The sequence below is a fragment of the Pristiophorus japonicus genome, chromosome 25, assembly GCF_044704955.1.
Source record: "Pristiophorus japonicus isolate sPriJap1 chromosome 25, sPriJap1.hap1, whole genome shotgun sequence".
Lineage (NCBI taxonomy): Eukaryota > Metazoa > Chordata > Chondrichthyes > Pristiophoridae > Pristiophorus > Pristiophorus japonicus.
Window position 1 is genome coordinate 29,977,986 of NC_092001.1, and position 61,178 is coordinate 30,039,163.

At 45.1% G+C, this 61,178-nt stretch overlaps 20 non-coding genes across 20 annotated transcripts; all 20 read left to right on the forward strand.

The window, feature by feature from the left end:
- The first annotated feature begins 23,605 nt into the window (after positions 1-23,605).
- On the forward strand, positions 23,606-23,676 carry trnag-gcc (transfer RNA glycine (anticodon GCC)). Its single transcript has one exon. It is a non-coding gene; the product is annotated as a tRNA-Gly (tRNA).
- Positions 23,677-25,080: 1,404 nt separating this feature from the next.
- Positions 25,081-25,151, forward strand: trnas-gcu (transfer RNA serine (anticodon GCU)). The gene has a single exon. It is a non-coding gene; the product is annotated as a tRNA-Ser (tRNA).
- A 1,412-nt stretch (positions 25,152-26,563) lies between these two features.
- trnar-ccg (transfer RNA arginine (anticodon CCG)) lies at positions 26,564-26,634 on the forward strand. Its single transcript has one exon. It is a non-coding gene; the product is annotated as a tRNA-Arg (tRNA).
- A 2,879-nt stretch (positions 26,635-29,513) lies between these two features.
- On the forward strand, positions 29,514-29,584 carry trnag-ccc (transfer RNA glycine (anticodon CCC)). The gene has a single exon. It is a non-coding gene; the product is annotated as a tRNA-Gly (tRNA).
- A 1,403-nt stretch (positions 29,585-30,987) lies between these two features.
- Positions 30,988-31,058, forward strand: trnag-ccc (transfer RNA glycine (anticodon CCC)). Its single transcript has one exon. It is a non-coding gene; the product is annotated as a tRNA-Gly (tRNA).
- A 1,404-nt stretch (positions 31,059-32,462) lies between these two features.
- Positions 32,463-32,533, forward strand: trnag-ccc (transfer RNA glycine (anticodon CCC)). The gene has a single exon. It is a non-coding gene; the product is annotated as a tRNA-Gly (tRNA).
- A 1,405-nt stretch (positions 32,534-33,938) lies between these two features.
- trnag-ccc (transfer RNA glycine (anticodon CCC)) lies at positions 33,939-34,009 on the forward strand. Its single transcript has one exon. It is a non-coding gene; the product is annotated as a tRNA-Gly (tRNA).
- A 1,404-nt stretch (positions 34,010-35,413) lies between these two features.
- trnag-ccc (transfer RNA glycine (anticodon CCC)) lies at positions 35,414-35,484 on the forward strand. Its single transcript has one exon. It is a non-coding gene; the product is annotated as a tRNA-Gly (tRNA).
- Positions 35,485-36,888: 1,404 nt separating this feature from the next.
- On the forward strand, positions 36,889-36,959 carry trnag-ccc (transfer RNA glycine (anticodon CCC)). Its single transcript has one exon. It is a non-coding gene; the product is annotated as a tRNA-Gly (tRNA).
- A 1,404-nt stretch (positions 36,960-38,363) lies between these two features.
- Positions 38,364-38,434, forward strand: trnag-ccc (transfer RNA glycine (anticodon CCC)). Its single transcript has one exon. It is a non-coding gene; the product is annotated as a tRNA-Gly (tRNA).
- A 2,877-nt stretch (positions 38,435-41,311) lies between these two features.
- trnag-ccc (transfer RNA glycine (anticodon CCC)) lies at positions 41,312-41,382 on the forward strand. The gene has a single exon. It is a non-coding gene; the product is annotated as a tRNA-Gly (tRNA).
- Positions 41,383-44,260: 2,878 nt separating this feature from the next.
- Positions 44,261-44,331, forward strand: trnag-ccc (transfer RNA glycine (anticodon CCC)). The gene has a single exon. It is a non-coding gene; the product is annotated as a tRNA-Gly (tRNA).
- Positions 44,332-45,734: 1,403 nt separating this feature from the next.
- trnag-ccc (transfer RNA glycine (anticodon CCC)) lies at positions 45,735-45,805 on the forward strand. The gene has a single exon. It is a non-coding gene; the product is annotated as a tRNA-Gly (tRNA).
- Positions 45,806-47,208: 1,403 nt separating this feature from the next.
- Positions 47,209-47,279, forward strand: trnag-ccc (transfer RNA glycine (anticodon CCC)). Its single transcript has one exon. It is a non-coding gene; the product is annotated as a tRNA-Gly (tRNA).
- Positions 47,280-50,156: 2,877 nt separating this feature from the next.
- On the forward strand, positions 50,157-50,227 carry trnag-ccc (transfer RNA glycine (anticodon CCC)). Its single transcript has one exon. It is a non-coding gene; the product is annotated as a tRNA-Gly (tRNA).
- Positions 50,228-51,630: 1,403 nt separating this feature from the next.
- trnag-ccc (transfer RNA glycine (anticodon CCC)) lies at positions 51,631-51,701 on the forward strand. The gene has a single exon. It is a non-coding gene; the product is annotated as a tRNA-Gly (tRNA).
- Positions 51,702-53,104: 1,403 nt separating this feature from the next.
- On the forward strand, positions 53,105-53,175 carry trnag-ccc (transfer RNA glycine (anticodon CCC)). The gene has a single exon. It is a non-coding gene; the product is annotated as a tRNA-Gly (tRNA).
- A 2,876-nt stretch (positions 53,176-56,051) lies between these two features.
- Positions 56,052-56,122, forward strand: trnag-ccc (transfer RNA glycine (anticodon CCC)). Its single transcript has one exon. It is a non-coding gene; the product is annotated as a tRNA-Gly (tRNA).
- Positions 56,123-57,524: 1,402 nt separating this feature from the next.
- trnag-ccc (transfer RNA glycine (anticodon CCC)) lies at positions 57,525-57,595 on the forward strand. Its single transcript has one exon. It is a non-coding gene; the product is annotated as a tRNA-Gly (tRNA).
- A 1,402-nt stretch (positions 57,596-58,997) lies between these two features.
- On the forward strand, positions 58,998-59,068 carry trnag-ccc (transfer RNA glycine (anticodon CCC)). Its single transcript has one exon. It is a non-coding gene; the product is annotated as a tRNA-Gly (tRNA).
- The last annotated feature ends 2,110 nt before the right edge of the window (positions 59,069-61,178 follow it).

Genomic DNA, 61,178 nt, shown 5'->3' on the forward strand with positions numbered 1-61,178 from the left:
ATTTTAGTCTTAATAGCTTTTTTAGGTAATTTCCAATATGCTTGGGTGAATTCTTTAATCCGTACTTTCTCATTGGTTGTCCTGACTCCCGTCAGCCCAGGTACAATTGCGAACTGCATGCGTTATCAGAAGATTGCAGCTTCGAGTCCTGTCACGCTCGTCTAACTCTGTAATTTTGTATTCTCTGTTCTGAATTGTCCCAAATCGATTGTTTGACAGTGCTCGCCTGAAGTAACAGAAGGCCATTTGATTAGAGATACTCGCCCAGGTCACCAGCAGAATATTATCATATATGGCAGTACTGGTAGCACAAATACCCTGCATGAGGAAACTCTAAGCTCAGAGCTCGAGGAGATCGCTCTCCTAGAGCTCGGAGTCGATCGGAGAGGCACCCTACCCTAAAAGCCCTCAGCAATGACGTAGATGCGAGTAAAAATAAATTATATCTATAGTGGCTGGAGCACCCAAATAACTCTTGAACTGCCTGACACAAATAATGAACACCTTTCAAACAGCCATGGCCGAGGTTTGTTCGGCACTCCAGACGTCCCAGCATCTGTGGGCTGCGCTCTGCGACCTCTGCACTAGATAAAGCGGGGGCATTCAATTAAGATGCTCAACAAACTGAGTCAGTCAGTTTTCCTAGAGAACTGCGAACAGTGACATTGCCCACATGGAGCGGCTCCATATCATGGTCCTACAATCACGGTCGAGCGTCAACAGACGGGCGGGACGCTCGAAAGAACTCCAGGACATCGTCCTCACGTCAGACTACCCTGATCATTGCTCGGGCTGACGTCATTGATGCCACGAAGAACGCAGACTTAGTGGAGGACATAGCGAGTCAAATAGCCGAGGGGAAAGTGGCAGAAGTCCAGGCCGAGGTGACCCTCAAGTTAATTCAAGCCAGTAAATCCATCGCCGTACAGCAAGCTAGAGTAGAGGAGATGGAGCGAGCCGGGCAAGAAACACGGAGGCCTTGTGTCCAAACCTCACCGGAACAGACCTCAAATGACCATGCCTCGCACTTTCGGCATCTCACAGCCAGGTCGGCTCACTCTGCCACTGCATTCCGACTTCAGCCCGCAGCCCTGATCATTGAGCCAGCCGGAGTGGGGTGAAGAGCTGTCCCACCAGCCAGTGGCGTAGCACCAAACTACTCGAGCCTCCGTCATCTCGAGCCGGTTACCAACATGCAAGAGCCAACCCTCGACGGAACAATGGTATTGCCAACACTTGTCAGTGCCAGCCTACACATGAGCCCGATGTTTACGCTCCCCATCCTATGTTGAAGCCATGGCAGACCAGCCACGCAGAAACTTGCTTTTCTCATCAAGTATACAAAGGGCACGTTCAAACAATTGGTACAGGTTCCAACACTGGTATGGTGCGGACTCTGAAACGGCCTACAAGGAAGTGTGCAAGGAAATGGAGAGTTTTGGCAACAAGTTGAGGATTACGACATCCATTTTTCGGAAACTTGTCCAGCTTTTGAAGTTCAAGGCGGATGAAGCCACAAGCTTCCCGAACTTGCTGAATTATGCACAAATCGCAGCGCAAATGGATGACTTATCCGAATTGTGGCTGCTCAACTATCCCCACTATCTTCGCCCAACATTCAGAACTCCATACCTACTTATGCAACGCATGGAGGGAGCATTTATCGGAGCATAAGATTGATACTGGCAGCTACTCCTTTCACCTAAGCTGGCTAAATATCTTACAGTAAGCCAGACACCAGTGACAGCGACCTTTTGTGCAGTTAGCCTCGTACACAGACTTAAAAGGAGATGACCATTATTCTCCGACAAAGGAACGACTGACCACTTGTACGTGCCTCTGGGTCCTACCCCACCGAAGGCAGGAGGGTAAGTAAGGTGGAGGTCACGGTTGGCAGTGATGGCACGTATCATACCTAATATGAGACTGAACTCCCACATACAGATGACACCAGCCTAGAAGCCAAATCACGCACGAAGAGGAACCGAACTCTGGGTAAGCATTTTTAATCCTTATTTTTAGACGGAGTGTATTGGTTGGAGTGAGTTTAATTCTTGTCATGAAGTACTCCAACCAGAGGATGGCATTTTCCCAATTGAACGGAAAAGAGCAGAGAAAGAAAAACCAGAGGAAACCAGCAGCTACAGAGTAAACAAGCATCCATTTTAGCTCATTGTGTAATTTTAGTTAAGAACGAACCTCCTGCTATATTAAACCTACCCAGAAGTAAGTGATGTAAGAAGCTTCTCATTCAATTGTTCTGGAATTGTTGTATGTGATGTACGGTAAAATAAATAAATTTTCGATTACTGCTTTTATTTGGTTGTTAATATTACAAGAATGTTAGATCTGTATTTTATTCTTTATCACCAGTTTTCGCACATTATAAAAGGATTTGGATTCTGAAGCTCTGACCTTCGGCCACATGTCTTGGTGTAGAGTTGAACCCAGCTGGAGAATCAGAGCTATGCTCGCGTTAGGCTACATTCTGACAGAAACCGGTACAAGAACCCCCTAAGTTCCATGTTAATGACACCCTCTCCTAATTCCCCATGCATTTTGAATCTCCTGTTTCTTTTGCTCCAAATTATTTTGTTTATGGAACGATTATCCCCTTGTTTCTGGATCTCATAATTACCCTGTTTCTGGAGCTAATTCCCCTGTTTCTTGAACCAATTCACCTGTTGCTGTGGCTGAAAAGTCCTCTGCTCCTGGACCACCTCATTCCTCGTCTTTCTGGAGCGAATTAACATATTTCTGGAAATAATTTCCCTTTCTGGAGTTCATAATTCTTGTGTTTGTGGAGTACCTACTTCCCCAGTTTGTGGTAATTCCGATGTTTCTGGAGCTAATTCCCCTGTTTCTGGAATTAATTCCTGTAACTAAGGAAATCCCATTCCCTGTTTCTGCGGCTAATTTCTCTGCTCCTGAAGCTTCAGGAGCAAACATTTCCCTGCATTTTCACGTGATTGTTTGTCATCTTGTCGCCAGTTGTTAGTTACATTAGTTTATTATGAGCCTGCATACTGTAGACATGAGTAAATGGGACCTTAGCTCCTTTATTCAAAATCCAGAGTGTTGATACAACATGGCAGGCCTGCTTATATGTAGTGCTCCCAAGGGATGCAGGGATCCCTTAAGACTCCAACAGGCATGCCCTCTGGTGGTCGTATGATACAAGTTACTTAGGTTGTATACAAAACAAGGTGTTCTTGTTGCAGCGCAATTAGTAGAGCACACTTTAAATAGTCTATTCGGATCGCCAAATATCGCGAAATTATCAGCCACATAAAAAGAACAATTAGCTGATCCATAAACATCTGAATTTTGGAGCTCCAAAAATGGCATTTGGGAGCTCCATAGAAAAGGGAATTCGCTTCAGAAACAGGGGCCATTGTAACTCCAGGACGAGGGGAATTAGCTTCAGATACAGTGGTATAGTCTCCATAAACAGGCGTCTTAGCTTGAGAAATTACAGAATTGCTCCAGAAAAATAGGAATTAGGACGTCCACAAACCACGATAGTAGGAGCCCCAGAAAATGGATAATTAGCTCCAAGATCAGGGGACGTCGGATCAGCAGAAACAGCAACTGTATCAGCTCCAGGAATGCGTGAATTAGCTCCGGAACAAATTAATTCACTCCAGGAACAGGGGATCGTGAAGCTCCAGGAACAGGGGAATTAGGTCAAGGACAAGGGAATTAGCTGCAGAAATTGCGCAATTATGAAATACAGAAAAAGGGCAACTAGCTCCAGGAACGTGATTTTACAGAGAAAATAGCAGTAGGCTATTCGACTCTAAGAGACTGCAGCACCATTCAGTAAGATCATAGCTGATCATTCACCTCAGTACTCATGTCCTGCTTTCTCTCTATACCCCTTGATCCCTTTATCCGCAAGGGCCGTATCTAACTCCCTCTTGACTATATCTAATGAACTGGCCTCAACAACTTTCTGTGGCAGGGAATTTCACAGGGTAATAACTCTCTGACTAAATGGCATACCCCCTATCCTTAGACTGTGACCACTGGTTCTGGACTTCACTAGTATCGGGAACATTCTTTCTGCCTCTAACATGTCCTCTCCCGTCAGAATTTTATATATTTCGATGAGATCCCCTCTCATTCTTCTAAAACTCCAGTGAATACAGGCGCCGTCGATCCAGTCTCTCCTCATATGTCAATCCTGCCGTCCCGGGAATCAGTCTGGTGAAACTTCGCTGCACTCTCTCAATAACAAGAACGTCCTTCCTTAGATTAGGAGACCAAAACTGAATGCAATATTCCAGGTGAAGCCTCACCAAGGCCCTGTACAACTGAACTAAGACCTCCCTGCTCCTATACTCAAATCCCCTAGACATGAAGGCCATTTGCTTGCTTCAATGCGTGCTGTACCTGCATGCCAACTTTCAATGACTGATGTACCATGACACCCAGGGCTCGTTGCACCTCCCCTTTTCCTCATCTGTCACCATTCAAATGATATTCTGCATTCCTGTTTTTTCCACCAAAGTGGATAACCTCACATTTATCCACATTTTACTGTATCTGCCATGCATTTGCCTATTAACCTAACCTATCCATGTCACCCTGCAGCCTCTTGGCATCCTCCTCACAGCTCACACCGCCACCCAGCTTAGTATCATCTGCAAACTTGAAGATATTACACTCAATTCCTTCATCTAAATCATTGATGTATATTGTAAATAGCTGGAGTCCCAGCACTGGACCCTGTGACACCACACTTGTCACTGTCTACCATTCTGAAAAGGACCCATTTATCCCGACTCTCTGCTTCCTGTCTATCATACAGTTCTATATCCACTTCAATACCTTACTCCCAAGAAATGTGCTTTAATTTTGCACACTAATCTCTTGTGTGGGACCATGGCAAAAGCCTTTCTGAAAACAAAAATATACCACATCCACTGGTTCTCCCGTGTGCACTCTACTGGTTACGTCCTCAAAAAATTCTCGAAGTTTTGTCAAGCATGATTTCCATTTCATAAATCCATGCTGACTTGGACCGATCCTGTCACTACTTCCCAAATGCGCTGCTATTTCATCTTTAGTAACTGATTCCAGACTTTTCCTCACTGCCGATGTCCGGCTAACCAGTCTATAATTCCACGTTTTCTCTCTCCCTCCTTTTTAAAAAGTTGTGTTACATTAGCTACCCTCCAGTCCATAGGAACTGATCCAGATTCGATAGACTATTGAACAATGATCACTAATGTTTCCACTATTTCTAGGGCCACTTCTGTAAGTATTCTGGGATGCAGACTATCAGGCCCTGGGGATTTATCGGCCTTCAATCCTATCAATTTCTCAAACAGTATCCTGACTAATAACGATTTCCTTCAGTTCCTCCTTCTCACTAGACGCTCGGTCCCCTAGTATTTCCAGAAGGTTATTTTTGTCTTCCTTCGTGAAGACAGAACTTAAAATATTTGTTCAATTAGTCTGCCATTTCTTTGCTCACCATTATAAATTCACCTGATTCTGACTGCAAGGGACCTTCCTTTGTCTTCACTAATCTTTTACTCTTCTCCTATCATCTATCAAAGTTTTTGCAGTCAGTTTTTATGTTCCCCACAAGCTTCCTCTCATATATGCTATTCCCCCCACCCCCTACTAATGTCCTCTGCTGAATTCTAAATTTCTCCCAGTCCTCAGATTTGCTGCTTTTTCTGGGCAATTTATGTGCCTCTTCCTTGGATTTAACACTGTCCCTAATTTGCCTTGTTAGCCACCGCTGAGCAACATCCCCCGTTTTATTTTTACTGCAGACAGGGATGTACAATTGTTGAAGTTCCTCCATGCGATCTTTAAATATCTGCCAATGACTATCCACCGTCAACCCTTTACGTACCATTCGCCAGTTTATTCTAGCCAATTCACATCTCATTCCATCGAATTTACCTTTCGTTAAGTTCAAGACCCTAGTCTCTCAATTAACTATCTCTCTCCATCTTAATGAAGAATTTTACTATATTATGGTCACTCTTCCCCCAAGGGGCCTCGCACAACAAGATTGCTAATTAGTCCTTTCTCATTACACATCACCCAGTCTAGGATGGCGAGCCCTCTAGTTGGTTCCCCGACATATTGGTCTAGAAATACATCCGTAATACACTCCAGGAAATCCTCCTCAACCGTACTGTTACCAGTTTGGCCACCCCAATCCATACTTAGATTAAAGGCGCCCATGATAAATGCTGCACCTTTATTGCACGCATCCCTAATTGCTTGTGTGATGTTGTCCCCAACCTCATTACTACTCTTTCGTGGTCGTACACAACGTCTACTAGCGTTTTCTGCCCCTTGGTATTCCGCAGCTCTACTCATACAGATTCCACATCATCCAATTTAATATCCTTCCTTACTGTTGCGTTAATTTGCTCTTTAACCAGCAACGCAACCCCACCTCGTTTTCCTTTCTGTCTATCCTTCCTGAATGCTGAAAATACCTTGATGTTGAGTTCCTAGCCTTGGTCACCCTGGAGCCATGTCTCCGTAATCCCAATTATATCATATTCGTTAATAGCTGCCTGCAGAGTGAGTTAATCCACCTTATTATGAATACTCCTCGCATTGAGGCACAGAGCCATCAGGCTTGTATTTTTAACACACTTTGTCCCGTTAGAATTTTGCTGTAATGTGGTCGTTTTTAATTTTTACCTTGTGTTTCTCTGCTCTCCCCTTTTACTTTTCCTCTTTCTATCTTTGGCTTCTGCGCCAACTTGACTTCCCTCTGTCTCCCTGCATAGGTTCCCACCCCCTGCCATATTAGTTGAACACCTCCCCAACAGCACTAACAAACACTCCCCCTAGGATATTGGTTCTGGTCCTGCCCAGGTGCAGACCGTCCCGTTTGTACTGGGCCTACCTCCCCCAGAACCGGTTCCAATATCCCAGAACTTTGAATCGCTCGCTCCTGCACCACTCCTCCCCAAGCCACGCATTCATCTTATCTATCCTACTATCTCTACTCTGACTAACACGTGGCATTGGCAGCCAGCCTGAGATTACTACCTTTGAGGGCCTACCTTTCAATTTAATTCCCGGCTCCCTACAATCAGCTTGTAGGATCGTATCGCATTTTTTACCTATATCTTTGGTACCTAAATGCAGCATGACAACTGGCTGTTTACGCTCCACCTGCAGAATTTCCTGCAGCCTCTCTGGAACATCTTTGACCATTGCACCAAGGAGGCAACATACCATCCTGGAGTCTCTGTTGCGACCGCAGAAACGCCTATCTATTCCCCTTACAATAGAATCCCGGACCACTATAGCACTCCCATTCTTTTTCCTGCTCTCCTGTGCATCAGAGCCACCCACGGTGCCAAGACCTTTGCTGCTGCTACCTTCCCCTGATGAGCCATGTCCCCCAACAATATCAAAAACGGTATATTTGATTTAGACGGAGATGACAGCAGGGTACTCCTGCACTGCCTTCCCATTCCTGTTCTGCTTGATGATCCCCCATCCCCTATCTGCCTGTGTAACCTTTACCTGCGTTGTAACCAATTCATTAAACGCTCTATTCTCGAAATCCTCAGCATCGTGGATGCTTCAGAGTGAATCCATCCACAGCTCCATTGCCCTAATGCGGTCTCCAGAAATAGTCAATATAACTGCAGAGACAAGGGGATTTCCTCCTGAAACAGGATATTAACTAGAAACAGTGGATATAGCGCTAGAGACAGGGGAATTGGGATCTCCGGATACAAGGTAATGTAAAAGCAAAATACTGCAGATGCTGGATACTTGAATAACAACAGAAAATGCTGGAAATTTCAGCAGGTCAGGCAGCATCTGTGCTGAGGAAGCCGAGTTAAAGTTTCGGGTTGATGACACTTTGTCAGAACTGGAAAGTGTTGGAAAAGAACAGACTCTTGAATTAAACACTAATACAAAAGCAAAAGAGCGTGGATGCTGGAATCTGAAATGAAAACAGAAAATGCTGTAAATCTTAGCAGGTCAGCCAGCATCTGTGGAGAGGAATTAACTAATACAAAAGCAAAATACTGGTGATGCTGGAATCTGGAACAAAAAGAGAAAATTATGATCCTCCCCTCCCCCTATCACTGCTTGTTAAGAATCTGATCTTTTCCCACACTCTCCACTTCTGACGAAGTGTTATCGACCAGAAACGTTCATATTGCTCCCTCTCCACAGATGCTGCCTGACCTGCCGAGATGTCCAGCATTGTATGTTTCAACAACAATTGATGTTTCCCCAAACTCTATCTACGTATTAGCTGTCCTGTGCAATCCCTTAGGTTCCTCTTGCACATAATTTGGCAATAGATGATAATTAATAGAGATTCCAAGATATAACCAGGAAATACATTTACAACAAACAGATGTTCTCTGCAATGAAATTATAAATAAAACTAATGCATTATAATAGACAAACACTAACGCAGGTAAGCCTATTTACATACAAACCAAAGAACAACTCACAGCTACTCGTGTCAATAACACATATACACCACAATATGATTACAACCATCAGAGATCAAAGAAAATTTTACTCGCTGCGGATCCTCGGCAAATGCTGCTGTGCCTGTTTTTAGCGTGCTTGTGCTCAGTGTATGGGAAGATTTTGCCGGGCTGCGGGATATCGGGGCTGCATTTCCCTCCTTCAGAGAGTGAGAGATCCGCCAGCACGGGAGGAGCATTTAATTTGTCACGCAATGCCCTTCTCTAAAATGTGAAGAGACGAGAAACTGGACAGAGTGTCAATAAAAATTAACAGAAAAAGAGTGAATGAATCTAACAAAATTCATGTTGAAAATTATTGTCACGCAATTTCTGAACAGCCCATCCCTCAAGCACTGTCCCGAAATGAAACCAGCCTTTCCCCTTAAAATGAAGGAAAGACAAAATAACCAGAAATTACCGAAACCCGGGATTGAACCAGGAACCTTTAGACCTACAGTCTAACCCTCTCTCAAATAAGCTATTTTGGCATCTGAACAAATGAAAGACAACATATTTTTGAAAAAAAAACTATTCCCGGAAGGAATTGCCCCAACCACACAGCAATCACTTCGGGCCAATGAGTCCCGACCAGATCTCGGAGCTCAGGTTGTGTTGATGCATAATCAAAATCTGAATGCCCAGGTTATGTTTTCACTGCCCAACGCCCCGGAATCAAACCCGCTTTCGCGGCGATGAGTGCACCGAATTCTGACCACTAGACCATCAAAGTTAAGAGTTGCGATACAAGGAGAAATGTAATGATATTGATGTTGAATCTTGGTTAGTTCAAACAATCCATGATTCCTCGCCTGGGAAATTCAGAGCTTGGAAATCGCTTGTGAATGCTATACATAGACACACAGTGAGCCATTGTACAATGTAGGAGGGGCCCAGGCCAAATGAACGCTCAGAATAAGTTATCAGTGCCCATGGTCCAGGCATTCTCTGATTCCAGTCTTGCACAAGTTGCGAAGTTTAAAATGCTGAATATTTCCACACTGGCAATGCATTGACTGATGATAAGCTCGAGTGATGTGCCGCATAAAGGTACAAGGAAGATTAAAGATAGCGATGATTGGCAACATTTACGGTGTCAATCAGCAATTGTAGTTCCACTTGTTAAGCGAGATCTCGTCATTTACTGCTGACTTTAAAACAGAAGGCACAGAACTGTATGTGTTAACACTGCAATGAAGGACGCGCTGATGGTGCTTGAGGCAGCAACAGTGTGGAGAGCTGTAAATTTGATCAGGGACAGCCTTGCAGTTCGAACCGCCAAAAATACAACGTTCTTTACACCGGAATCGAACCCAGGTCTCCGCCAGTTAAAACACGGAATGCTACTCACAACATCACGATGGAAGCAGCTGCATATTATTTTGCCAGCAAGCAGACCAACCCAGTCCTTCCTCCTTGCTCCTTCGAAATTCTCATCACATTCGCGCCAGGCAAAACGGTTCGTAGCAAATGGCATTTTTTTGGGAGAACACCAAAGACATTTCCACGCAACCACAGCATTAAGTGCGGGTAGGCGTCCATTGAAATCTATTTCATTCTGTGCTTTTCACGGGATTTGTCACTCTCGGTGCCGGGTGAACATTTCATTTGATGTTTTTGTCCTGAACTGCAGCCTTTTGCCCATCTCCGGGCGACAGAACCGTTCTGTCTGTCTGTTCCTACTTGTGACCATTTGTGTTCATCGTTTATCAGCAAACCAAGAAAGACAAATAAACTGAAAGATGTTCCTCTGCACCCACTCGGCAAAGAAGCAATGGCTGTTATTCCAAATAATTACCAACCCATGGGATTCAGTGTGGATTTGTTTCATTATAAAGATTTGATTTTAAATATGACGAAAAACCGAATAAAAATTATGAAAAGAATGTTGATGGCCCGTACGGGGTTCGAACCCGCGCTCTTGGCATTATTATGGCTAACCAGCCATAAATAGCACTAAAGCTGCGCGAAAGCCCTGCCTGAGTTGGATTGTGTTTCCGGCTCACACTGGGTGACAGAGTGATTGCAGAAACATTGAACACATCACATCGCTTAAACATTGTTCACAGTTCATGTACAAAACTGGGCAGAGTGTAAATAGAACGTAACAGGAAAATAGCGCTGAATCTAAAATAAATTCAAGCAGAAAATTATTATCACTCAACCGCTTAAAAGCCCATCCCTCAAGCACTGTCCCGATATAAAACCAGATTCTCCCCTTAAAATGACCATAACACAAACGAGACAAACCTGAGAATTGAACCAATGACGATTCGAACTTAAGTTTAGCTCTCACCCAGCTGAGCTACTTCAGCACGGCCGCAAACTCCGCACACATTTCTCACATCTTTATGAAAGAAAAGCTAACCCCGGGAGGACTTGCCCCGCCCACTCAGTCCTCATTTCGGAGCAATGGGTCCCAAACACATCTTGGAGCTCAGGTTGTGTTAATGTAATGTATAATGATATTGAAAATCTTAATGCTCATGTTAGCTAAGTTGCTAAGTTCAAAATGTGTATTTTTCCGCACTGGCAATGCATTGACTGATGATAAGCTAGAGTGATGTGGTGCAAAAAGACGAAAGATAGCCATGATTGGCAACATTTACGGTGTCAATCAGCAATGTAGGTCCACTTGTTGAGCGAGATCGAGATATTTAGTGCAGAATTTAAAACAGAAGTTTGTGTTGTATCACGACAATCAGCGATCCGCTGCTGATGGTTGGGGCAGCAACAGTGTGGTGAGCTGCAAATTTATTCCGGAACAGCCTTGCAGTTCAAACGGTCGAAAATCCGCGAAACGAACCGGGATCGCAGCGGTACAAACCCAACACCTAACCAGTAGAGCAGCAGGGAAGCTTTTTAGAAACTTTTAAAATCAAATCTTTATAATGAAATAAATCCACACGGAGTCCCAAGGGTTGGGAATTACTTAGAACTACAGCCATTGCTTCTTTGCCGACTGGATGCAGAGAACAACTTTCTGTTTATTTGTGTTTCTTGGTTTGCTGATAAACGATGAACTGGAGATCTGTTCCCGTCAATGGTTATAAGCAGAACAGACAGAGAGAACGGTTCTGTCGACTGGAGATGGGCAAAAGGCTGCAGTTCAGGACAAAAGCACCAAATGAAATCTTCACCCGGCAAATTGAGTGAAAATTGCCGAAAAAAGGACAGAATGAAATAGATTTCAGTTGATGCCTAGCCGCACTTAACGCTCCAGTTGCGCGGACCTGTCTGAGGTGTCTCCACAAAAACTGCCATTTGCTACGAACAGTTTTCCCTGGCGCGAATGTGATGAGAATTTCGAAAGAGCAAGGAGCAAAGACTGGGTTGGTCTGCTTGCTGGCACAGACAATTTCAGCTGTTTTGTGGTGGTCTAATGGTTAGGATTCGGCCCTCTACCGCTGCAGCCCGGGCTCGATTCCCGGTGAGGGAGCATTGATATTTCCAGTGGTTCAAACTCCAAGTATGATCCTGAACAAAGTTACAGCTCATCTCACTGTTGCTGCCACAGCCATCAACAGCGCATCGTTCATTGTCGTGATACAACATGCACTTCTGTTTTAAAGTCTCCACGAAATGACTCGATCTCGCTCAACAAGTAGAACTACAATTGCTGATTGACACCGTAAATGTTGCCAATCGCGGCTATCTTTAGTCTTCCATCTACCTTTTTGCGCCACATTACTCTAGCTTATCATCAGTCAATGCATTGCAACTGTGGAAATATTCAGCAGTTTAAACTTCGCAACGTGTGCAAGACTGGAACCAGAGAATGCCTGGACCATGGGCACTGGTAACTTACCTGAGCATTCATTGGGCCCATCCTATATTGAACATTGGCTCGCTGTGTATCAATGTTTCGCATTCACAGATGATTTCCAAGCTCTGAATTTCCCGGCAGAGAATTCATGGAGTGTTTGATCTAACCGAGATTCAACATCACTATCGTTAAATCTTTCCTTGATTCGCGACTCTTATCTCTCTTCAGCATATCACTGCTAAGGACTGAACCTGCTTTAATTTCACCTTGCCTCGGGGTCAGTGCGGCTGAATAGGATTTCGGCCCGTCTCCCTTTCACAGTGCCGAGAAAAGAACTGGGAATTTTACTGACATTTTATGTTCTGAAACAGTTATAAACTCTCCAGTATATTTCACAAGCTGAATTAGGAGGGGGAAGATAGAATGTATTTATGAACACTTCAGCAGAACAATAAATCAACATATGGAACTAAAATTGCTGATTGAAACTGTACGTTTTGCCAACATTTAACTGCAGTGTGAGAATAATCACAATGATCATTATTCTTCCATGTACGTTCTGGCGCAGCATCACCCGAACAAACCGAGCTGATGACAGCACGGCTATCAATCAATGAAATGCCAGTGCGGAAAAATGCACATTTTGAACTTAGCAATGTGTACAAGACGGGAATCAGAGAGTGCCTGGATCGTGGGCAGTGATAAGTTAACATGAGCATTAAGATTTTCAGTATCATTATAATTACATTAACACAACCTGAGCTCCGAGATGTGTTTGGGGCCCATTGCCCCGAAATGAGGACTGAATGTGCGGGGCAATTGCTTCCGGGGTTAAGTTTTCATTCAAAAAGGTGTGAGAAAGTTTTGCTTTGCTTTCTGTCTGGCAGAAATAGCCCAGTTGTTAGAGCGTTAGACTGAAGATCAAAAGGTCACTGGTTCCCTCCCGGGTTTTGGCAATATCTGGTGATTTTGCATTCCCTTCATATTCAGGGGAGAAGCTGGTTTGAAATCGAAACAGTGCTTGAGGGATGGGCTCTTCAGCAGTTGCGTGATAATAATTTTCGACATTAATTTATTTTAGATTCAGCGCTCTTTTTCTGTTACGTTCTATTTACACTCTGTCCAGTTTTGTATATGTTTAAACGGTGCGATGTGTTCAATATTTATGCAGTAACTATATCACCCAGTGTGAGCCAGAAACACAATCCACGCAGACGGGGCTTTCACGCACCCTTGGGGCGCTTTGTAGCCGGTTAGCTCGGTTGCTCAGAGCGTGGTATTAATAAAGCCAAGAGCAGGGGCCATCCCAATATTTTTCATAATTTTTATTCGGTTTTTAGTAACTTTTACATTCAAATCCTTATAATGAAAGAAATACACACGGAATCCCAAGGGTTGGGAATTATTTGGAATAACAACCACTGTGTCTTTGCCGAGAGGTTGCAGAGCACAACTTTCTGTTTATTTAAGTTTCTTGGTTTGCTGATAATCGATGCACTGGAGACCTGTTCCCGTAAATGGTTATAAGCAGGAACAGACTGACAGAACGGTTCTGTCGCCCGGAGATGGGCAAAAGGCTGCAGTTCAGGACAAAAACACCAAATGAACTCTTCACCCTGCACCGAGTGCGAAAATTGCTGAGGAAAGGACAGAATGAAATAGATTTCAGTGGATGCCTAGCCGCACTTAACGCTCTGGTTGCGCGGACATCTCTGAGGTGTTCTGCACAAAAACTGCCATTTGCTACGAACAGTTTTCCCTGGCGCGAATGTGATGAGAATTTCGAAAGAGCAAGGAGGAAAAACTGGTTCGGTCTGGTTGCTGGCGCAAACAATTTCAGCAGTTTCTCTGGTGGTCTAGTGGTTAAGATTCGGCGCTCTCAGTCCTGTGGCCCGGGTTTGATTCCCGGTCAGGGAATGTTGTGTTTCCGGTGTTTCAAACTCCAAGTATGATCCTGAACAAACTTGCAGCTCACCTCATTGTTGCTGCCCCAGCCATCAGCAGCGCATCGTTCATTGTCCTGAGACAACATACACTTCTGTTTTAAAGTCTGCACTAAATGACTAGATCTCGCTCAACAGGTCGAACTACAATTGCTGATTGACACCGCAAATGTTGGCAATCGTGGCTATCTTTAGTCTTCCATCTACATTTTTGGGCCACATTACTCTAGCTTATCATCAGGCAATGCATTGCAACTGTGGAAATATTCAGCATTTTAAACTTCGCAACGTGTGCAAGACTGGAACCAGAGAATGCCTGGACCATAGGCACTGGAACCTTACCTGAGCATTCATTGGGCCCATTCTATATTGAACATTGGCTCACTGTGTGTCAATGTTTCGCGTTCACAGGCGATTTCCAAGCTCTGAATTTCCCAGCAGAGAATTCATGGAGTGTTTGATCTAACCGCGATTCAACATCACTATCGTTAAATCTCTCCTTGATTCGTGACTCTTATCTCTCTTCAGCATATCACTGCTAAGGACTTAACCTGCTTTAATTTCACCTTGCCTCGGGGTCAGTGTGGCTGAATAGGACTTCGGCCCGTCTCACTTTCACAACCCATCAGTGCCGAGGAAAGAACTGGGAATTCTACTGACATTTTATGTTCTGAAACATTTATAAACTCTCCAGTATTATTCATTGTGTCTTCAAAACTGTGAGATCTAGCCTGTTGTGCAATCTTCGTGTCTTTATGAACACATCAGCAGAACATTAAATCAACTTATGGAACTAGAATTGCTGTTTGACACTGTACGTTTTGCCAACATTTAACTGCAGTGTGAGAACAATCACAATGATCATTATTCTTCCATGTACGTTCTGGCGCGGCATCACCCGAACAAACCGAGCTGATCACAGACCGGCTATTAATCAATTCATTGCCAGTGCGGAAAAATGCACATTTTGAACTTAGCAACGTGTACAAGACTGGAATCAGAGAGTGCCTGGATCGTGGATAGTGATAAGGTAACATGAGTATTCAGATTTTCAGTATCATTACACATTACATTAACGCAACCTGAGCTCCGAGATGTGTTTGGGACACATTGCTCCGAAATGAGGTCTGAATGTGCGGGGCAATTCCTTCCGGGGGTAAGTTTTCTTTCAAAAAGGTGTGAGAAAGTTTTGCTTTGCTTTCTGTCGGGCCGAAATAGCTCAGTTGGGAGAGCGTTCGACTGAAAATCTAAAAGTCCCTGGTCCAATCCTGGATTTCGGCAATGTCTGGGGATTTTGCGTTCCCTTCATATTCAGGGGACAAGCTGGTTTGAAATCGAAATAGTGCTTGAGGGATGGGCTCTTCAGCAGTTGCGTGATAATAATTTTCGACATGAATTTTTTTTAGAAACAGCGCTCTTTCTCTGTTCCTTTCTATTTAAACTGTGTCCAGTTTTGAATATGTAGAGTGAACAATATTTAAGCGATGCGATCTGCTCAATGTTTATGCAGTAACTCTATCACCCAGTATGAGCCAGAAACACAATTCCCTCAGGCTGGGCATTCACGCACCTTTGGGGCAATTTGTAGCCGGTTAGCTCGGTTGGTTAGAGCGTGGTATTAATAAAGCCAAGAGCACGGGCCATCCCAATGTTTTTCATGAATTTTATTCGGTTTTTAGTAACTTTTACGAACAAATCTTTATAATGAAAGAAATAATCACGGAATCCCAATGGTTGGGAATTATTTGGAATAACAGCCATTGCCTTTTTGCCGACGGGGTGCAGAGCACAACTTTCTGTTTATTTGTGTTATTGGTTTGCTGATAAACGATGAACTGGAGACCTGTTCCCGTAAATGTTTACAGGCAGGAACAGACAGACAGAACGGTTCTGTCGCCCGGAGATGGGCAAAAGGCTGCAATTCAGGACAAAAACACCAAATGAAATCTTCATCGGCACCGAGAGTGAAAATTGCTGAAAAATGGACAGAATGAAATAGATTTCAGTGGAAGCCTAGCCGCACTTAACGCTCTGGTTGCGCGGACATGTCTGAGGTGTTCTGCACATAAACTGCCATTTGCTACGAACAGTTTTCCCTGGCGCGAATGTGATGAGATTTCGAAAGAGCAAGGAGGAAAGACTGGGTTGGTCTGGTTGCTGTCATAAAAAGTTGCTGCAGTTTCCCTGGTGATCTAGTGGTTAGGATTTTGCAGTCACATCATCATGTCCCGGGTTCAATTCCCGGTTAGGGAGCATTGTATTTTCGGTGGTTCAAACTCCAAGGTTGTTCCTGAGCAATGTTGCAGTTCACCTCACTGTTGCTGCCCCAACCATCAGCAGCGCATCCTTCATTGTCGTGATACAACATACACTCCAGTTTTAAAGTCTGCAAGTAATGACTAGATCTCGCTCAACAAGTGGAACGACAATTGCTCATTGACACCGTAAATGTTGCCAATCATGGCTATCTTTAGTCTTCCATGTACCTTTTTGCGCCACTTTACTCTAGCTTATCATCAGTCAATGCATTGCAACTGTGGAAATATTCAGCATTTTAAATTTTGCAACGTGTGCAAGACTGGAACCAGAGAATGCCTGGACCATTGGCACTGATAACTCATCCTGAGCATTCATTGGGCCCATCCTATATTGAACATTGGCTCACTGTGTGTCAATGTTTAGCGTTCACAGACGATTTCCAAGCTCTGAATTTCCCGGCAGAGAATTCATGGAGTGTTTGATCTAACCGAAATTCAACATCACTATCGTTAAATCTCTCCTTGATTCGCGACTCTTATCTCTCTTCAGCATATCACTGCTGAGGACTGAACCTGCTTGAATTTCACCTTGCCTCGGGGTCAGTGCGGCTGAATAGGACTACGGCCCGTCTCCATTTCACAACCCATCAGTGCCGAGAAAAGAACTGGGAATTTTACTGATATTTTATGTTCTGAAACAGTTATAAACTCTCCAGCATATTTCACTGTGTCTTCAACACTGTGAAATCTAGCCTGTTGTACAATCTTCGTGTCTTTATGAACACTTCAGCAGAACACTAAATCAACATATGGAACTACAATTGCTGATTGACACTGTACGTTTTTTGACAACATTTAACTGCAGTTTGAGAACAATCACAATGATCATTATTCTTCCATGTACGTTCTGGCGCGGCATCACCCGAACAAACCGAGCTGATAACAGCACGGCAATCAATCAATTAATTGCTAGTGCGGAAAAATGCACATTTTCAACTTAGTAATGTGTACAAGACTGGAATCAGAGAGTGACTGGATCGTGGGCAGTGATAAGTTAACATGAGCATTAAGATTTTCAGTATCATTATACATTACATTAACACAACCTGAGCTCCGAGATGTGTTTGGGACCCATTTCCCCGAAATGAGGACTGAATGTGCGGGTCAATTCCTTCCGGGGTTAAGTTTTCTTTCAAAAAGGTGTGAGAAAGTTTGCTTTGTTTTTTGTCTGGCTGACAAAGCTCAGTTGGGAGATCGAAAAGTCCCTGGTTCAATCCCAGTTTTGGCAATATCTGGTCATTTTGCGTTCCCTTCATTTTAAGGGGAGAAGCTGGTTAGAAATCGAGACAGTGCTTGAGGCAGCGGGAGGTCGTGGTCGCTGAGGCCCGAGTCCGGGGATCGGCAGAGGCCCACAAAGGCGTGCTTGTGCAGCTGCAGGGAGAAGTCAAGAAAGAAATAGGGAGGTGACGTCACAGCCAAGTGGATAAGTGATTGGCTGGTGATTGGTGAGAAGTTTTTCTTTTTTCTTTTTTCTCTTCGATATCAGTGAGTAACCTTTAGCATTGTTGATGCCAATTTAAGTGTATCTAAGGGTTAAGTCATGGCAGGAGAGTTCGGTCACGTGATATGCTCCTCCTGCACCATGTGGGAACTCCGGGGCACTTCCACTGTCCCTGACGGCTTCGTGTGCGGGAAGTGTATCAGCCTTCAGCTCCTGACGGACCGTGTTGCGGAACTGCATCTGAGGTGGATTCACTCTGGAGCATCCACGATGCTGAGAATGACGTGAGTAGCACGTGTAGCGAGTTGGTCCTAACGCAGGTGAAGGTTCCACAGCCAGCTCGGGAATGGAAGACCAGCAGGAAGGTCAGTGCAAAGAAGGAAGTGCAGGTGTCCCCTGCGGTCATCCCCCTGCAAAACAGATACACCGTTTTGAGTATTGTTGAGGGGGATGTCTCATCAGGGGAGGGCAGCGGCAGCCACGTTTATGGCACCGTGGCTGGCTCTGCTGCACAGGAGGGCAGGAAAAAGAGTTGGAGAGCGATAGTGATAGGGGATTCGATTGTAAGGGGAATAGATAGGCGTTTCTGCGGCCGCAACCGAGACTCCAGGATGCTATGTTGCCTCCCTGGTGCAAGGGTCAAGGATGTCTCGGAGCGAATGCAGGACATTCTGAAAAGGGAAGGTGAACAGCCAGTTGTCGTGGTGCACATTGGTACCAACGATATAGTTAAAAAAAAGGGATGAGATCCTACGAGACGAATTTAAGTAGCTAGGAGCTAAATTAAAACGTAGGACCTCAAAAGTAGTAATCTCGGGATTGCTACCAGTGCCACGTGCTAGTCAGAGTAGGAATCGCTGGATAGCTCAGATGAATACGTGGCTTGAGCATTGATGCAGTAGGGAGGGATTCAAATTCCTGGGGCTTTGGAACCGGTTCTGGGGGAGGTGGGACCAGTACAAACCGGATGGTCTGCACCTGGGCGGAACCGGAACCAATGTCCTTGGGGGAGTGTTTGCTAGTGCTGTTGGGGAGGAGTTAAACTAATATTGCAGGGGGATGGGAAACAATGCAAGGAGACTGAGGGAAACAAAAAGGAGACAACATCAAAAGACAGAAAGGAGATGATTAAAAGTGGAGGGCAGAGAAACCCAAGGCAAAAAACAAAAAGGGCCACTGAATATAAAGGGGCTGCAGGAGGGGTCAAAACTAAAAATCATGGTTTAAAAACTAGGATTAAAACACTCGACCTAAAAGCACGCAGCATTCGAAATAAAGTAAATGAGTTGACGGCACAAATCATTACAAATGGGTATGATTTGGTGGCTATGACAGAAACATGGCTGCAAGGTCGCCAAGACTGGGAATTAAACATTAAAGGGTATCTGACGATTCGGAAAGATAGACAAGAAGGGAAAGGAGGTGGGGTAGCTCTGTTAATAAAGGATGATATCAGGGCAGTTGTGAGAGATGATATTGGTTCTAATGAACAAAATGTTGAATCATTGTGGGTGGAGATTAGAGATAGTGAGGGGAAAAAATCACTGGTGGACGTAGTTTATAGGCCCCCAAATAATAACTTCATGGTGGGGCGGGCAATTAACAAGGGAATAATGGAGGCATGTGAAAAAGTAACGGCTGTAATCATGGGGGATTTTAACCTACATATCGATTGGTCAAATCAAATCGCACCGTGTAGCCTGGAGGAGGAATTCATAGAATGCATACGGGATTGTTTCTTAGAACAATATGTTACAGGACCTTCAAGGGAGCAAGCTATCGTAGATCTGGTCCTGTGTAATGAGACAGGAAAAATAAATGATCTCCGAGCAAAAGACCCTCTCGGAATGAGTGATCACAGTATGGTTGAATTTGTAATACAGATTGAGGGTGAGGACGTTGTGTCAGAAACGAGCGTACTATGCTTAAACAAAGGGGAATACAGTGGGATGAGGGCCGGTTTGGCTAAAGTAGACTGGAAACACAGACTAAACGGTGGCACAATTGGGGATCAGTGGAAGACTTTTAAGGAGATCTTGCATAGTGCGCAACAAAAATATATTCCAGTGAAAAAGAAGGACGGTAAGAGAACGGATAACCAGCCGTTTATAACCAAGGAAATAAAGGAGAGTATCAAATTAAAGACCAATTCGTATAAGGTGGCCAAGGTTAGTGGGAAACTAGAAGATTGGGAAAATTTTAAACAACAGCAAAGAATGACTAAAAAATCAATAAAGAAAGGAAAGATAGATTGCGAATTTAAACTTGCGCAAAACATAAACACATATAGTAAAAGTTTATACAGACATATAAAGTGGAAAAGAGTGATACAGTAAATGTTGGTCCCTTAGAAGGTGAGAAGGGGGATTCAATAATGGGAAATGTGGGAATGGCTGAGACCTCAAACAATGATTTTGCTTCGGTCTTCACAGTGGAAGACACAAAAAACATGCCAAAAATTGCTGGACACAAGAATGTGGGAAGGGACGACCTTGAGACAATCACTGTCACTTGGGGGGGGGGGGGTAGTGCTGGACAGGCTAATGGGACTCAAGGTAGACAAGTCCTCTGGTCCTGATGAAATGCATCCCAGAGTATTAAAAGAGATGGCGGAAATTATAGCAGATGCATTCGTTATAATCTAACAAAACTCTCTGGACTCTGGGGAGGTACCAGCGGATAGGAAAGCAGCTAATGTAACGGCTCTGTTTAAAAAAGGGGGCAGACAAAAGGCAGGTACCTATAGGCCGGTTAGTGTAACATCTGTAGTGGGGAAAATGCTTGAAACTATCATTAAGGAAGAAATAGCGGGACATCTAGATAGGAATAGTGCAATCAAGCAGACACATAATGGATTCATGAAGGGAGAATCATGTTTAACTAATTTATTGGAATTATTTGAGGATAGAACGAGCATGGTGGATCGAGGTGGATGTGGTGTATTTAGATTTCCAATAGGCATTCGATAAGGTGCCACACAAAAGGTTACCGCAGAAGATAGAGGTACGCAGAGTCAGAGGAAATGTATTCACATGCATAGAGAATTGGCTGGCGAACAGAAAGCAGAGAGTCGGGATAAATGGGTCCTTTTCTGGTTGGTAATCGGTGGTTAGTGGTGTGCCACAGGGATCGGTGTTGGGACCACAACTGTTTACAATACACATAGATAACCTGGAAGAGGGGACAGAGTGTAGTGTAACAAAATCTGCAGATGACACAAATATTAGAGGAAAAGCGGGTTGTATAGAGGACACAGAGAGGCTGCAAAGAGATTTGGATAGGTTAAGCGAATGGGCTAAGGTTTGGTATATCGAATACAATGTCGGAAAGTGTGAGGTCATCCACCTTGGGAAAAAAAAACAGTAAAAGAGAATATTATTCGAATGGGGAGAAATTACAACATGCTGAGGTGCAGAGGGTCCTGGGGTCCTTGTGCATGAAACCCAAAAAGTTAGTTTGCAGGTGTAGCAGGTAATCAGGAAGGCGAATGGAATATTGGCCTTCATTGCGAGAGGGATGGAGTACAAAAGCAGGGAGGTCCTGCTGCAACTGAATAGGCTATTGGTGAGGCCGCACCTGGAGTACTGCATGCAGTTTTGGTCACCTTACTTTCGGAAGGATATACTGGCTTTGGAGTGGGTACAGAGACGATTCACGAGGCTGATTCCGGAGATGAGGGTGTTACCTTATGATGATAGATTGAGTAGACTTGGACTTTACTCGTTGGAGTTCAGAAGGATGAGGGGTGATCTTATAGAAACATTTAAAATCATGAAAGGGATAGACAAGATAGAGCAAGAGAGGTTGTCTCCACTGGTCGGGACGAGTCGAACTAGGAGGCACAGCCTCAAAATACGGGGGAGCCAATTTAAAACCGAGTTGAGAAGGGATTTCTTCTCCCAGAGGGTTGCGAATCTGTAGAATTCTCTGCCCAAGGAAGAAGTTGAGGCTAGCTCATAGAATGTATTCAAGTCACAGATCGATAGATTTTTCACCAAAGAGGGAATTAAGGGTTATGGGGAGCGGGCGGGTAAGTGGAGCTGAGTCCACGGCCAGATCAGCCATGATCTTGTTTAATGGCGGAGCAGGCTCGAGGGGCTAGATCGTCTACGCCTGTTCCTAATTGTTATGTTCTTATTATTGAGGGATGGGCTGTTCAGCAGTTGCGTGATAATAATTTTCGACATGAATTTTTTTTAGATTCAGTGCTCTTTTTCTGTTACGTTCTATTTACACTCTGTCCAGTTTTGTATTTGTTTAAACGATGCGATGTGTTCAATGTTCATCTCTATCACCCAGTGCGAACCGGAAACACAATCCCCTCAGGCTGGGCTTTCACGCAACCTTGGGGCACTTTGTAGCCGGTTAGCTCGGTTGCTTAAAGCGTGGTATTAATAAAGCCAAGAGCACGGGCCATCCCAATGTTTTTCATAATTTTTATTCGTTTTTTAGCAAATTTTACAATCAAATCTTTACAATGAAAGAAATCCACACGGATTCCCAATGGTTGGGAATTATTTGGAATAACAGCCGTTGCTTCTTTGCCGACGGGGTGCAGAGCACAACTTTCTGTTTATTTGTGCTTCTTGGTTTGCTAATAACCGATGAACTTGAGACCTGTTCCCGTAAATGGTTATAAGCAGGAACAGACTAACAGAACGTTTCTGTCGCTCGGACTTGGACAAAAGGCTGCAGTTCAGGACAAAAACACCAAATGAAATCTTCACCCGGCACCGAGAGTGAATATTGCCGAAAAAAGGACAGACTGAAATAGATTTCAGTGGATGCCAAGCCGCACTTAACGCTCTGGTTGCGTAGATATGTCTTAGCTGTTGTCCACAAAAACTGCCATTTGCTGCGAACAGTTTTCCGTGGCGCGAATGTGCTGTTAATTTCGAAAGAGCAAGGAGGAAAGACTGGGTTGGTTTGCTTGCTGGCACAGACAGTTGAAGTAGTTTCCCTGGTGGTCTAATGGTTAGGATTCGGCGCTCTCACCGCCGTGGGCCTGGTCCGATTCCCTGTCAGGGGACATTGTAGTTTCGGTGATTCAAACTCCAAGGTTGTTCCTGAACAAACTTACAGCTCACCTCACAGTTGCTGCCCCAACCATCAGCAGCGCATCATTCATTGTAGTGATACAACATGCACTTCTGTTTTAAAGTCTGCACGAAATTACTCGATCTCGCTCAACAAGTGGAACTACAATTGCTGATTGACTCCGTAAATGTTGCCAATCGTGGCTAACATTAGTCTTCCATGTACCTTTTTGCGCTACATCACTCTCGCTTATCATCAGTCAATGCATTGCCACTGTGGAAATATTTAGCATTTTAAGCTTCGCAACTTGTGCAAGACAGGAATCAGAGAATGCCTGGACCATGGGCACTGAGCATTCATTTGGCCTGGGCCCCTCCTATATTGCACATTTGAACACTGTTTGTCAATGTTTAGCGTTCACATGAGATTTCCAAGCTCTGAATTTCCCGGCAGAGTATTCATATTGAATGGTGGTGCTGGCTGCACCTACTTTCTAAGTTTCTATGTTTCTATCTTCAGAATATGAGGTGTTTTGTTGTTCTTCGCCTTTTATTAACACAAATTAAACACTAATTGCACTATCTTTAAACTTGAATGTGCTCATAATGTGAGCATTGGTGGTTCAGGGGTAGAATTCTCGCTTGCCACGCGGGGGACCCGGGTTCGATTCCCGGCCAATGGAGTTTTTATGGTAGTATTTCGGAAACCGTGCATTTAAAAATTAAGCTTACCGATTGTTTAAAGAGCGGACACAGAGAGGAGCGGCTGTTAAATGAGCGGAGGCACAGATATCCTTCGGCATAAAGAGCGGGAGCAGTGAGGAGCGCTTGTAAAGTGAGGGAGTAAAGGATTTGAGTTATTTTTCAAATAGCACGAGCAGAGGGAAGCGGCAATTTAAAAAGCGAGAACACACAGGAGTGGCTGTGTGCAGCACGGCAGCAGAGATGAGTGGGTGTTGAAAGAGCGGGAGCAAGTCTGGGCGGCAGTTTAATAAGGAGGAGCAGAATAGAGCAGCGGTACCGTTTCCTCGAGCTGTGGCGATTTTCAATAATTCCATCAATGTCATATCTCCAACTTTGCAAATCACACCAAGCTGGGTGGCAGTGCGAGCTGCTAGGAGGCTGCAGCGGTATTGGACAGACTAGGTGGATGGCAGATGCCATATAATGTAGATAAGTGTGACTTTATCCATTTTGGTGGCAAAACCTTGAAGGTAGAATGTTATCTGAATGTTGACCGATTTGTAAAAGCGAAAGGGGTATTGAGACCTGGGTATTTTGGTACATCAGTCGTTGAAGTCATTCATACATACAGGTACAGCATGCAGTAAAGGAAGCAAATGTCATGCTGGCCTTCATAGCGAGGAGATTAGGGTATCGGAGCATGGAGACTTGTACAGGACCTTGGTGAGACCAGACCTTGAGTATTGTGTGCAGTTATGATCATCTAATCTGAGGAAGGACATTCTTGCTTTTGAGAGAGTGTAGCGAATATTCACCTGACTGATTCTAGGGATGGCAGGACTGACATGAAGAAAGACTGGATCGACTAGGCTTATGCTCGCTGGAATTTAGAAGAATGAGAGTGGAGCTCGTAGAAACATTTAAAATTTGTTCGGGAATGGACAGGTTTGATGGCGTAAAAAGGTTCCCGCAGTCCGAATGCAGGAAGCCCAGTACCAGCGGTCACTGTCTAAGGATAAAGTGTAAACCATTTAGGACCGTCACGAGGTGAAACTTCTTCACTCAGATCATTGTGAACCTGTGGAATTCTGTACCACAGAAAGATGTGGAAGCCAGTTGGATAGATATACTCTAAAGAGAGTGAGATATGGCCCTTACGGCTAAAGTGATCAAGGGGTATGGAGAGAAATCAGGAAGGGGAAGTGAAGTTGCATGCTCAGCCATGATCATATTGAATGGTGGTGCTGGCTGGAACGGACGAATGGCCTACTCCTGCACCAACTTTCTAAGTTTCTATGTTTCTATCTTCAGAATATGAGGTGCTTTGATGTTCTTCGCCTTTTATTAACAAAAATTAAACACTAACTGCACTATCTTTAAACTTGAATGGGTTCGTAATGTGAGCATTGGTGGTTCAGTGGTAGAATTCTCGCATGCTACGCGGGAGACCTGGGTTCGATTCCCGGCCAATGCAGTGTTTATGGAAGTATTTCGGAAACCGTGCATTTGAAAATTAAGCTTCCCGACTGTTTCAAGAGCGCACACAGAGAGGAGCTGCTGTTAAATGAGCGGAGGCACAGATATCCTTCGGTACAAAGAGCGGGAGCAGTGAGGAGCGCTTGTAACGTGAGGGAGTAAAGGATTTGAGTTATTTTTCAAACAGCACGAGCAGAGGGAAGCGGCAATTTAAAAAGCGAGAACACACAGGAGTGTCTGTTTGCAGCACGGCAGCAGAGATGAGCGGGTGTTGAAAGAGCGGGATCAAGGCTCGGCGGCGGTTTAATAAGGAGGAGCAGAATAGAGCGGCGGTACCGTTTCCTCGAGCTGTGGCGATTTTCAATAATTGCATCAATGTAATATCTCCAACTTTGCAAATCACACCAAGCTGGGTGGTAGTGCGAGCTGCTAGGAGGCTGCAGCGGAATTGGACAGATTAGGTGGTTGGCAGATGCCATTTAATGTCGATAAGCGTGAGTTTATCCACTTTGGTGGCAAAACCTTGAAGGTAGAATTTTATCTGAATGTTGACCGATTTGTAAAAGCGGAGGCGTATTGAGACCTGGGTATTTTGGTACATCAGTCGTTGAAGTCATTCATGTCATTCATACATACAGGTACACATGCAGTAAAGGAAGCCAAATGTCATGCTGGCCTTCATAGCGAGGAGATTAGGGTATCGGAGCATGGAGACTTGTACAGCACCTTGCTGAGACCAGACCTTGAGTATTGTGTGCAGTTATGTTCATCTAATCTGAGGAAGGACATTCTTGCTTTTGAGGGAGTGTAGCGAATATTCACCAGATTGATTCCAGGGATGGCAGGACTGACATGAAGAAAGACTGGATCGACTAGGCTTATACTCGCTGGAATTTAGAAGAATGAGAGGGGAGCTCATAGAAGCATTTAAAATTTGGTCGGGAATGGACAGGTTTGATGGCGTAAAAAGGTTCCCGCAGTCCGAATAAAGGAAGCCCAGTACCAGCGGTCACTGTCCAAGGATAAAGTGTAAACCATTTCGGACCGACACGAGGAGAATCTTCTTCACTCAGATCATTGTGAACCTGTGGAATTCTGTATCACAGAAAGATGTGGAAGCCAGTTGGATAGATATACTCAAAAGAGAGTGAGATATGGCCCTTACGGCTAAAGTGATCAAGGGGCATGGAGAGAAATCAGGAAGGGGAAGTGAAGTTGCATGCTCAGCCATGATCATATTGAATGGTGGTGCTGGCTGGAAGGGACGAATGGCCTACTGCTGCACCTACTTTCTAAGTTTCTATGTTTCTATCTTCAGAATATGAGGTGCTTTGTTGTTCTTCGCCTTTTATTAACAAAAATTAAACACTAATTGTACTATCTTTAAACTTGAATGTGCTCGCAATGTGAGCATTGGTGGTTCAGGGGTAGAATTCTCGCCTCCGACGCGGGAGACCCGGGTTCGATTCCCGGCCAATGCAGTGTTTATGGAAGTATTTCAGAATGCGTGTTTTTAAAAATTAAACTTCCCGACTGTTTCAAGAGCGTACACAGAGAGGAGCGGCTGTTAAATGAGCGGGGGCGCAGATATCCTTCGGGAAAAAGAGCGGGAGCAGTGAGGATCGCTTGTAACGTGAGGGAGTAAAGGATTTGAGTTATTTTTCAAATAGCACGAGCAGAGGGAAGCGGCAATTTAAAAAGCGAGAACACACAGGAGTGGCTGTTTGCAGCACGGCAGCAGAGATGAGCAGGTGTTGAAAGAGCGGGAGCAAGTCTGGGCGGCAGTTTAATAAGGAGGAGCAGAATCGAGCGGCGGTACCGTTTCCTCGAGCTGTGGCGATTTTCAATAATTCCATTAATGTAATATCTCCAACTTTGCAAATCACACCAAGCTGGATTGCAGTGCGAGCTGCTAGGAGGCTGCAGCGGAATTGGACAGATTCGGTAGATGGCAGATGCAATATAATGAAGATAAGTGTGAGTTTATCCACTTTGGTGGCAAAACCTTGAAGGTAGAATGTTATCTGAATGATGACCGATTTGTAAAAGCGGAGGGGTATTGAGACCTGGGTACTTTGGTGCATCAGTCGTTGAAGTCATTCATACATACAGGTACAGCATGCAGTAAAGAAAGCCAAATGTCATGCTGGCCTTCATAGCGAGGAGATTAGGGTATCGGAGCATGGAGACTTGTACAGCAACTTGCTGAGACCAGACCTTGAGTATTGTGTGCAGTTATGATCATCTAATCTGAGGAAGGACATTCTTGCTTTTGAGGGAGTGTAGCGAATATTCACCAGATTGATTCCAGGGATGGCAGGACTGACATGAAGAAAGACTGGATCGACTAGGCTTATACTCGCTGGAATTTAGAAGAATGAGAGGGGAGCTCATAGAAACATTTAAAATTTGGTCGGGAATGGACAGGTTTGATGGCGTAAAAAGGTTCCCGCAGTCCGAATAAAGGAAGCCCAGTACCAGCGGTCACTGTCTAAGAATAAAGTGTAAACCATTTAGGACCGACACGAGGAGAATCTTCTTCACTCAGATCATTGTGAACCTGTGGAATTCTGTACCACAGAAAGATGTGGAAGCCAGTTGGATAGATATACTCAAAAGACAGTGAGATATGGCCCTTACGGCTAAAGTGATCAAGGGGCATGGAGAGAAATCAGGAAGGGGAAGTGAAGTTGCATGCTCAGCCATGATCATTTTGAATGGTGGTGCTGGCTGGAAGGGACGAATGGCCTACTCCTGCACCTACTTTCTAAGTTTCTATGTTTCTATCTTCAGAATATGAGGTGCTTTGTTGTTCTTCGCCTTTTATTAACAAAAATTAAACACTAATTGCACTATCTTTAAACTTGAATGCGCTCGTAATGTGAGAATTGGTGGTTCAGGGGTACAATTCTCGCCTCCCACGCGGGAGAATCGGGTTCGATTCCCGGCCAATGCAGTGTTTATGGAAGTATTTCTGAGAGCGTGTATTTAAAAATTAAACTTCCCGACTGTTTCAAGAGCGTACACAGAGAGGAGCGGCTGTTAAATGAGCGGGGGCGCAGATATCCTTCGGTACAAAGAGCGGGAGCAGTGAGGATCGCTTGTAACGTGAGGGAGTAGAGGATTTGAGTTATTTTTCAAATAGCACGAGCAGAGGGAAGCGGCAATTTAAAAAGCGAGAACACACAGGAGTGGCTGTTTGCAGCACGGCAGCAGAGATGAGCCCGTGTTGAAAGAGCGGGAGCAAGTCTGGGCGGCAGTTTAATAAGGAGGAGCAGAAAGGAGCGGCGGTACCGTTTCCTCGAGCTGTGGCGATTTTCAATCATTCCATCAATGCAATATCTCCAACTTTGCAAATCACACCAAGCTGGGTTGCAGTGCGAGCTGCTAGGAGGCTGCAGCGGAATTGGACAGATTAGGTGGATGGCAGATGCCATATAATGAAGATAAGTGTGAGTTTATCCACTTTGGTGGCAAAACCTTGAAGGTAGAATGTTATCTGAATGTTGACCGATTTGTAAAAGCGGAGGGGTATTGAGACCTGGGTATTTTGGTACATCAGTCGTTGAAGTCATTCATACATACAGGTACAGCATGCAGTAAAGGAAGCCAAATGTCATGCTGGCCTTCATAGCGAGGAGATTAGAGTATCGGAGCATGGAGACTTGTACAGCACCTTGCTGAGACCAGACCTTGAGTATTGTGTGCAGTTATGTTCATCTAATCTGAGGAAGGACATTCTTGCTTTTGAGGGAGTGTAGCGAATATTCACCAGATTGATTCCAGGGATGGCAGGACTGACATGAAGAAAGACTGGATCGACTAGGCTTATACTCGCTGGAATTTAGAAGAATGAGAGGGGAGCTCATAGAAACATTTAAAATTTGGTCGGGAATGGACAGGTTTGATGGCGTAAAAAGGTTCCCGCAGTCCGAATGCAGGAAGCCCAGTACCAGCGGTCACTGTCGAAGGATAAAGTGTAAACCATTTAGGACCGACACGAGGAGAATCTTCTTCACTCAGATCATTGTGAACCTGTGGAATTCTGTACCACAGAAAGATGTGGAAGCCAGTTGGATAGATATACTCAAAAGAAAGTGAGATATGGCCCTTACGGCTAAAGTGATCAAGGGGCATGGAGAGAAATCAGGAAGGGGAAGTGAAGTTGCATGCTCAGCCATGATCATTTTGAATGGTGGTGCTGGCTGGAAGGGACGAATGGCCTACTCCTGCACCTACTTTCTAAGTTTCTATGTTTCTATCTTCAGAATATGAGGTGCTTTGTTGTTCTTCGCCTTTTATTAACAAAAATTAAACACTAATTGCACTATCTTTAAACTTGAATGTGCTCGTAATGTGAGCATTGGTGGTTCAGGGGTACAATTCTCGCCTCCCACGCGGGAGACCCGGGTTCGATTCCCGGCCAATGCAGTGTTTATGGAAGTATTTCTGAAAGCGTGTATTTAAAAATTAAACTTCCCGACTGTTTCAAGAGCGTACACAGAGAGGAGCGGCTGTTAAATGAGCGGGGGCGCAGATATCCTTCGGTACAAAGAGCGGGAGCAGTGAGGATCGCTTATAACGTGAGGGAGTGAAGGATTTGAGTTATTTTTCAAATAGCACGAGCAGAGGGAAGCGGCAATTTAAAAAGCGAGACGCACAGGAGTGGCTGTTTGCAGCACATAAGCAGAGATGAGCGGGTGTTGAAAGAGCGGGAGCAAGTCTGGGCGGCAGTTTAATAAGAAGGAGCAGAAAGGAGCGGCGGTACCGTTTCCTCGAGCTGTGGCGATTTTCACTAATTCCATCAATGTAATATCTCCAACTTTACAAATCACACCAAGCTGGGTTGCAGTGCGAGCTGCTAGGAGGCTGCAGCGGAATTGGACAGATTAGGTGGATGGCAGATGCCATATAATGAAGATAAGTGTGAGTTTATCCACTTTGGTGGCAAAGCCTTGAAGGTAGAATGTTATCTGAATGTTGACCGATTTGTAAAAGTGGAGGGGTATTGAGACCTGGGTATTTTGGTACATCAGTCGTTGAAGTCATTCATACATACAGGTACAGCATGCAGTAAAGGAAGCCAAATGTCATGCTGGCCTTCATAGCGAGGAGATTAGGGTATCGGAGCATGGAGACTTGTACAGCACCTTGCTGAGACCAGACCTTGAGTATTGTGTGCAGTTATGATCATCTAATCTGAGGAAGGACATTCTTTCTTTTGAGGGAGTGTAGCGAATATTCACCAGATTGATTCCAGGGATGGCAGGACTGACATGAAGAAAGACTGGATCGACTAGGCTTATACTCGTTGGAATTTAGAAGAATGAGAGGGGAGCTCATAGAAACATTTAAAATTTGGTCGGGAATGGACAGGTTTGATGGCGTAAAAAGGTTCCCGCAGTCCGAATAAAGGAAGCCCAGTACCAGCGGTCACTGTCTAAGGATAAAGTGTAAACCATTTAGGACCGACACGAGGAGAATCTTCTTCACTCAGATCATTGTGAACCTGTGGAATTCTGTACCACAGAAAGATGTGGAAGCCAGTTGGATAGATATACTCAAAAGACAGTGAGATATGGCCCTTACGGCTAAAGTGATCAAGGGGCATGGAGAGAAATCAGGAAGGGGAAGTGAAGTTGCATGCTCAGCCATGATCATTTTGAATGGTGGTGCTGGCTGGAAGGGACGAATGGCCTACTCCTGCACCTACTTTCTAAGTTTCTATGTTTCTATCTTCAGAATATGAGGTGCTTTGTTGTTCTTCGCCTTTTATTAACAAAAATTAAACACTAATTGCACTATCTTTAAACTTGAATGCGCTCGTAATGTGAGCATTGGTGGTTCAGGGGTACAATTCTCGCCTCCCACGCGGGAGACCCGGGTTCGATTCCCGGCCAATGCAGTGTTTATGGAAGTATTTCTGAAAGCGTGTATTTAAAAATTAAACTTCCCGACTGTTTCAAGAGCGTACACAGAGAGGAGCGGCTGTTAAATGAGCGGGGGCGCAGATATCCTTCGGTACAAAGAGCGGGAGCAGTGAGGATCGCTTGTAACGTGAGGGAGTAGAGGATTTGAGTTATTTTTCAAATAGCACGAGCAGAGGGAAGCGGCAATTTAAAAAGCGAGAACACACAGGAGTGGCTGTTTGCAGCACGGCAGCAGAGATGAGCCCGTGTTGAAAGAGCGGGAGCAAGTCTGGGCGGCAGTTTAATAAGGAGGAGCAGAAAGGAGCGGCGGTACCGTTTCCTCGAGCTGTGGCGATTTTCACTAATTCCATCAATGTAATATCTCCAACTTTACAAATCACACCAAGCTGGGTTGCAGTGCGAGCTGCCAGGAGGCTGCAGCGGAATTGGACAGATTAGGTGGATGGCAGATGCCATATAATGAAGATAAGTGTGAGTTTATCCACTTTGGTGGCAAAGCCTTGAAGGTAGAATGTTATCTGAATGTTGACCGATTTGTAAAAGTGGAGGGGTATTGAGACCTGGGTATTTTGGTACATCAGTCGTTGAAGTCATTCATACATACAGGTACAGCATGCAGTAAAGGAAGCCAAATGTCATGCTGGCCTTCATAGCGAGGAGATTAGGGTATCGGAGCATGGAGACTTGTACAGCACCTTGCTGAGACCAGACCTTGAGTATTGTGTGCAGTTATGATCATCTAATCTGAGGAAGGACATTCTTTCTTTTGAGGGAGTGTAGCGAATATTCACCAGATTGATTCCAGGGATGGCAGGACTGACATGAAGAAAGACTGGATCGACTAGGCTTATACTCGTTGGAATTTAGAAGAATGAGAGGGGAGCTCATAGAAACATTTAAAATTTGGTCGGGAATGGACAGGTTTGATGGCGTAAAAAGGTTCCCGCAGTCCGAATAAAGGAAGCCCAGTACCAGCGGTCACTGTCTAAGGATAAAGTGTAAACCATTTAGGACCGACACGAGGAGAATCTTCTTCACTCAGATCATTGTGAACCTGTGGAATTCTGTACCACAGAAAGATGTGGAAGCCAGTTGGATAGATATACGCAAAAGACAGTGAGATATGGCCCTTACGGCTAAAGTGATCAAGGGGCATGGAGAGAAATCAGGAAGGGGAAGTGAAGTTGCATGCTCAGCCATGATCATTTTGAATGGTGGTGCTGGCTGGAAGGGACGACTGGCCTACTCCTGCACCTACTTTCTAAGTTTCTATGTTTCTATCTTCAGAATATGAGGTGCTTTGTTGTTCTTCGCCTTTTATTAACAAAAATTAAACACTAATTGCACTATCTTTAAACTTGAATGCGTTCGTAATGTGAGCATTGGTGGTTCAGGGGTACAATTCTCGCCTCCCACGCGGGAGACCCGGGTTCGATTCCCGGCCAATGCAGTGTTTATGGAAGTATTTCTGAAAGCGTGTATTTAAAAATTAAACTTCCCGACTGTTTCAAGAGCGTACACAGAGAGGAGCGGCTGTTAAATGAGCGGGGGCGCAGATATCCTTCGGTACAAAGAGCGGGAGCAGTGAGGATCGCTTGTAACGTGAGGGAGCAGAGGATTTGAGTTATTTTTCAAATAGCACGAGCAGAGGGAAGCGGCAATTTAAAAAGCGAGAACACACAGGAGTGGCTGTTTGCAGCACGGCAGCAGAGATGAGCCCGTGTTGAAAGAGCGGGAGCAAGTCTGGGCGGCAGTTTAATAAGGAGGAGCAGAAAGGAGCGGCGGTACCGTTTCCTCGAGCTGTGGCGATTTTCAATCATTCCATCAATGCAATATCTCCAACTTTGCAAATCACACCAAGCTGGGTTGCAGTGCGAGCTGCTAGGAGGCTGCAGCGGAATTGGACAGATTAGGTGGATGGCAGATGCCATATAATGAAGATAAGTGTGAGTTTATCCACTTTGGTGGCAAAACCTTGAAGGTAGAATGTTATCTGAATGTTGACCGATTTGTAAAAGCGGAGGGGTATTGAGACCTGGGTATTTTGGTACATCAGTCGTTGAAGTCATTCATACATACAGGTACAGCATGCAGTAAAGGAAGCCAAATGTCATGCTGGCCTTCATAGCGAGGAGATTAGGGTATCGGAGCATGGAGACTTGTACAGCACCTTGCTGAGACCAGACCTTGAGTATTGTGTGCAGTTATGTTCATCTAATCTGAGGAAGGACATTCTTGCTTTTGAGGGAGTGTAGCGAATATTCACCAGATTGATTCCAGGGATGGCAGGACTGTCACTGAAGAAAGACTGGATCGACTAGGCTTATACTCGCTGGAATTTAGAAGAATGAGAGGGGAGCTCATAGAAACATTTAAAATTTGGTCGGGAATGGACAGGTTTGATGGCGTAAAAAGGTTCCCGCTGTCCGAATAAAGGAAGCCCAGTACCAGCGGTCACTGTCTAAGGATAAAGTGTAAACCATTTAGGACCGACACGAGGAGAATCTTCTTCACTCAGATCATTGTGAACCTGTGGAATTCTGTACCACAGAAAGATGTGGAAGCCAGTTGGATAGATATACTCAAAAGAAAGTGAGATATGGCCCTTACGGCTAAAGTGATCAAGGGGCATGGAGAGAAATCAGGAAGGGGAAGTGAAGTTGCATGCTCAGCCATGATCATTTTGAATGGTGGTGCTGGCTGGAAGGGACGAATGGCCTACTCCTGCACCTACTTTCTAAGTTTCTATGTTTCTATCTTCAGAATATGAGGTGCTTTGTTGTTCTTCGCCTTTTATTAACAAAAATTAAACACTAATTGCACTATCTTTAAACTTGAATGCGCTCGTAATGTGAGCATTGGTGGTTCAGGGGTACAATTCTCGCCTCCCACGCCGGAGACCCGGGTTCGATTCCCGGCCAATGCTGTGTTTATGGAAGTATTTCTGAAAGCGTGTATTTAAAAATTAAACTTCCCGACTGTTTCAAGAGCGTACACAGAGAGGAGCGGCTGTTAAATGAGCGGGGGCGCAGATATGCTTCGGTACAAAGAGCGGGAGCAGTGAGGATCGCTTGTAACGTGAGGGAGTAGAGGATTTGAGTTATTTTTCAAATAGCACGAGCAGAGGGAAGCGGCAATTTAAAAAGCGAGAACACACAGGAGTGGCTGTTTGCAGCACGGCAGCAGAGATGAGCCCGTGTTGAAAGAGCGGGAGCAAGTCTGGGCGGCAGTTTAATAAGGAGGAGCAGAAAGGAGCGGCGGTACCGTTTCCTCGAGCTGTGGCGATTTTCAATCATTCCATCAATGCAATATCTCCAACTTTGCAAATCACACCAAGCTGGGTTGCAGTGCGAGCTGCTAGGAGGCTGCAGCGGAATTGGACAGATTAGGTGGATGGCAGATGCCATATAATGAAGATAAGTGTGAGTTTATCCACTTTGGTGGCAAAACCTTGAAGGTAGAATGTTATCTGAATGTTGACCGATTTGTAAAAGCGGAGGGGTATTGAGACCTGGGTATTTTGGTACATCAGTCGTTGAAGTCATTCATACATACAGGTACAGCATGCAGTAAAGGAAGCCAAATGTCATGCTGGCCTTCATAGCGAGGAGATTAGGGTATCGGAGCATGGAGACTTGTACAGCACCTTGCTGAGACCAGACCTTGAGTATTGTGTGCAGTTATGATCATCTAATCTGAGGAAGGACATTCTTGCTTTTGAGGGAGTGTAGCGAATATTCACCAGATTGATTCCAGGGATGGCAGGACTGACATGAAGAAAGACTGGATCGACTAGGCTTATACTCGCTGGAATTTAGAAGAATGAGAGGGGAGCTCATAGAAACATTTAAAATTTGGTCGGGAATGGACAGGTTTGATGGCGTAAAAAGGTTCCCGCAGTCCGAATAAAGGAAGCCCAGTACCAGCGGTCACTGTCTAAGGATAAAGTGTAAACCATTTAGGACCGACACGAGGAGAATCTTCTTCACTCAGATCATTGTGAACCTGTGGAATTCTGTACCACAGAAAGATGTGGAAGCCAGTTGGATAGATATACTCAAAAGAAAGTGAGATATGGCCCTTACGGCTAAAGTGATCAAGGGGCATGGAGAGAAATCAGGAAGGGGAAGTGAAGTTGCATGCTCAGCCATGATCATTTTGAATGGTGGTGCTGGCTGGAAGGGACGAATGGCCTACTCCTGCACCTACTTTCTAAGTTTCTATGTTTCTATCTTCAGAATATGAGGTGCTTTGTTGTTCTTCGCCTTTTATTAACAAAAATTAAACACTAATTGCACTATCTTTAAACTTGAATGTGCTCGTAATGTGAGCATTGGTGTTTCAGGGGTACAATTCTCGCCTCCCACGCGGGAGACCCGGGTTCGATTCCCGGCCAATGCAGTGTTTATGGAAGTATTTCTGAAAGCGTGTATTTAAAAATTAAACTTCCCGACTGTTTCAAGAGCGTACACAGAGAGGAGCGGCTGTTAAATGAGCGGGGGCGCAGATATCCTTCGGTACAAAGAGCGGGAGCAGTGAGGATCGCTTGTAACGTGAGGGAGTAGAGGATTTGAGTTATTTTTCAAATAGCACGAGCAGAGGGAAGCGGCAATTTAAAAAGCGAGAACACACAGGAGTGGCTGTTTGCAGCACGGCAGCAGAGATGAGCCCGTGTTGAAAGAGCGGGAGCAAGTCTGGGCGGCAGTTTAATAAGGAGGAGCAGAAAGGAGCGGCGGTACCGTTTCCTCGAGCTGTGGCGATTTTCAATCATTCCATCAATGCAATATCTCCAACTTTGCAAATCACACCAAGCTGGGTTGCAGTGCGAGCTGCTAGGAGGCTGCAGCGGAATTGGACAGATTAGGTGGATGGCAGATGCCATATAATGAAGATAAGTGTGAGTTTATCCACTTTGGTGGCAAAACCTTGAAGGTAGAATGTTATCTGAATGTTGACCGATTTGTTAAAGCGGAGGGGTATTGAGACCTGGGTATTTTGGTACATCAGTCGTTGAAGTCATTCATACATACAGGTACAGCATGCAGTAAAGGAAGCCAAATGTCATGCTGGCCTTCATAGCGAGGAGATTAGGGTATCGGAGCATGGAGACTTGTACAGCACCTTGCTGAGACCAGACCTTGAGTATTGTGTGCAGTTATGATCATCTAATCTGAGGAAGGACATTCTTGCTTTTGAGGGAGTGTAGCGAATATTCACCAGATTGATTCCAGGGATGGCAGGACTGACATGAAGAAAGACTGGATCGACTAGGCTTATACTCGCTGGAATTTAGAAGAATGAGAGGGGAGCTCATAGAAACATTTAAAATTTGGTCGGGAATGGACAGGTTTGATGGCGTAAAAAGGTTCCCGCTGTCCGAATAAAGGAAGCCCAGTACCAGCGGTCACTGTCTAAGGATAAAGTGTAAACCATTTAGGACCGACACGAGGAGAATCTTCTTCACTCAGATCATTGTGAACCTGTGGAATTCTGTACCACAGAAAGATGTGGAAGCCAGTTGGATAGATATACTCAAAAGAAAGTGAGATATGGCCCTTACGGCTAAAGTGATCAAGGGGCATGGAGAGAAATCAGGAAGGGGAAGTGAAGTTGCATGCTCAGCCATGATCATTTTGAATGGTGGTGCTGGCTGGAAGGGACGAATGGCCTACTCCTGCACCTACTTTCTAAGTTTCTATGTTTCTATCTTCAGAATATGAGGTGCTTTGTTGTTCTTCGCCTTTTATTAACAAAAATTAAACACTAATTGCACTATCTTTAAACTTGAATGCGCTCGTAATGTGAGCATTGGTGGTTCAGGGGTACAATTCTCGCCTCCCACGCCGGAGACCCGGGTTCGATTCCCGGCCAATGCTGTGTTTATGGAAGTATTTCTGAAAGCGTGTATTTAAAAATTAAACTTCCCGACTGTTTCAAGAGCGTACACAGAGAGGAGCGGCTGTTAAATGAGCGGGGGCGCAGATATGCTTCGGTACAAAGAGCGGGAGCAGTGAGGATCGCTTGTAACGTGAGGGAGTAGAGGATTTGAGTTATTTTTCAAATAGCACGAGCAGAGGGAAGCGGCAATTTAAAAAGCGAGAACACACAGGAGTGGCTGTTTGCAGCACGGCAGCAGAGATGAGCCCGTGTTGAAAGAGCGGGAGCAAGTCTGGGCGGCAGTTTAATAAGGAGGAGCAGAAAGGAGCGGCGGTACCGTTTCCTCGAGCTGTGGCGATTTTCAATCATTCCATCAATGCAATATCTCCAACTTTGCAAATCACACCAAGCTGGGTTGCAGTGCGAGCTGCTAGGAGGCTGCAGCGGAATTGGACAGATTAGGTGGATGGCAGATGCCATATAATGAAGATAAGTGTGAGTTTATCCACTTTGGTGGCAAAACCTTGAAGGTAGAATGTTATCTGAATGTTGACCGATTTGTAAAAGCGGAGGGGTATTGAGACCTGGGTATTTTGGTACATCAGTCGTTGAAGTCATTCATACATACAGGTACAGCATGCAGTAAAGGAAGCCAAATGTCATGCTGGCCTTCATAGCGAGGAGATTAGGGTATCGGAGCATGGAGACTTGTACAGCACCTTGCTGAGACCAGACCTTGAGTATTGTGTGCAGTTATGATCATCTAATCTGAGGAAGGACATTCTTGCTTTTGAGGGAGTGTAGCGAATATTCACCAGATTGATTCCAGGGATGGCAGGACTGACATGAAGAAAGACTGGATCGACTAGGCTTATACTCGCTGGAATTTAGAAGAATGAGAGGGGAGCTCATAGAAACATTTAAAATTTGGTCGGGAATGGACAGGTTTGATGGCGTAAAAAGGTTCCCGCAGTCCGAATAAAGGAAGCCCAGTACCAGCGGTCACTGTCTAAGGATAAAGTGTAAACCATTTAGGACCGACACGAGGAGAATCTTCTTCACTCAGATCATTGTGAACCTGTGGAATTCTGTACCACAGAAAGATGTGGAAGCCAGTTGGATAGATATACTCAAAAGAAAGTGAGATATGGCCCTTACGGCTAAAGTGATCAAGGGGCATGGAGAGAAATCAGGAAGGGGAAGTGAAGTTGCATGCTCAGCCATGATCATTTTGAATGGTGGTGCTGGCTGGAAGGGACGAATGGCCTACTCCTGCACCTACTTTCTAAGTTTCTATGTTTCTATCTTCAGAATATGAGGTGCTTTGTTGTTCTTCGCCTTTTATTAACAAAAATTAAACACTAATTGCACTATCTTTAAACTTGAATGTGCTCGTAATGTGAGCATTGGTGTTTCAGGGGTACAATTCTCGCCTCCCACGCGGGAGACCCGGGTTCGATTCCCGGCCAATGCAGTGTTTATGGAAGTATTTCTGAAAGCGTGTATTTAAAAATTAAACTTCCCGACTGTTTCAAGAGCGTACACAGAGAGGAGCGGCTGTTAAATGAGCGGGGGCGCAGATATCCTTCGGTACAAAGAGCGGGAGCAGTGAGGATCGCTTGTAACGTGAGGGAGTAGAGGATTTGAGTTATTTTTCAAATAGCACGAGCAGAGGGAAGCGGCAATTTAAAAAGCGAGAACACACAGGAGTGGCTGTTTGCAGCACGGCAGCAGAGATGAGCCCGTGTTGAAAGAGCGGGAGCAAGTCTGGGCGGCAGTTAATAAGGAGGAGCAGAAAGGAGCGGCGGTACCGTTTCCTCGAGCTGTGGCGATTTTCAATCATTCCATCAATGCAATATCTCCAACTTTGCAAATCACACCAAGCTGGGTTGCAGTGCGAGCTGCTAGGAGGCTGCAGCGGAATTGGACAGATTAGGTGGATGGCAGATGCCATATAATGAAGATAAGTGTGAGTTTATCCACTTTGGTGGCAAAACCTTGAAGGTAGAATGTTATCTGAATGTTGACCGATTTGTTAAAGCGGAGGGGTATTGAGACCTGGGTATTTTGGTACATCAGTCGTTGAAGTCATTCATACATACAGGTACAGCATGCAGTAAAGGAAGCCAAATGTCATGCTGGCCTTCATAGCGAGGAGATTAGGGTATCGGAGCATGGAGACTTGTACAGCACCTTGCTGAGACCAGACCTTGAGTATTGTGTGCAGTTATGATCATCTAATCTGAGGAAGGACATTCTTGCTTTTGAGGGAGTGTAGCGAATATTCACCAGATTGATTCCAGGGATGGCAGGACTGACATGAAGAAAGACTGGATCGACTAGGCTTATACTCGCTGGAATTTAGAAGAATGAGAGGGGAGCTCATAGAAACATTTAAAATTTGGTCGGGAATGGACAGGTTTGATGGCGTAAAAAGGTTCCCGCAGTCCGAATAAAGGAAGCCCAGTACCAGCGGTCACTATCTAAGGATAAAGTGTAAACCATTTAGGACCGACACGAGGAGAATCTTCTTCACTCAGATCATTGTGAACCTGTGGAATTCTGTACCACAGAAAGATGTGGAAGCCAGTTGGATAGATATACTCAAAAGACAGTGAGATATGGCCCTTACGGCTAAAGTGATCAAGGGGCATGGAGAGAAATCAGGAAGGGGAAGTTAAGTTGCATGCTCAGCCATGATCATTTTGAATGGTGGTGCTGGCTGGAAGGGACGAATGGCCTACTCCTGCACCTACTTTCTAAGTTTCTATGTTTCTATCTTCAGAATATGAGGTGCTTTGTTGTTCTTCGCCTTTTATTAACAAAAATTAAACACTAATTGCACTATCTTTAAACTTGAATGTGCTCGTAATGTGAGCATTGGTGGTTCAGGGGTGCAATTCTCGCCTCCCACGAGGGAGACCCGGGTTCGATTCCCGGCCAATGCAGTGTTTATGGAAGTATTTCTGAAAGCGTGTATTTAAAAATTAAACTTCCCGACTGTTTCAAGAGCGGACACAGAGAGGAGCGCCTGTTGAATGAGCGGGGGCGCAGCTATCCTTCGGCACAAAGAGCGGGAGCAGTGAGGATCGCTTATAACGTGAGGGAGTGAAGGATTTGAGTTATTTTTCAAATAGCACGAGCAGAGGGAAGCGGCAATTTAAAAAGCGAGACACACAGGAGTGGCTGTTTGCAGCACGGCAGCAGAGATGAGCGGGTGTTGAAAGAGCGGGAGCAAGTCTGGGCGGCAGTTTAATAAGAAGGAGCAGAAAGGAGCGGCGGTACCGTTTCCTCGAGCTGTGGCGATTTTCAATAATTCCATCAATGTAATATCTCCAACTTTACAAATCACACCAAGCTGGGTTGCAGTGCGAGCTGCTAGGAGGCTGCAGCGGAATTGGACAGATTCGGTGGATGGCAGATGCCATATAATGAAGATAAGTGTGAGTTTATCCACTTTGGTGGCAAAGCCTTGAAGGTAGAATGTTATCTGAATGTTGACCGATTTGTAAAAGTGGAGGGGTATTGAGACCTGGGTATTTTGGTACATCAGTCGTTGAAGTCATTCATACATACAGGTACAGCATGCAGTAAAGGAAGCCAAATGTCATGCTGGCCTTCATAGCGAGGAGATTAGGGTATCGGAGCATGGAGACTTGTACAGCACCTTGCTGAGACCAGACCTTGAGTATTGTGTGCAGTTATGATCATCTAATCTGAGGAAGGACATTCTTTCTTTTGAGGGAGTGTAGCGAATATTCACCAGATTGATTCCAGGGATGGCAGGACTGACATGAAGAAAGACTGGATCGACTAGGCTTATACTCGTTGGAATTTAGAAGAATGAGAGGGGAGCTCATAGAAACATTTAAAATTTGGTCGGGAATGGACAGGTTTGATGGCGTAAAAAGGTTCCCGCAGTCCGAATAAAGGAAGCCCAGTACCAGCGGTCACTGTCTAAGGATAAAGTGTAAACCATTTAGGACCGACACGAGGAGAATCTTCTTCACTCAGATCATTGTGAACCTGTGGAATTCTGTACCACAGAAAGATGTGGAAGCCAGTTGGATAGATATACTCAAAAGAGAGTGATATATGGCCCTTACGGCTAAAGTGATCAATGGGCATGGAGAGAAATCAGGAAGGGGAAGTGAAGTTGCATGCTCAGCCATGATCATATTGAATGTTGGTGCTGGCTGGAAGGGACGAATGGCCTACTCCTGCACCTACTTTCTAAGTTTCTATGTTTCTATCTTCAGAATATGAGGTGCTTTGTTGTTCTTCGCCTTTTATTAACAAAAATTAAACACTAATTGCACTATCTTTAAACTTGAATGTGCTCGTAATGTGAGCATTGGTGGTTCAGGGGTACAATTCTCGCCTCCCACGCGGGAGACCCGGGTTCGATTCCCGGCCAATGCAGTGTTTATGGAAGTATTTCTGAAAGCGTGTATTTAAAAATTAAACTTCCCGACTGTTTCAAGAGCGTACACAGAGAGGAGCGGCTGTTAAATGAGCGGGGGCGCAGATATCCTTCGGTACAAAGAGCGGGAGCAGTGAGGATCGCTTGTAACGTGAGGGAGTAGAGGATTTGAGTTATTTTTCAAATAGCACGAGCAGAGGGAAGCGGCAATTTAAAAAGCGAGAACACACAGGAGTGGCTGTTTGCAGCACGGCAGCAGAGATGAGCCCGTGTTGAAAGAGCGGGAGCAAGTCTGGGCGGCAGTTTAATAAGGAGGAGCAGAAAGGAGCGGCGGTACCGTTTCCTCGAGCTGTGGCGATTTTCAATCATTCCATCAATGCAATATCTCCAACTTTGCAAATCACACCAAGCTGGGTTGCAGTGCGAGCTGCTAGGAGGCTGCAGCGGAATTGGACAGATTAGGTGGATGGCAGATGCCATATAATGAAGATAAGTGTGAGTTTATCCACTTTGGTGGCAAAACCTTGAAGGTAGAATGTTATCTGAATGTTGACCGATTTGTTAAAGCGGAGGGGTATTGAGACCTGGGTATTTTGGTACATCAGTCGTTGAAGTCATTCATACATACAGGTACAGCATGCAGTAAAGGAAGCCAAATGTCATGCTGGCCTTCATAGCGAGGAGATTAGGGTATCGGAGCATGGAGACTTGTACAGCACCTTGCTGAGACCAGACCTTGAGTATTGTGTGCAGTTATGATCATCTAATCTGAGGAAGGACATTCTTGCTTTTGAGGGAGTGTAGCGAATATTCACCAGATTGATTCCAGGGATGGCAGGACTGACATGAAGAAAGACTGGATCGACTAGGCTTATACTCGCTGGAATTTAGAAGAATGAGAGGGGAGCTCATAGAAACATTTAAAATTTGGTCGGGAATGGACAGGTTTGATGGCGTAAAAAGGTTCCCGCAGTCCGAATAAAGGAAGCCCAGTACCAGCGGTCACTGTCTAAGGATAAAGTGTAAACCATTTAGGACCGACACGAGGAGAATCTTCTTCACTCAGATCATTGTGAACCTGTGGAATTCTGTACCACAGAAAGATGTGGAAGCCAGTTGGATAGATATACTCAAAAGACAGTGAGATATGGCCCTTACGGCTAAAGTGATCAAGGGGCATGGAGAGAAATCAGGAAGGGGAAGTTAAGTTGCATGCTCAGCCATGATCATTTTGAATGGTGGTGCTGGCTGGAAGGGACGAATGGCCTACTCCTGCACCTACTTTCTAAGTTTCTATGTTTCTATCTTCAGAATATGAGGTGCTTTGTTGTTCTTCGCCTTTTATTAACAAAAATTAAACACTAATTGCACTATCTTTAAACTTGAATGTGCTCGTAATGTGAGCATTGGTGGTTCAGGGGTGCAATTCTCGCCTCCCACGAGGGAGACCCGGGTTCGATTCCCGGCCAATGCAGTGTTTATGGAAGTATTTCTGAAAGCGTGTATTTAAAAATTAAACTTCCCGACTGTTTCAAGAGCGGACACAGAGAGGAGCGCCTGTTGAATGAGCGGGGGCGCAGCTATCCTTCGGCACAAAGAGCGGGAGCAGTGAGGATCGCTTATAACGTGAGGGAGTGAAGGATTTGAGTTATTTTTCAAATAGCACGAGCAGAGGGAAGCGGCAATTTAAAAAGCGAGACACACAGGAGTGGCTGTTTGCAGCACGGCAGCAGAGATGAGCGGGTGTTGAAAGAGCGGGAGCAAGTCTGGGCGGCAGTTTAATAAGGAGGAGCAGAAAGGAGCGGCGGTACCGTTTCCTCGAGCTGTGGCGATTTTCAATAATTCCATCAATGTAATATCTCCAACTTTACAAATCACACCAAGCTGGGTTGCAGTGCGAGCTGCTAGGAGGCTGCAGCGGAATTGGACAGATTCGGTGGATGGCAGATGCCATATAATGAAGATAAGTGTGAGTTTATCCACTTTGGTGGCAAAGCCTTGAAGGTAGAATGTTATCTGAATGTTGACCGATTTGTAAAAGTGGAGGGGTATTGAGACCTGGGTATTTTGGTACATCAGTCGTTGAAGTCATTCATACATACAGGTACAGCATGCAGTAAAGGAAGCCAAATGTCATGCTGGCCTTCATAGCGAGGAGATTAGGGTATCGGAGCATGGAGACTTGTACAGCACCTTGCTGAGACCAGACCTTGAGTATTGTGTGCAGTTATGATCATCTAATCTGAGGAAGGACATTCTTTCTTTTGAGGGAGTGTAGCGAATATTCACCAGATTGATTCCAGGGATGGCAGGACTGACATGAAGAAAGATTGGATCGACTAGGCTTATACTCGTTGGAATTTAGAAGAATGAGAGGGGAGCTCATAGAAACATTTAAAATTTGGTCGGGAATGGACAGGTTTGATGGCGTAAAAAGGTTCCCGCAGTCCGAATAAAGGAAGCCCAGTACCAGCGGTCACTGTCTAAGGATAAAGTGTAAACCATTTAGGACCGACACGAGGAGAATCTTCTTCACTCAGATCATTGTGAACCTGTGGAATTCTGTACCACAGAAAGATGTGGAAGCCAGTTGGATAGATATACTCAAAAGAGAGTGATATATGGCCCTTACGGCTAAAGTGATCAATGGGCATGGAGAGAAATCAGGAAGGGGAAGTGAAGTTGCATGCTCAGCCATGATCATATTGAATGTTGGTGCTGGCTGGAAGGGACGAATGGCCTACTCCTGCACCTACTTTCTAAGTTTCTATGTTTCTATCTTCAGAATATGAGGTGCTTTGTTGTTCTTCGCCTTTTATTAACAAAAATTAAACACTAATTGCACTATCTTTAAACTTGAATGTGCTCGTAATGTGAGCATTGGTGGTTCAGGGGTACAATTCTCGCCTCCCACGCGGGAGACCCGGGTTCGATTCCCGGCCAATGCAGTGTTTATGGAAGTATTTCCGAAAGCGTGTATTTAAAAATTAAACTTCACGACTGTTTCAAGAGCGGACACAGAGAGGAGCGGCTGTTAAATGAGCGGGGGCGCAGATATCCTTCGGTACAAAGAGCGGGAGCAGTGAGGATCGCTTTGCACGTGAGGGAGTGAAGGATTTGAGTTATTTTTCAAATAGCACGAGCAGAGGGAAGCGGCAATTTCAAAAGCGAGACACACAGGAGTGGCTGTTTGCAGCACGGCAGCAGAGATGAGCGGGTGTTGAAAGAGCGGGAGCAAGTCGGGGCGGCAGTTTAATAAGGAGGAGCAGAAAGGAGCGGCGGTACCGTTTCCTCTAGCTGTGGCGATTTTCAATAATTCCATCAATGTAATATCTCCAACTTTACAAATCACACCAAGCTGGGTTGCAGTGCGAGCTGCTAGGAGGCTGCAGCGGAATTGGACAGATTAGGTGGATGGCAGATGCCATATAATGAAGATAAGTATGAGTTTATCCACTTTGGTGGCAAAACCTTGAAGGTAGAATGTTATCTGAATGTTGACCGATTTGTAAAAGCGGAGGGGTATTGAGACCTGGGTATTTTGGTACATCAGTCGTTGAAGCCATTCATACATACAGGTACAGCATGCAGTAAAGGAAGCCAAATGTCATGCTGGCCTTCATAGCGAGGAGATTAGGGTATCGGAGCATGGAGACTTGTACAGCACCTTGCTGAGACCAGACCTTGAGTATTGTGTGCAGTTATGATCATCTAATCTGAGGAAGGACATTCTTTCTTTTGAGGGAGTGTAGCGAATATTCACCAGATTGATTCCAGGGATGGCAGGACTGACATGAAGAAAGACTGGTTCGACTAGGCTTATACTCGTTGGAATTTAGAAGAATGAGAGGGGAGCTCATAGAAACATTTAAAATTTGGTCGGGAATGGACAGGTTTGATGGCGTAAAAAGGTTCCCGCAGTCCGAATAAAGGAAGCCCAGTACCAGCGGTCACTGTCTAAGGATAAAGTGTAAACCATTTAGGACCGACACGAGGAGAATCTTCTTCACTCAGATCATTGTGAACCTGTGGAATTCTGTACCACAGAAAGATGTGGAAGCCAGTTGGATAGATATACTCAAAAGACAGTGAGATATGGCCCTTACGGCTAAAGTGATCAAGGGGCATGGAGAGAAATCAGGAAGGGGAAGTGAAGTTGCATGCTCAGCCATGATCATATTGAATGGTGGTGCTGGCTGGAAGGGACGAATGGCCTACTCCTGCACCTACTTTCTAAGTTTCTATGTTTCTATCTTCAGAATATGAGGTGCTTCGTTGTTCTTCGCCTTTTATAAACAAAAATTAAACACTAATTGCACTATCTTTAAACTTGAATGTGCTCGTAATGTGAGCATTGGTGGTTCAGGGGTAGAATTCTCGCCTCCCACGCGGGAGACTCGGGTTCGATTCCCGGCCAATGCAGTGTTTGTGGAAGTATTTCCGAAAGCGTGTATTTAAAAATTAAACTTCCCGACTGTTTCAAGAGCGGACACAGAGAGGAGCGGCTGTTAAATGAGCGGGGGCGCAGATATCCTTCGGTACAAAGAGCGGGAGCAGTGAGTATCGCTTTTCACGTGAGGGAGTGAAGGATTTGAGTTATTTTTCAAATAGCACGAGCAGAGGGAAGCGGCAATTTTAAAAGCGAGACACACAGGAGTGGCTGTTTGCAGCACGGCAGCAGAGATGAGCGGGTGTTGAAAGAGCGGGAGCAAGTCTGGGCGGCAGTTTAATAAGGAGGAGCAGAAAGGAGCGGCGGTACCGTTTCCTCGAGCTGTTGCGATTTTCAATAATTCCATCAATGTAATATCTCCAACTTTACAAATCACACCAAGCTGGGTTGCAGTGCGAGCTGCTAGGAGGCTGCAGCGGAATTGGACAGATTAGGTGGATGGCAGATGCCATATAATGAAGATAAGTATGAGTTTATCCACTTTGGTGGCTAAACCTTGAAGGTAGAATGTTATCTGAATGTTGACCGATTTGTAAAAGTGGAGCGGTATTGAGACCTGGGTATTTTGGTACATCAGTCGTTGAAGTCATTCATACATACAGGTACAGCATGCAGTAAAGGAAGCCAAATGTCATGCTGGCCTTCATAGCGAGGAGATTAGGGTATCGGAGCATGGAGACTTGTACAGCACCTTGCTGAGACCAGACCTTGAGTATTGTGTGCAGTTATGATCATCTAATCTGAGGAAGGACATTCTTGCTTTTGAGGGAGTGTAGCGAATATTCACCAAATTGATTCCAGGGATGGCAGGACTGACATGAAGAAAGACTGGATCGACTAGGCTTATACGCGCTGGAATTTAGAAGAATGAGAGGGGAGCTCATAGAAACATTTAAAATTTGGTCGGGAATGGACAGGTTTGATGGCGTAAAAAGGTTCCCGCAGTCCGAATAAAGGAAGCCCAGTACCAGCGGTCACTGTCTAAGGATAAAGTGTAAACCATTTAGGACCGACACGAGGAGAATCTTCTTCACTCAGATCATTGTGAACCTGTGGAATTCAGTACTACAGAAAGATGTGGAAGCCAGTTGGATAGATATACTCAAAAGAGAGTGAGATATGGCCCTTACGGCTAAAGTGATCAATGGGCATGGAGAGAAAGCAGGAAGGGGAAGTGAAGTTGCATGCTCAGCCATGATCATATTGAATGGTGGTGCTGGCTGGAAGGGACGAATGGCCTACTCCTGCACCTACTTTCTAAGTTTCTATGTTTCTATCTTCAGAATATGAGGTGCTTTGTTGTTCTTCGCCTTTTATTAACAAAAATTAAACACTAATTGCACTATCTTTAAACTTGAATGTGCTCGCAATGTGAGCATTGGCGGTTCAGTGGTAGAATTCTCGCCTCCCACGCGAGAGACACGGGTTCGATTCCCGGCCAATGCAGTGTTTATGGAAGTATTTCCGAAAGCGTGTATTTAAAAATTAAACTTCCCGACTGTTTCAAGAGCGGACACAGAGAGGAGCGGCTGTTAAATGAGCGGGGGCGCAGATATCCTTCGGTACAAAGAGCGGGAGCAGTGAGGATCGCTTGTAACGTGAGGGAGTAAAGGATTTGAGTTATTTTTCAAATAGCACGAGCAGAGGGAAGCGGCAATTTAAAAAGCGAGACGCACAGGAGTGGCTGTTTGCAGCACGTAAGCAGAGATGAGCGGGTGTTGAAAGAGCGGGAGCAAGTCTGGGCGGCAGTTTCATAAGAAGGAGCAGAAAGGAGCGGCGGTACCGTTTCCTCGAGCTGTGGCGATTTTCAATCATTCCATCAATGCAATATCTCCAACTTTGCAAATCACACCAAGCTGGGTTGCAGTGCGAGCTGCTAGGAGGCTGCAGCGGAATTGGACAGATTAGGTGGATGGCAGATGCCATATAATGAAGATAAGTGTGAGTTTATCCACTTTGGTGGCAAAACCTTGAAGGTAGAATGTTATCTGAATGTTGACCGATTTGTTAAAGCGGAGGGGTATTGAGACCTGGGTATTTTGGTACATCAGTCGTTGAAGTCATTCATACATACAGGTACAGCATGCAGTAAAGGAAGCCAAATGTCATGCTGGCCTTCATAGCGAGGAGATTAGGGTATCGGAGCATGGAGACTTGTACAGCACCTTGCTGAGACCAGACCTTGAGTATTGTGTGCAGTTATGATCATCTAATCTGAGGAAGGACATTCTTGCTTTTGAGGGAGTGTAGCGAATATTCACCAGATTGATTCCAGGGATGGCAGGACTGACATGAAGAAAGACTGGATCGACTAGGCTTATACTCGCTGGAATTTAGAAGAATGAGAGGGGAGCTCATAGAAACATTTAAAATTTGGTCGGGAATGGACAGGTTTGATGGCGTAAAAAGGTTCCCGCAGTCCGAATAAAGGAAGCCCAGTACCAGCGGTCACTGTCTAAGGATAAAGTGTAAACCATTTAGGACCGACACGAGGAGAATCTTCTTCACTCAGATCATTGTGAACCTGTGGAATTCTGTACCACAGAAAGATGTGGAAGCCAGTTGGATAGATATACTCAAAAGACAGTGAGATATGGCCCTTACGGCTAAAGTGATCAAGGGGCATGGAGAGAAATCAGGAAGGGGAAGTTAAGTTGCATGCTCAGCCATGATCATTTTGAATGGTGGTGCTGGCTGGAAGGGACGAATGGCCTACTCCTGCACCTACTTTCTAAGTTTCTATGTTTCTATCTTCAGAATATGAGGTGCTTTGTTGTTCTTCGCCTTTTATTAACAAAAATTAAACACTAATTGCACTATCTTTAAACTTGAATGTGCTCGTAATGTGAGCATTGGTGGTTCAGGGGTGCAATTCTCGCCTCCCACGAGGGAGACCCGGGTTCGATTCCCGGCCAATGCAGTGTTTATGGAAGTATTTCTGAAAGCGTGTATTTAAAAATTAAACTTCCCGACTGTTTCAAGAGCGGACACAGAGAGGAGCGCCTGTTGAATGAGCGGGGGCGCAGCTATCCTTCGGCACAAAGAGCGGGAGCAGTGAGGATCGCTTATAACGTGAGGGAGTGAAGGATTTGAGTTATTTTTCAAATAGCACGAGCAGAGGGAAGCGGCAATTTAAAAAGCGAGACACACAGGAGTGGCTGTTTGCAGCACGGCAGCAGAGATGAGCGGGTGTTGAAAGAGCGGGAGCAAGTCTGGGCGGCAGTTTAATAAGGAGGAGCAGAAAGGAGCGGCGGTACCGTTTCCTCGAGCTGTGGCGATTTTCAATAATTCCATCAATGTAATATCTCCAACTTTACAAATCACACCAAGCTGGGTTGCAGTGCGAGCTGCTAGGAGGCTGCAGCGGAATTGGACAGATTCGGTGGATGGCAGATGCCATATAATGAAGATAAGTGTGAGTTTATCCACTTTGGTGGCAAAGCCTTGAAGGTAGAATGTTATCTGAATGTTGACCGATTTGTAAAAGTGGAGGGGTATTGAGACCTGGGTATTTTGGTACATCAGTCGTTGAAGTCATTCATACATACAGGTACAGCATGCAGTAAAGGAAGCCAAATGTCATGCTGGCCTTCATAGCGAGGAGATTAGGGTATCGGAGCATGGAGACTTGTACAGCACCTTGCTGAGACCAGACCTTGAGTATTGTGTGCAGTTATGATCATCTAATCTGAGGAAGGACATTCTTTCTTTTGAGGGAGTGTAGCGAATATTCACCAGATTGATTCCAGGGATGGCAGGACTGACATGAAGAAAGATTGGATCGACTAGGCTTATACTCGTTGGAATTTAGAAGAATGAGAGGGGAGCTCATAGAAACATTTAAAATTTGGTCGGGAATGGACAGGTTTGATGGCGTAAAAAGGTTCCCGCAGTCCGAATAAAGGAAGCCCAGTACCAGCGGTCACTGTCTAAGGATAAAGTGTAAACCATTTAGGACCGACACGAGGAGAATCTTCTTCACTCAGATCATTGTGAACCTGTGGAATTCTGTACCACAGAAAGATGTGGAAGCCAGTTGGATAGATATACTCAAAAGAGAGTGATATATGGCCCTTACGGCTAAAGTGATCAATGGGCATGGAGAGAAATCAGGAAGGGGAAGTGAAGTTGCATGCTCAGCCATGATCATATTGAATGTTGGTGCTGGCTGGAAGGGACGAATGGCCTACTCCTGCACCTACTTTCTAAGTTTCTATGTTTCTATCTTCAGAATATGAGGTGCTTTGTTGTTCTTCGCCTTTTATTAACAAAAATTAAACACTAATTGCACTATCTTTAAACTTGAATGTGCTCGTAATGTGAGCATTGGTGGTTCAGGGGTACAATTCTCGCCTCCCACGCGGGAGACCCGGGTTCGATTCCCGGCCAATGCAGTGTTTATGGAAGTATTTCCGAAAGCGTGTATTTAAAAATTAAACTTCACGACTGTTTCAAGAGCGGACACAGAGAGGAGCGGCTGTTAAATGAGCGGGGGCGCAGATATCCTTCGGTACAAAGAGCGGGAGCAGTGAGGATCGCTTTGCACGTGAGGGAGTGAAGGATTTGAGTTATTTTTCAAATAGCACGAGCAGAGGGAAGCGGCAATTTCAAAAGCGAGACACACAGGAGTGGCTGTTTGCAGCACGGCAGCAGAGATGAGCGGGTGTTGAAAGAGCGGGAGCAAGTCGGGGCGGCAGTTTAATAAGGAGGAGCAGAAAGGAGCGGCGGTACCGTTTCCTCTAGCTGTGGCGATTTTCAATAATTCCATCAATGTAATATCTCCAACTTTACAAATCACACCAAGCTGGGTTGCAGTGCGAGCTGCTAGGAGGCTGCAGCGGAATTGGACAGATTAGGTGGATGGCAGATGCCATATAATGAAGATAAGTATGAGTTTATCCACTTTGGTGGCAAAACCTTGAAGGTAGAATGTTATCTGAATGTTGACCGATTTGTAAAAGCGGAGGGGTATTGAGACCTGGGTATTTTGGTACATCAGTCGTTGAAGCCATTCATACATACAGGTACAGCATGCAGTAAAGGAAGCCAAATGTCATGCTGGCCTTCATAGCGAGGAGATTAGGGTATCGGAGCATGGAGACTTGTACAGCACCTTGCTGAGACCAGACCTTGAGTATTGTGTGCAGTTATGATCATCTAATCTGAGGAAGGACATTCTTTCTTTTGAGGGAGTGTAGCGAATATTCACCAGATTGATTCCAGGGATGGCAGGACTGACATGAAGAAAGACTGGTTCGACTAGGCTTATACTCGTTGGAATTTAGAAGAATGAGAGGGGAGCTCATAGAAACATTTAAAATTTGGTCGGGAATGGACAGGTTTGATGGCGTAAAAAGGTTCCCGCAGTCCGAATAAAGGAAGCCCAGTACCAGCGGTCACTGTCTAAGGATAAAGTGTAAACCATTTAGGACCGACACGAGGAGAATCTTCTTCACTCAGATCATTGTGAACCTGTGGAATTCTGTACCACAGAAAGATGTGGAAGCCAGTTGGATAGATATACTCAAAAGACAGTGAGATATGGCCCTTACGGCTAAAGTGATCAAGGGGCATGGAGAGAAATCAGGAAGGGGAAGTGAAGTTGCATGCTCAGCCATGATCATATTGAATGGTGGTGCTGGCTGGAAGGGACGAATGGCCTACTCCTGCACCTACTTTCTAAGTTTCTATGTTTCTATCTTCAGAATATGAGGTGCTTCGTTGTTCTTCGCCTTTTATAAACAAAAATTAAACACTAATTGCACTATCTTTAAACTTGAATGTGCTCGTAATGTGAGCATTGGTGGTTCAGGGGTAGAATTCTCGCCTCCCACGCGGGAGACTCGGGTTCGATTCCCGGCCAATGCAGTGTTTGTGGAAGTATTTCCGAAAGCGTGTATTTAAAAATTAAACTTCCCGACTGTTTCAAGAGCGGACACAGAGAGGAGCGGCTGTTAAATGAGCGGGGGCGCAGATATCCTTCGGTACAAAGAGCGGGAGCAGTGAGTATCGCTTTTCACGTGAGGGAGTGAAGGATTTGAGTTATTTTTCAAATAGCACGAGCAGAGGGAAGCGGCAATTTTAAAAGCGAGACACACAGGAGTGGCTGTTTGCAGCACGGCAGCAGAGATGAGCGGGTGTTGAAAGAGCGGGAGCAAGTCTGGGCGGCAGTTTAATAAGGAGGAGCAGAAAGGAGCGGCGGTACCGTTTCCTCGAGCTGTTGCGATTTTCAATAATTCCATCAATGTAATATCTCCAACTTTACAAATCACACCAAGCTGGGTTGCAGTGCGAGCTGCTAGGAGGCTGCAGCGGAATTGGACAGATTAGGTGGATGGCAGATGCCATATAATGAAGATAAGTATGAGTTTATCCACTTTGGTGGCTAAACCTTGAAGGTAGAATGTTATCTGAATGTTGACCGATTTGTAAAAGTGGAGCGGTATTGAGACCTGGGTATTTTGGTACATCAGTCGTTGAAGTCATTCATACATACAGGTACAGCATGCAGTAAAGGAAGCCAAATGTCATGCTGGCCTTCATAGCGAGGAGATTAGGGTATCGGAGCATGGAGACTTGTACAGCACCTTGCTGAGACCAGACCTTGAGTATTGTGTGCAGTTATGATCATCTAATCTGAGGAAGGACATTCTTGCTTTTGAGGGAGTGTAGCGAATATTCACCAAATTGATTCCAGGGATGGCAGGACTGACATGAAGAAAGACTGGATCGACTAGGCTTATACGCGCTGGAATTTAGAAGAATGAGAGGGGAGCTCATAGAAACATTTAAAATTTGGTCGGGAATGGACAGGTTTGATGGCGTAAAAAGGTTCCCGCAGTCCGAATAAAGGAAGCCCAGTACCAGCGGTCACTGTCTAAGGATAAAGTGTAAACCATTTAGGACCGACACGAGGAGAATCTTCTTCACTCAGATCATTGTGAACCTGTGGAATTCAGTACTACAGAAAGATGTGGAAGCCAGTTGGATAGATATACTCAAAAGAGAGTGAGATATGGCCCTTACGGCTAAAGTGATCAATGGGCATGGAGAGAAAGCAGGAAGGGGAAGTGAAGTTGCATGCTCAGCCATGATCATATTGAATGGTGGTGCTGGCTGGAAGGGACGAATGGCCTACTCCTGCACCTACTTTCTAAGTTTCTATGTTTCTATCTTCAGAATATGAGGTGCTTTGTTGTTCTTCGCCTTTTATTAACAAAAATTAAACACTAATTGCACTATCTTTAAACTTGAATGTGCTCGCAATGTGAGCATTGGCGGTTCAGTGGTAGAATTCTCGCCTCCCACGCGAGAGACACGGGTTCGATTCCCGGCCAATGCAGTGTTTATGGAAGTATTTCCGAAAGCGTGTATTTAAAAATTAAACTTCCCGACTGTTTCAAGAGCGGACACAGAGAGGAGCGGCTGTTAAATGAGCGGGGGCGCAGATATCCTTCGGTACAAAGAGCGGGAGCAGTGAGGATCGCTTTTCACGTGAGGGAGTGAAGGATTTGAGTTATTTTTCAAATAGCACGAGCAGAGGGAAGCGGCAATTTAAAAAGCGAGACACACAGGAGTGGCTGTTTGCAGCACGGCAGCAGAGATGAGCGGGTGTTGAAAGAGCGGGAGCAAGTCTGGGCGGCAGTTTAATAAGGAGGAGCAGAAAGGAGCGGCGGTACCGTTTCCTCGAGCTGTGGCGATTTTCAATAATTCCATCACTGTAATATCTCCAACTTTACAAATCACACCAAGCTGGGTTGCAGTGCGAGCTGCTAGGAGGCTGCAGCGGAATTGGACAGATTAGCTGGATGGCAGATGCCATATAATGAAGATAAGTATGAGTTTATCCACTTTGGTGGCAAAACCTTGAAGGTAGAATGTTATCTGAATGTTGACCGATTTGTAAAAGCGGAGGGGTATTGAGACCTGGGTATTTTGGTACATCAGTCGTTGAAGTCATTCATACATACAGGTACAGCATGCAGTAAAGGAAGCCAAATGTCATGCTGGCCTTCATAGCGAGGAGATTAGGGTATCGGAGCATGGAGACTTGTACAGCACCTTGCTGAGACCAGACCTTGAGTATTGTGTGCAGTTATGATCATCTAATCTGAGGAAGGACATTCTTTCTTTTGAGGGAGTGTAGCGAATATTCACCAGATTGATTCCAGGGATGGCAGGACTGACATGAAGAAAGACTGGATCGACTAGGCTTATACTCGTTGGAATTTAGAAGAATGAGAGGGGAGCTCATAGAAACATTTACAATTTGGTCGGGAATGGACAGGTTTGATGGCGTAAAAAGGTTCCCGCAGTCCGAATAAAGGAAGCCCAGTACCAGCAGTCACTGTCTAAGGATAAAGTGTAAACCATTTAGGACCGACACGAGGAGAATCTTCTTCACTCAGATCATTGTGAACCTGTGGAATTCTGTACCACAGAAAGATGTGGAAGCCAGTTGGATAGATATACTCAAAAGACAGTGAGATATGGCCCTTACGGCTAAAGTGATCAAGGGGCATGGAGAGAAATCAGGAAGGGGAAGTGAAGTTGCATGCTCAGCCATGATCATTTTGAATGGTGGTGCTGGCTGGAAGGGACGAATGGCCTACTCCTGCACCTACTTTCTAAGTTTCTATGTTTCTATCTTCAGAATATGAGGTGCTTTGTTGTTCTTCGCCTTTTATTAACAAAAATTAAACACTAATTGCACTATCTTTAAACTTGAATGTGCTCGTAATGTGAGCATTGGTGGTTCAGGGGTACAATTCTCGCTTCCCACGCGGGAGACCCGGGTTTGATTCCCGGCAAATGCAGTGTTTATGGAAGTATTTCAGAAAGCGTGTATTTAAAAATTAAACTTCCCGACTGTTTCAAGAGCGGACACAGAGAGGAGCGGCTGTTAAATGAGCGGGGGCGCAGATATCCTTCGGCACAAAGAGCGGGAGCAGTGAGGATCGCTTGTAACGTGAGGGAGCAAAGGATTTGAGTTATTTTTCAAATAGCACGAGCAGAGGGAAGCGGCAATTTAAAAAGCGAGACGCACAGGAGTGGCTGTTTGCAGCACGTAAGCAGAGATGAGCGGGTGTTGAAAGAGCGGGAGCAAGTCAGGGCGGCAGTTTAATAAGAAGGAGCAGAAAGGAGCGGCGGTACCGTTTCCTCGAGCTGTGGCGATTTTCAATAATTCCATCAATGTAATATCTCCAACTTTACAAATCACACCAAGCTGGGTTGCAGTGCGAGCTGCTAGGAGGCTGCAGCGGAATTGGACAGATTAGGTGGATGGCAGATGCCATATAATGAAGATAAGTGTGAGTTTATCCACTTTGGTGGCAAAGCCTTGAAGGTAGAATGTTATCTGAATGTTGACCGATTTGTAAAAGTGGAGGGGTATTGAGACCTGGGTATTTTGGTACATCAGTCGTTGAAGTCATTCATACATACAGGTACAGCATGCAGTAAAGGAAGCCAAATGTCATGCTGGCCTTCATAGCGAGGAGATTAGGGTATCGGAGCATGGAGACTTGTACAGCACCTTGCTGAGACCAGACCTTGAGTATTGTGTGCAGTTATGATCATCTAATCTGAGGAAGGACATTCTTGCTTTTGAGGGAGTGTAGCGAATATTCACCAGATTGATTCCAGGGATGGCAGGACTGACATGAAGAAAGACTGGATCAACTAGGCTTATACTCGCTGGAATTTAGAAGAATGAGAGGGGAGCTCATAGAAACATTTAAAATTTGGTCGGGAATGGACAGGTTTGATGGCGTAAAAAGGTTCCCGCAGTCCGAATAAAGGAAGCCCAGTACCAGCGGTCACTGTCTAAGGATAAAGTGTAAACCATTTAGGACCGACACGAGGAGAATCTTCTTCACTCAGATCATTGTGAACCTGTGGAATTCTGTACCACAGAAAGATGTGGAAGCCAGTTGGATAGATATACTCAAAAGACATGAGATATGGCCCTTACGGTTAAAGTGATCAAGGGGCATGGAGAGAAATCAGGAAGGGGAAGTGAAGTTGCATGCTCAGCCATGATCATTTTGAATGGTGGTGCTGGCTGGAAGGGACGAATGGCCTACTCCTGCACCTACTTTCTAAGTTTCTATGTTTCTATCTTCAGAATATGAGGTGCTTTGTTGTTCTTCGCCTTTTATTAACAAAAATTAAACACTAATTGCACTATCTTTAAACTTGAATGTGCTCGCAATGTGAGCATTGGCGGTTCAGTGGTAGAATTCTCGCCTCCCACGCGAGAGACACGGGTTCGATTCCCGGCCAATGCAGTGTTTATGGAAATATTTCAGAAAGCGTGTATTTAAAAATTAAACTTCCCGACTGTTTCAAGACCGGACACAGAGAGGAGCGGCTGATAAATGAGCGGGGGCGCAGATATCCTTCGGCACAAAGAGCGGGAGCAGTGAGGATCGCTTGTAACGTGAGGGAGGAAAGGATTTGAGTTATTTTTCAAATAGCACGAGCAGAGGGAAGCGGCAATTTAAAAAGCGAGACGCACAGGAGTGGCTGTTTGCAGCACGTAAGCAGAGATGAGCGGGTGTTGAAAGAGCGGGAGCAAGTCTGGGCGGCAGTTTAATAAGAAGGAGCAGAAAGGAGCGGCGGTACCATTTCCTCGAGCTGTGGCGATTTTCAATAATTCCATCAATGTAATATCTCCAACTTTACAAATCACACCAAGCTGGGTTGCAGTGCGAGCTGCTAGGAGGCTGCAACGGAATTGGACAGATTAGGTGGATGGCAGATGCCATATAATGAAGATAAGTGTGAGTTTATCCACTTTGGTGGCAAAGCCTTGAAGGTAGAATGTTATCTGAATGTTGACCGATTTGTAAAAGTGGAGGGGTATTGAGACCTGGGTATTTTGGTACATCAGTCGTTGAAGTCATTCATACATACAGGTACAGCATGCAGTAAAGGAAGCCAAATGTCATGCTGGCCTTCATAGCGAGGAGATTAGGGTATCGGAGCATGGAGACTTGTACAGCACCTTGCTGAGACCAGACCTTGAGTATTGTGTGCAGTTATGATCATCTAATCTGAGGAAGGACATTCTTGCTTTTGAGGGAGTGTAGCGAATATTCACCAGATTGATTCCAGGGATGGCAGGACTGACATGAAGAAAGACTGGATCGACTAGGCTTATACTCGCTGGAATTTAGAAGAATGAGAGGGGAGCTCATAGAAACATTTAAAATTTGGTCGGGAAGGACAGGTTTGATGGCGTAAAAAGGTTCCCGCATTCCGAATAAAGGAAGCCCAGTACCAGCGGTCACTGTGTAAGGATAAAGTGTAAACCATTTAGGACCGACACGAGGAGAATCTTCTTCACTCAGATCATTGTGAACCTGTGGAATTCTGTACCACAGAAAGATGTGGAAGCCAGTTGGATAGATATACTCAAAAGACAGTGAGATATGGCCCTTACGGTTAAAGTGATCAAGGGGCATGGAGAGAAATCAGGAAGGGGAAGTGAAGTTGCATGCTCAGCCATGATCATTTTGAATGGTGGTGCTGGCTGGAAGGGACGAATGGCCTACTCCTGCACCTACTTTCTAAGTTTCTATGTTTCTATCTTCAGAATATGAGGTGCTTTGTTGTTCTTCGCCTTTTATTAACAAAAATTAAACACTAATTGCACTATCTTTAAACTTGAATGTGCTCGCAATGTGAGCATTGGATGTTCAGTGGTAGAATTCTCGCCTCCCACGCGAGAGACACGGGTTCGATTCCCGGCCAATGCAGTGTTTATGGAAATATTTCAGAAAGCGTGTATTTAAAAATTAAACTTCCCGACTGTTTCAAGAGCGGAAACAGAGAGGAGCGGCTGTTAAATGAGCGGGGGCGCAGATATCCTTCGGCACAAAGAGCGGGAGCAGTGAGGATCGCTTGTAACGTGAGGGAGTAAAGGATTTGAGTTATTTTTCAAATAGCACGAGCAGAGGGAAGCGGCAATTTAAAAAGCGAGACGCACAGGAGTGGCTGTTTGCAGCACGTAAGCAGAGATGAGCGGGTGTTGAAAGAGCGGGAGCAAGTCTGGGCGGCAGTTTCATAAGAAGGAGCAGAAAGGAGCGGCGGTACCGTTTCCTCGAGCTGTGGCGATTTTCAATAATTCCATCAATGTTATATCTCCAACTTTGCAAATCACACCAAGCTGGGTTGCAGTGCGAGCTGCTCGGAGGCTGCAGCGGAATTGGACAGATTAGGTGGATGGCAGATGCCATATAATGAAGATAAGTGTGAGTTTATCCACTTTGGTGGCAAAACCTTGAAGGTAGAATGTTATCTGAATGTTGACCGATTTGTAAAAGCGGAGGGGTATTGAGACCTGGGTATTTTGGTACATCAGTCGTTGAAGTCATTCATACATACAGGTACAGCATGCAGTAAAGGAAGCCAAATGTCATGCTGGCCTACATAGCGAGGAGATTAGGGTATCGGAGCATGGAGACTTGTACAGCACCTTGCTGAGACCAGACCTTGAGTATTGTGTGCAGTTATGATCATCTAATCTGAGGAAGCACATTCTTGCTTTTGAGGGAGTGTAGCGAATATTCACCAGATTGATTCCAGGGATGGCAGGACTGACATGAAGAAAGACTGGATCGACTAGGCTTATACTCGCTGGAATTTAGAAGAATGAGAGGGGAGCTCATAGAAACATTTAAAATTTGGTCGGGAATGGACAGGTTTGATGGCGTAAAAAGGTTCCCGCAGTCCGAATAAAGGAAGCCCAGTACCAGCGGTCACTGTCTAAGGATAAAGTGTAAACCATTTAGGACCGACACGAGGAGAATCTTCTTCACTCAGATCATTGTGAACCTGTGGAATTCTGTGCCACAGAAAGATGTGGAAGCCAGTTGGATAGATATACTCAAAAGAGAGTGAGATATGGCCCTTACGGCTAAAGTGATCAAGGGGCATGGAGAGAAATCAGGAAGGGGAAGTGAAGTTGCATGCTCAGCCATGATCATATTGAATGGTGGTGCTGGCTGGAAGGGACGAATGGCCTACTCCTGCACCAATTTCTAAGTTTCTATGTTTCTATCTTCAGAATATGAGGTGATTTGTTGTTCTTCGCCTTTTATTAGCAAAAATTAAACACTAATTGCACTATCTTTAAACTTGAATGTGCTCGTAATGTGAGCATTGGTGGTTCAGGGGTAGAGTTCTCGCCTCCCACGCGGGAGACCCGGGTTCGATTCCCGGCCAATGCAGTGTTTATGGAAGTATTTCAGAAAGCGTGTATTTAAAAATTAAACTTCCCGACTGTTTGAAGAGCGCACACAGAGAGGAGCGGCTGTTAAATGAGCGGGGGCACAGATATCCTTCGGTATAAAGAGCGGGAGCAGTGAGGATCGCTTGTAACGTGAGGGAGTAAAGGATTTGAGTTATTTTTCAAATAGCACGAGCAGAGGGAAGCGGCAATTTAAAAAGCGAGAACACACAGGAGTGGCTGTTTGCAGCACGGCAGCAGAGATGAGCGGGTGTTGAAAGAGCGGGAGCAAGTCTGGGCGGCAGTTTAATAAGGAGGAGCAGAAAGGAGCGGCGGTACCGTTTCCTCGAGCTGTGGCGATTTTCAATAATTCCATCAATGTTATATCTCCAACTTTGCAAATCACACCAAGCTGGGTTGCAGTGCGAGCTGCTCGGAGGCTGCAGCGGAATTGGACAGATTAGGTGGATGGCAGATGCCATATAATGAAGATAAGTGTGAGTTTATCCACTTTGGTGGCAAAACCTTGAAGGTAGAATGTTATCTGAATGTTGACCGATTTGTAAAAGCGGAGGGGTATTGAGACCTGGGTATTTTGGTACATCAGTCGTTGAAGTCATTCATACATACAGGTACAGCATGCAGTAAAGGAAGCCAAATGTCATGCTGGCCTTGATAGCGAGGAGATTAGTGTATCGGAGCTTGGAGACTTGTACAGCACCTTGCTGAGACCAGACCTTGAGTATTGTGTGCAGTTATGATCATCTAATCTGAGGAAGGACATTCTTGCTTTTGAGGGAGTGTAGCGAATATTCACCAGATTGATTCCAGGGATGGCAGGACTGACATAAAGAAAGACTGGATCGACTAGGCTTATACTCGCTGGAATTTAGAAGAATGAGAGGGGAGCTCCAAGAAACATTTAAAATTTGGTCGGGAATGGACAGGTTTGATGGCGTAAAAAGGTTCCCGCAGTCCGAATAAAGGAAGCCCAGTACCAGCGGTCACTGTCTAAGGATAAAGTGTAAACCATTTAGGACCGACACGAGGAGAATCTTCTTCACTCAGATCAATGTGAACCTGTGGAATTCTGTACCACAGAAAGATGTGGAATCCAGTTGGATAGATATACTCAAAAGAGAGTGAGATATGGCCCTTAGGGCTAAAGTGATCAAGGGGCATGGAGAGAAATCAGGAAGGGGAAGTGAAGTTGCATGCTCAGCCATGATCATATTGAATGGTGGTGCTGGCTGGAAGGGACGAATGGCCTACTCCTGCACCAATTTCTAAGTTTCTATGTTTCTATCTTCAGAATATGAGGTGATTTTTTGTTCTTCGCCTTTTATTAGCAAAAATTAAACACTAATTGCACTATCTTTAAACTTGAATGTGCTCGTAATGTGAGCATTGGTGGTTCAGGGGTAGAGTTCTCTTATGGAAGTATTTCAGAAAGCGTGTATTTCAAAATTAAACTTCCCGACTGTTTCAAGAGCGCACACAGAGAGGAGCGGCTGTTAAATGAGCGGGGGCACAGATATCCTTCGGTATAAAGAGCGGGAGCAGTGAGGATCGCTTGTAACGTGAGGGAGCAAAGGATTTGAGTTATTTTTCAAATAGCACGAGCAGAGGGAAGCGGCAATTTAAAAAGCGTGAACACACAGGAGTGGCTGTTTGCAGCACGGCAGCAGAGATGAGCGGGTGTTGAAAGAGCGGGAGCAAGTCTGGGCGGCAGTTTAATAAGGAGGAGCAGAAAGGAGCGGCGGTACCGTTTCCTCGAGCTGTGGCGATTTTCAATAATTCCATCAATGTTATATCTCCAACTTTGCAAATCACACCAAGCTGGGTTGCAGTGCGAGCTGCTCGGAGGCTGCAGCGGAATTGGACAGATTAGGTGGATGGCAGATGCCATATAATGAAGATAAGTGTGAGTTTATCCACTTTGGTGGCAAAACCTTGAAGGTAGAATGTTATCTGAATGTTGACCGATTTGTAAAAGCGGAGGGGTATTGAGACCTGGGTATTTTGGTACATCAGTCGTTGAAGTCATTCATACATACAGGTACAGCATGCAGTAAAGGAAGCCAAATGTCATGCTGGCCTTGATAGCGAGG